Source organism: Triticum urartu, chromosome 4 (assembly GCF_003073215.2).
Source record: "Triticum urartu cultivar G1812 chromosome 4, Tu2.1, whole genome shotgun sequence".
NCBI classification, from domain to species: Eukaryota; Viridiplantae; Streptophyta; class Magnoliopsida; order Poales; family Poaceae; genus Triticum; species Triticum urartu.
Window position 1 is genome coordinate 605883446 of NC_053025.1, and position 71676 is coordinate 605955121.

At 46.0% G+C, this 71676-nt stretch overlaps 3 protein-coding genes across 5 annotated transcripts; all 3 read left to right on the forward strand.

Moving 5' to 3' along the window:
* Positions 1–5558: 5558 nt before the first annotated feature.
* LOC125553130 (pirin-like protein) lies at positions 5559–51182 on the forward strand. 3 transcript variants are annotated; one of them, XM_048716917.1, is made up of 6 exons: positions 5687–6003; positions 49506–49623; positions 49752–49814; positions 49926–50029; positions 50134–50641; positions 51023–51182. In XM_048716917.1, the coding sequence occupies exons 1-5, from the start codon at positions 5888–5890 to the stop codon at positions 50615–50617; spliced, it is 885 nt and encodes a 294-aa protein (XP_048572874.1). In that variant the 5' UTR covers positions 5687–5887; the 3' UTR covers positions 50618–50641; positions 51023–51182. The 3 variants fall into 3 exon arrangements, with proteins under 3 accessions (XP_048572872.1, XP_048572873.1, XP_048572874.1); XM_048716916.1 differs by lacking the exons at positions 49506–49623; positions 49752–49814; positions 49926–50029; positions 50134–50641; positions 51023–51182 and adding exons at positions 6089–6206; positions 6312–6374; positions 6472–6575; positions 6688–7024 and having other exon boundaries at positions 5562–6003; XM_048716915.1 differs by lacking the exons at positions 49506–49623; positions 49752–49814; positions 49926–50029; positions 50134–50641; positions 51023–51182 and adding exons at positions 6089–6374; positions 6472–6575; positions 6688–7024 and having other exon boundaries at positions 5559–6003.
* Positions 12709–38321, forward strand: LOC125553283 (pirin-like protein). Its single transcript, XM_048717104.1, has 7 exons — positions 12709–12824; positions 12944–13061; positions 13187–13245; positions 13345–13452; positions 31872–31967; positions 34386–34389; positions 37839–38321. Exons 1-7 carry the CDS (start codon positions 12709–12711, stop codon positions 38220–38222), a joined length of 885 nt encoding a protein of 294 aa, XP_048573061.1. The 3' UTR covers positions 38223–38321.
* Positions 42992–44853, forward strand: LOC125553129 (pirin-like protein). The gene is made up of 5 exons (XM_048716914.1): positions 42992–43406; positions 43498–43615; positions 43726–43788; positions 43900–44003; positions 44136–44853. Exons 1-5 carry the CDS (start codon positions 43045–43047, stop codon positions 44614–44616), a joined length of 1128 nt encoding a protein of 375 aa, XP_048572871.1. The 5' UTR covers positions 42992–43044; the 3' UTR covers positions 44617–44853.
* Positions 51183–71676: the final 20494 nt, after the last annotated feature.

Here is a 71676-nt window from a genome sequence, read left to right on the forward strand (position 1 = left end):
TCTCCCCTAGATTTACTTCTACCTTGCTGAAATCTCGTGTGACCATGTCCACGATTCTAATTCTTCCCATGGGTTTTAGCCACATATGCATAAAAATAAGAGACATCACCCTTTTCATTCTTTCTGGCTTCTTCATTCAGCATGCTATTCTTCACCATCTCCAAAGTCAGCTTCCCATTTGGAGTTGAATTGCTAAGTGACACAACAAGTGTGTTCCAACTGTCAGGCATGGAACTCAGCAGCAATAATGCTTGCAGCTCATCCTCAAAGTTGACCTCATGGATGAAAATTAATTTATATTGCATTGGAAGACATTCAAGTGCTCAATCACACTTGTGCCATCTCGGTACTCAAGCTTTGCAAGTCTTTTGATCACCGATGCCTTGTTCATTGATGTCTTCCTCGCATACATAGACTCCAACTTCTGCCACATCTCATACGCATTTGTGTCATTTTCAACATGGTGGGATATAATGCGGTTGATGTACAACCGAATCATACCTACTTCCTTTCTGTGCAACACTCTCCATTCTTCCTCCATGACACCGGTGGGTATCTTGTCTTTCACAATTGGCTCATACAAATACTTGCAATAAAGGATGTCTTCCATCATGGGCTTTCCATAGTGAGTAATTGGAAGAATCAAGTTTTATAATACCACTTGTAGTAGCGCTTTATTCCAAAGCGATTGTGAGCAACACTTCCAGTAACAATCAAGTAACTGGGATTAGTAACCTTCTAAGCAACCAAGGCTATGATAGCCCTCTGATGGGAATCATCTTACAAATGCGCTTATGGTTAACTGAATACTGCAGCGAAAACAAGGTAATCTCAGCACCACATCATGTACTAACTCGAGGATCGTTGCTCAACACGGAAGGAGACATATGCATCAAACATATATGGAAATACTAGGTTTAGTCTAAACCTAGGACATCTTCTAGGTGCAACCAGCAGCCAAGCAGGACAAGTACTAGCTGATTTCAGCAAGCAGCTAGGGCAAGTCCTATGTTCTCTCAACCCAAATTTTCAGTAGCAAGCATCAACACAGAGACACCAGATTTTACGTGACCCCCGCCCCCAACTTGAGGGGGAAACCACAGGCCTAACCACTGAAATCCTCTTCCACTATTATCAAATATGGGATACAACAAGTTCTTCCCTAGATAGCACTAGAGGATCTCGTACATCAAGATTTCTGAATCTTGGATGAACTCAACAAGATTTGGGCTCAAGAACTAGGGATTGGAACAATCTCACAAAAGATGGTGGAACCGGAGCTTGCAGGAGACAAGGTAATGGATCTGGACCATCACAACCTTGGGGTGGAGCTCCCTTTGCTTCTTCCTTCAATCTTCCTCTTCTTCCCTTCCTCTCTTGGTTTTCTCTCTTCTTCCCCCTTGGAAGATAAACTGATTTTTCTTCAACCTTGATGGTGGCTGCTAGATGGAGGGTAAAGTATCCCCATCCACTCACATGCAAAGTCCAAAATGACCCTAGGTAATAACCCTAATGGGTAATGGGCTTCTGTACCTCTTTGGGTTGCTTGAAAAGCTTTAAATGGTCATGTCCTCACAACCCACATGAGGAGGATATCCCAACAACCCCCCCGACTCATGAGAGGGGCACCGCCATGCCCGCTACCTTGTAACATGCTTGTAGCTTCTCATTTGGCAATATCTTGGTCATCATATCTGAACCATTGTCATTGGTATGGACCTTCTCGAGTTTGAGCAACTTGGAACTCACAACATCTCAAATCCAATGATACCTCACATCATTGTGCTTGGTTCGAGAGTGATAGCTTGAATTCTTGGCAAGATGAATAGCATTTTGACATTCACAAAACATAACATACTTCTCTTACTTCATGCTGAGCTCTTGCAAGAAGTTCTTCATCCACAAAACTTCCTTGCTACCATCAACTGCTACTATGTACTCAGCTTCTGTAGTTGATGTGGAAACACATTTCTGCAATCTTGATTGCCATGACACTGCTCCTCCTGCATAAGTCATCAGGCATCCAGATGTGGACTTTCTATGATCCTTGTCACCAACATAATCTGCATCAGGTATCCGTTTAGAGGTGGTCGTGTCATGAGAGCCGGACTTTTAGATCCAAGAACAATATGTATGAGCTTTTGTGCCGAATATGCATACTGTTATGTAGTATGTGCAGTTTGCTTGCTCCAAGTTTTCTAGATTATGATTTGAAATAATCTTTCCATGCTTCAGATCCATTCTGTATTAGTGGTATTTTTTTATGGTCCATTTATTGGATCTCTATTTGGTCTCAGAGCACGCAGGCTCATTTGTTGTCTTTTGGTGGCACCAGGAGGTACAAACTCTAATGCTTAAGTAATAGGTTTCAAATGGTGATTTATGCCGACGTCTATCTTACTTGGCTCATTTGTTTTTGTCCCTTGATTTGAAATACTGAAATGAACATCATGGATCTTTGTTTGGCGCATAAAAGATCTCTAGGTTGTTTTCTGTATTCATATAATTATATTTTGTCAGCACGGATCATGCAATTTCCCATCATATTCTTAACATCATGATACTAACATCAAACCAAGATTGGTGATATTGTGGTCCGTTCTTAATCCGTATATACTAATAGAAAGGTGATTGAGGTGCAATGCGTCTCTTTACTTATATTCATTATCCAACCTATAATATTTCCTTCAGTCTTCTTTCAAATTTGTATCCTAACAAAAAGTTTAACACTACGGGGGAGACTGTCTTTTTATATTTGTTTGAGGAATTATGTGTGAACTGGTAATCAATTGAGTGTTGAAGATGTCCATTGTTTGCACCTAAACCATTGTGTATTGTTTGTACCTGCCATTGGAGCATTCATTCACGCCAATATCAGTTTCAAATATGCAAAGTTTGAAATGATGGCATTGCCACTGCAAAGTAAAAGGCCATACGAAGCCATAATCGAGAGCGGCAAAGCGCGCCTGTTCCTCTAGTAGGATACGTGCGTGTTTGGAATTGGGAATGGGCAAAGTGGGTCTACGTGCTTCAGGATTGGCATCGCCACGTGGCATCCATCGAGATGGGTCTCACCTGCTGGCTTGTGAGACCTGGTCTTAGATTTTTTTTCCGTCTATATCAATTGATACATATATGTTGCAAATGTCTTTTTCTCTGTTGTTTGTGTTGGTGGACCAAATTTCAACGTTTTTTGTGGGTAGATTTGCTGCATAGCTGTCGAAATTTGCGTGGGGTGTGAGTGACGACCGCGCAAAGTCTCTTTTACCGATTCAGGTAGCTACCAGTGAAGCATCGACCGGTCATTTTGCTCGTGATTCGTGCTGTGGTGGCCCACATCCAATGTATAAGAGTGTATTTGTGTCAGTTAATGTTTTGTATACAGTCAAATCAATGTCAGATAAATAGTGTCCATGCCAGTAATTTTTGGAGTGGGATGTACGTATGCATGCAATGTCTCTCCCCTCTCCCTCTCCCAAACAAATCCATGGATTTTATTTTTGTTTACATATTTAGATGGCCAATTTTTTTACAGTAATGCTCTATGATATATTTTTTTCACATATTCAAACTCATGAACATAAAATCTTTAGAATAAGACCAATCTTGAATATATTTAAACTAGTTTAATTTTTACTATTTCAATCATATCAAAATATTAATTTCACTCATTTCAAATTTCAATTTTCAAAATAATTGAAACCACTTTTCTGAATATAGTTTTCTTAAGTTGTTGAAACCAGTTTGTGTGAAATATATGAAATGGTTTTTTAACTTATGAAACATATTTCATACTTATTTGAATTTTAGGGAAATCATTTTTAGGAACATAGTGAAATTGGATATATTTTTGTGTAATTATAATGTAACTTTTCATTGAAATTAGTGAAATATGTTTTTTGAAATGAGTGATATCATTTGAAATAAGTAAAATTGGTTGTTTCAAATGAGTGAAATCTAGTTAAAATTTGAGTGAAATATGTTTTTTCAAATGAGTGAGATCCGTTTTCTAAAATGAGTGGAACTGAGTGTGAAAATATGTTATTCCGATGTGTGAAAATATGTCAAATTGGTTATTTTACAAAATGTGAAACTTATATTTGTCGACATGTGAAAGTTATTTCACTCAACTTATTAAAATTTTAGGGAAATCATATTTTGGAACTGAGTGAAATTGGATTTTGAATGTAATGGAAAGATAACAAATCATTGAAATGTCAAATGACTGAGAACTATTTTTGAAATTAGTGAAATCTTTTGAAATTAGTGAAATCCATTTTCTAAAATGAGTGAAATAAGTTGAAATTAGCATTTTTTATATAAGTGAAATATATGTTTTGAATTGAGTGAAATCCGTTTTTTGAAATCAGTGAAATTAAAACTAGTTCAAATGTATCCAAAATTGAGTGAAATCAGTCTTCCAAATCAGTGAAATGTGTTTTTTCAAACTAGTGAATTACTGATTTTTTTTAAATACCTGAACCTTGTTATTTAGAATTTTTAAACTAGTTATTTGAAACAATCTAAATTTGGGTTATTATGTAACTTTTTATGGTGAGTGAAATATGTTTAATGAAGAGAATGCTTTTTAGAAATAATTGAAATAGGTTTTTGAAATTATTGAAATCAAAATTTTCAAATGATTGAAATATTTTTTCTTGCAAAACGAGTAAAATCGATCTCTTAATGATTGAAAGAAGTTTTTGTAATGAGTGAAATTATATTCTTAAATGAATGAAGCGAGTGAAGTTAGTTTCTAAGTGAAATTATATTTTTAAATGGGTGAAATTATGTCCTTAAAATGTGTGAAATCAGTTTTTAAACATGTGTGTTTTTAAAGCAGTGAATCATATGAAACAAGTAAGTCAGTTTTTGGAAGGAGGGGAATCAGCTTAAAGATATGGGTGAAATATGTTTTAAAAAATGCATGAAATCTATCAATTGAAATGAGTGAGCTCGTATATTTTAAATGAGTGAATTGTTATTTTGAATTGACTGAAATGATTTTTGGAGACGAGTGAAATTTGTTTTCACTTTGAGTGAAATATGTTTTTTGAAATCAGCGCAATTGAAACTAGTTCAAATGTATCCACAATTGATCTTATTTTCAAGGCCTTCTCACTATGAATTCAAATATATAAAACTATTCAAAATTGGAGTTTTCATTCAAAAGATATTTATCATCCAAATTTTCACAATGAAACTAAATGGAATTCTTTTGATGGGGAGAGAGAGAGAATATTTTAACTTGCATGCAACCGGCCTTCTCTTAACATTTTCTCTCTCTCATGACAAAAGCTGACAATAGCATGCAAAGGTGCCACATGTATTTCCATTGTATAAAGTTGCTGCTGAGATTAGTAACTTATACCTAGGGAACCGCACAGATCTTGATGAAACTGACTAACGATGGATGCAACACCAGTACATACCAGCTCTGGTAAATTTTCCTAGTCGGTGACGACCGCCCCACGGCTGCACGTCGTCGGGCACCACCCCCCTTGTCCGGAAGCCCAAGCCGCCGCAGCCGCAAAAGAAAAGAAAACGAAAGCATCCGTGCTGCGCTGACCGCACGCTCCACCTATTCAACTCAACGCCCGCCTGGGGAAGGAGGAGGTCATCCCCGCATCCGCCATGATCCAGCGCCTCATAGAGTCATAGGTCATGGCGACGAAGATGCTGAGGCAGCACCTCCCCCTCTTCTCCTATTTATACGGCGCTCGCGCGCCTCACCAGGCAGAATAGCCATCGTGTTCCCCTGGCATCCAGGAAGACAAGTTCAAGCTCTAGAACTAGAAGTAGCACCAACACCAAGCAGCTTCTTCTGCTAGTCCTCCTCCTCTTGGTTCTTGGTTTGACGGTCGTCTTCTTGTTCCCACTAGCGATCATGTCTTCGTCTTCCACGCCCGTGACGTTCGAGAATCCGATGAAGGTGATGAAGAAGGTGCTGTCCTTGTCCCAGTCCGAGGGGGACGGCGCCACCGTCCGCCGGAGCATCGGCGGGTAAGACACCAATCGCGATGAATTCTGAATTTCTCATTATGTGAAGCTGTCCTTGACCTCAGTCTGTCTCTTCTTCCTCCTTCAGTTGCGAGCTCCGGAGCCTGGACCCGTTCCTCCTGCTGGACGAGTTCTCCGTCTCCAAGCCCGCCGGCTTCCCCGACGACCCCCACCGGGGCTTCGAGACCGTCACCTACATGCTCGATGTAAGCATCTTCTTCTTCTTCCATCTCGTGTTATGTTCTATTGATATTGCCCGCAAGGTGTTTGCTAAAATGCTTTCTTGTCTTTTGGCTTTTCTGACGATGCAGGGGGCATTCACCCACCGGGACTTCTCGGGGCGCAAGGGCTCCATTAGGACGGGAGATGTACAGGTCTGATCTACTCATCCAGTTCTTCAGACAAAACACCTGAACCATTTTATTTTACATGAGAACTAACATTGCATATGAATGCTCTGTTTCTCAATAGTGGATGACTGCAGGGCGCGGCATCGTGCACTCGGAGATGCCGACGGCCGACGGCGTGCAGAAGGGCCTGCAGCTCTGGATCAACCTCGCCTCCAAAGATAAGATGTATGTATCATGACAATGGTTATTTGCATATGAAGTCAACTTCTTTACATGACAATGATCAACCACTCGCACACTAATTCTGCTTATGCAAATGCCTATTCATTGATGCCAGGATCGAGCCGCGGTACCAGGAGCTCGAGAGCAAGGACATCAGCCAGGTCGAGAAGGACGGTGTGGCAGTGCGGATCATCGCCGGGGAGGCATTCGGGGTGCGGTCGCCGGTCTACACGCAGACGCCGACCATGTACATGGACTTCACAATGCAACCAGGGTCGCAGCTCCACCAGCCAATCCCCGAGGGCTGGAATGCCTTTGTGTACATCATCGAGGGGGAGGGCGTGTTCGGTAAGGAGGGTGCAGCATCGGGGAGCGCGCACAACTGCCTCATGCTTGGCGCGGCACTACTAGAAAAAGGGCTATAGATGGGATTGACACTAATGGCGCACCAGACAAGCGGTGCGCCATTAGTATATACTAATGGCGCACCACCTTCTGATACGCCATTAGAGTTGAAACTACTAATGGCGCACCTGGCCCAGGGTGCGCCATTAGTATCAAAAAAAATTTGAACTAGTGCGCCTGTCCAAACATACTAATGGCGCATCCAGACACGGTGCGCTATTACTAGTTGTAACTAGTAATGGCGCACCTGTCGAAAAGTGCGCCACTAATGTTGTTTTTTATTATATTTTTATTCCTTTTTTTGCAAAACTACTAATGGCGCACTGTTCCACCATGCGACATTACTAGTTTAAACTAGTAATGCGCACTGTGGAACAGTGCGCCATTAGTATGTTTTTTTTTTGCAAAACTACTAATGGCGCACCACCAGAAGGTGTTACTAATGGCGCATTTAGAGTTGGTGCGCCATTAGTAAGTGGGCAGCAACAAGATATTTCGGACAGCCTCTCCTACCCACACTCACTTTCTCCCTACTTCATTCTCTCCACCTCCTCCTTGTCTCGGGTGCCTCCTCTTTTTCACCTCATTTCCACCATAGATTCATTCAATTTAAGTGGTTAAATTACCTTGTTTTGATAGGTAAGTAAGGGGGGAAGCTATATTTATGTTGTTCTCCCTACAACAATGTGCACATGCACTTTTTATGGCCTAGCTAGATCTATGTATGTTCGTGGTGTTGCATATGTTTGTGGTGTTGCATATGTGTTTGTGTTTGGAGGTGTATCGGTATTTGAAATGCGATAGTTGCCAATATTTTGCCGGAATGTTGATTCATTTCCGTTTCGGCGAGAATTTTGGCATTAAGCATTCTTTTTGGTCCTATTTTTAGGGAAAGTCATGCCAAATTCTTTCTTGGTTCTAAAATATCGTTTTGCTCTACCCCGCAGGCGACCATGGTCCGCACGATGACCGAAGGCATCGTGAATAGGTTTTTGAGGTCCGCGAAGGCCGAGATGCTTCAAAAGAACAACACGGAGATAAGATGTCCGTGTCGAAGATGCAAGCTGAAGAGCCTTATTGCGGACCCGGATTCCGGGCAGGTGCGGGACCACCTGCTCTTGCGTGGTTTCATGGATGGCTATCGGTGGCAAGGTGATGAAGATGACTATGAAGTCGTCCATGGGGGCCGGGCAAGAAATGAGGAAGGGCAGCAAGACAACCACCGCGACTCGGGCGGGCGAGAAGACGAAGAATCCCCAGGAGATGATCATGACGGTGATGCTGTACACGGTCATCATGTAGAAGATGCAGGACATGATGATGAGGAAGATGCCGGAGCAGACGACGGGCATGATCATGAAGATGATGATGCCGGCGGAGCAGACGACGCTGGACCATCGATGGGCTGGCTGCAGGACCCTCATATTCAAGAGCTGCTTCTCAAGCAGACGGATAACGCAAGAGCTACCGCCCGAGAGAAAGCCAAGATGGATCAACTTGAGTTAGACGCAGTTACTCCATTGTATGAAGGATGCAGGCCCGAGGATACCCGCCTGAAAGTAACGCTCATGGCTCTGGAGATGAAGGTAAAACACAAAATGACCGACGCATGCTTCGACGAGAACATGTCATTCTGGCACGAACGTCTTCCCAAGGGGAACAAGTGCCCGACCAGTTTGGAGGAGGCGAAGAAAATCGTGTGTCCTCTAGATTTACCGCACGTGAAATACCATGTGTGCATGAACAATTGCATCATTTATTGGGATGAGCACGCGGAGTCTACCATATGTCCGGTGTGCGGCGTCACTCGATACAAGAAGAGGAAGAAAGCTCCTCGAAAAGTGGTGTGGTACTTTCCGATTACTCCTCGTCTGCAGCGGTATTTCGCGGACCCTAAGGTAGCAAAGCTCCTGCATTGGCACGCGGATAGGGAGGAGAAGAAGCGAGAAGATGACGCAAATGATCCGGAGATAGATAAAAAAGACAAGATGTTGAGTCACCCTAAGGATGCGAGCCAGTGGCAAGCGTTGAACTTCGAATACCCAGAATTTGGGAAGGATCCAAGGAACATCGTGCTGGGCGCGAGCACCGATGGAGTCAATCCGTTTGGCAGCCAGAGAAGCACACATAGCACCTGGCCTGTGTTTGTGTGGATGTACAACCTTCCCCCCTGGTTGTGCATGAAGAGGAAGTACATTCACATGAGTATGCTAATTGAAGGGCCGAAACTACCAGGGAACGACATCAATCTGTATCTGGGGCTGCTGAAGGAGGAGCTAGACACACTGTGGAAAACGACAGCCAATACGTGGGACGCCACAGAGAAAGAATATTTCCCTATGAGAGCCACACTGCTCACGACGGTGCACGACTATCTCGGTTACGGATATCTCGCAGGGTAGGTAGTCCACGGATTTTCTGGATGCGTAAGGTGCATGGATGACACAACGTATCGCCGGCTAGATAGAGATCCCGAGTCTTCGAAAACCGTGTTCATGGGACATCGAAGGTGGCTTCGCGACGATGACCCGTGGAGGAAACGCAAGGATCTGTTCGATGGTGAAACCGAACCCCGAAAACGCCCGTGTACGAGGAGCGGCGAGGAAATAGACAAGCTGTTGAAAAATTGGAAAGACTGCCCACTGCCGGGAAAGAAGCAAAAGGCGCCAGAGCCGGGAAAGAAGCGAAAGGCGCCAGAGCCGCTGCTGAAGGTATGGAAAACGAGGTCTGTTTTCTGGGACTTGCCGTACTGGAAGATCCACCGTGTGCCTCACAGCCTTGATGTCATGCATATCACGAAGAACGTGTGCGAGAGTCTGCTTGGTACCCTGCTCAACATGCCAGAGAGGACCAAAGATGGGCCGAAAGCAAGGGCAGACTTGAAATCAATGGGCATCAGGCAGGAGCTTCACGCTATATATGATGATGATGATGATGATGATGATGATGATGATGATGATGATGAGGCGAAGGACACAGAAAGTCGTCGTAAAGGCAAGAAGACCGGAAATGACTACCCTCCCGCGTGCTTCACTCTAAGTCAGGAGGAGATCGAGCAGTTTTTCACCTGCCTCCTAGGAGTAAAACTTCCTTACGGTTACGCGGGGAAGATAAGCAGATACCTAGACCCAGCGAAGCAGAAGTTCAGCGGAATGAAGTCTCACGACTGTCACGTGTTGATGACGCAGATACTTCCAGTTGCAATCCGTGGGATCATGGACGCGCACGTCCGTGAAACACTATTTGGCCTATGCAACTTTTTCGACGTCATCTCTCGGAAGTCGATTGGCGTGAGGCAACTCAGAAGGCTACAGGAAGAGATCGTGGTGATACTATGCGAGCTTGAGATGTACTTCCCGCCCGCATTCTTCAACGTTATGGTGCATCTGCTGGTCCATATAGTGGAGGATATCATCCAACTCGGGCCGACGTTCCTGCACAGCATGATGCCGTTCGAAAGGATGAATGGTGTCATCAAAGGATACGTTCGCAACATGTCACGTCCAGAGGGAAGCATAGCCAGGGGCTTTCTGACCGAAGAGTGCATCTCCTACTGCACGAATTATCTAGGCATCAAGAACCCCGTTGGTCTGCCCGTCAACAGGCACCTCGGCAGGCTCGCTAGATGGGGTGACCGTGATGGTCGCCGCGAAATGCATGTCGACTTCGAGGGTCGACTCGCCGACTTTGCAAGAGCAAACCTAGTCGCGCTACAACACATAGACGTGGTCGATCCTTGGGTGGTAGAGCACAAAACCTTTATTAAGAAGACGTACAATGACCGAGGCCAACAGAGGACGGACGGAGATATACTCAAAGAGCACAACTCATGTTTCACGCGTTGGTTCAATCAGAAGCTTCTGTCGTACCCTTTACATGAGGATTCTTCCGCGGAAGAACAACTCATATTCGCCTTGTCACAGGGCGTCGAGCACAACCTGATGACCTATGAGGCGTACGATATCAATGGCTACACATTCTACACCGAGGCCAAGGACATGAAGAGCGATGGTTATCAGAACTCCAGGGTAACGATGGAATCCTACACCGGTAACGACAAGGACAGATACTACGGAAGGATCGAGGTGTACGCCGGCCGCCACCTGTGCAGCAAGCGGCCCCTCCGTCAACTGCACGCCAGCCTCGACATTAGCCGAGCTCGACGCCATCATCACGGTAACTAATTAAGCCTCTCTCGGACGAGGACTTCATCTCCTTGCCTTTGACTGGGCATCCCTGACGCCCTACATGTTTTCGCAGGGCGCCGCCGACGTTCCGTGCACTCTCCTGCACTTCGTGAACAACGAGTTGGTCGATGTTGCCAAGGGCAAAATCGTTCAACCGGGCAACCCCTTGTTCCACGGTACCCAGATGCCACCCAACTTGTTTAGGGTTCAACTGGTTCGGGTGCTGCCAGGCTGCGATGAGTTGTTACCTCCGATTCGACCCGTCGGGGCCGACGATGATGACGTGATGACCCTCAGCGCCTTCCTGAGCTGGCCCCTGCTTTGGTCGAAGAGCCAGATTCGTTTGGGGGCGGGGGACACCACCCCAAAGACAACACCGCCAGTCGTGCCGGCGCCAAGTCGGCCCCATAGCAAGACCGCCGCAACGGTGCCGGACATCCCTATGCCACTGGATCCAAACGTACATATGGCACATGATCAGAATGACGACGACGACGATACATTTGGCAACGTCGATCAGTACTTTGCCGATCATGGGTACGGTGGCGACTTCATGGGGCCTCCTTCTCAAGAACCCAACCCAACAAAAGACGTGCGCGATCTAGCTGGTACCGCGGAGAAGCCAAGTTGCAACAGGCGTCGTCTGCCGTTCAGCTCTCAGGAGACGCCTCCAGCTGCCGACTTCACCGAGCCTCAGATAGGCGAGGTGCGAAATATTATCAGCCCCAACACACTCAAGAAGGCGGTCTGTGAGCAGAACTCGGTCCCATTACAGGAGAAGAAGAAGGCACGCAAAAGAAAGACTAACAAGGGTGCGGGCCAGCCGGCACCGAGTATGATTCGTGCTCAGGACGGGCCACCTTCACCTGAGGATTTAATGAGGAGGCTGCATGTGGCGGGTAGGCCGATGCTACCGAGAAATATGCTCGATGCTGCAACTGGTGCTATGCGGAGTCTGCATGACAGTGTTCTTTCTTTGGAGAAGCGGCGTCTCGGAGAGAAGGATGTGGCATACCCGGTTTTCGCGGACAAGGTGCCAAAGGGCAAGGGCTTTGTGGATAACTCCATCGGGGGTACGATCTTCCTGCGGTTTGATGACATCCACGCTATGTTGAACCTTCATCCGCTGCACTACACCTTCGTTCGGCTATTTTCGCTGAGTATGGAGATGCGGATCATTCGCGACAAGACTCCGGACATCGTGATAGTTGACCCCTTCTACATGCGTGCCAAGATCTTGGGCAGCGCTGGGGACCGGCAAGTCGCGAGTTCTTACCTCGAAGGCGTCATTCTGGCAAACCAAGATAAGGATAACTTCCTTGTGCCTTACTTTCCCGAGTAAGTCCTCCCCCTCTTCTCCTATTTATACGGCACTCGAGTGCCTCACCAGGCAGAATAGCATTGTGTTCCTCCAAGTAGCGCCAGGAAGACAAGCTAAAGCTCTAAAACTAGAAGTAGCGCCAACACCAAGCAGCTTCTTCTGCTTAGGCCTCCTCCTCCTGGTTCTTGGTCTGACGGTCGTCTTCTTGTTCCCACCAGCGATCATGTCTTCCTCTTCCTCGTCCGTCTCGTTCCAGACACTGAGGAAGGTGGTGAAGAAGGTGCTCTCGTTGTCCCAGTCCGAGGGGGAAGGCGCCACCGTCCGCCGGAGCATCGGCGGGTAAGACACCATCAACCCCTATCTGAAGAGATCGCGCCCGATTAATCGACTCTGAATTTCACATCATGGGGCGATGGTGTTGACCTCTGTTTGTCTGTCTCTTCTTGTTGCTGCTACAGTTGCGAGCTCCGGAACCTGGACCCATTTCTCCTGCTCGACGAGTTCTCCGTCTCCAAGCCCGCCGGATTCCCCGACCACCCCCACCGGGGCTTCGAGACCGTCACCTACATGCTCGACGTACGGACGCATGCTCTGAGCTTCTTCCATGTTTTTTTCTCAAATTTACTCTGCCTCCATCGTGTTGCCTGCAAGGTGTTTGCTAAAATGTTGTTCTATCGTCTACGTTCTGACGATGCATGCAGGGGGCCTTCACCCAGCAGGACTTCTCGGGGCACAAGGGCACCATCAGGACAGGAGATGTCCAGGTCCGATCTACTCATCCAATTCTTCAGACAAACCACTTGACCCATTCCATTTTTGACTTGAGAACCAACAATGCATCTGAATGCTCTGTTCCTCAACAATGGATGACGGCAGGGCGCGGCATCGTGCACTCGGAGATGCCGGCGGCCGACGGCGTGCAGAAGGGCCTGCAGCTCTGGATCAACCTCGCCTCCAAAGATAAGATGTATGTATCATGACAATGGTTATTTGCATATTTTTTAAAAGGAGGCATAACCCCCGGCCTCTGCATCACAGTTATGCACACAGCCATTTTATTAAAAATCAAAGAGGTCCAAAATTCTCCTTAAGCATTCTCAAAATATAATAAAGAAACCAATGCCACACGCGGCCAAAACAAAAAAGCCACAACCGGCTAAAATAGCTTAAACTGCTTACACACCTAACTTATTACTGGACCGCCATCCATATCGGTCGTAAGTATCCCGTGCAACCGTTTCCCATCGGTTGCACCCAATAGCCATGTGCGCCTTCTGGTCTGTATGGCTCAGCAAGGACCACGTACGGATCCATGTAGACGCTCTGAATATGACCTGCAAAAAATTAGTAATGTGTTGTCTGTTAAAAGCCATGTCATTCCGACAATTCCATATAGCCCAAAGCAACGCATATGCTCCGACTCTGATTTGTGCTGTTGTCTGAAGTCTCACCTCGTTCAGCCAGTTGTGAAAGAATTGTGATATTGAAGTTGGCGGATTGACATTAAAAGCCACATGAATAGTTCTCTAGAGTAACCTAGCAAGCGGACATTTGATAAACAAATGTTCAATTGTTTCATTTTGATCACAAAAGCAACAACGGGGTGTAGCGACCTGACCCGAATGGATCACGTCTACTGTGCTACGGTGTCATCCCTGGATCAGTAATGCTGACACCACACAGTACATCGAGGTTTTATAGCAGAGTTGCAATCACACACTTATTACATCGATGGCTCAAAAAGAACTTATTACAATAAGTATGGCTTAAGGCCATATTTTAAAGATAACAGCGGAAGACTTGGAAGATAAATGGGTCCATCAACTCCAGCGGCATCACTGAGTATAGAACCACGACCTAAACGCACCTCAATCGTCGTCTGAAAAGTCTGCAACATTAACGTTGCAGCCCGAAAACGGGTCAGCACATGGAATATGCTGGCAAAGTAACACATAGAGAGTAATGGAATGAAACAGCTATACTATATGCATATATGGCTGGTGGAAAGCTCTATGGTTACAGTTTTGCGTAAAGCCAGTTTTTCCCTACTGCAAAGGAATAAATTTTATTTACTATCATGGTGGTTGTGAAACATTGAGAATGGTTGACAGCATTCTCAATCCCAATTAAAAGTAATTAAAACCCAATAACATTAATTAGAAGTAACATGTTGAGATTCACAATGATATTCAAGTACTAGATACTCAAGTTGTCCATAACCGGGGACACGGCTAATCATGATTAGTTTGTTACTCTGCAGAGGTTGCGCACTTTTCCCCACATGACTCGATCGCCTCCGTTTGTTTTCTTGCACTACATGGTGTTTGAGAAACGGATGACCGAGACATAGTCTTTCAGAAGCACTAGCACCTTACATGTGGGGTAGACCGGTACACCTACATCCCCTACATCTGCTAGTCCACCCCGTAAGAGTTCGCACAACTTATTCAACTATGCCAGAGCCCATAGTAGCATGTGGCTGCACACGGAAGTTTCTAGCATGAAAGATCTTATGATCCGTTTGAGCCTGGGTGGCGGTCCAAAAAAAACAGGCAAGTCCTGATAGACATCAGGTGCCTCAATCCACCCAGATGTGTGTTTAAGTTGCCACCTTAGATAAACCATTAAAATTATCAATCTCACATCTGTCATGGATATCACTCACCCAATCCACGTCTACTAGCATAGCATGGCAATATAAGCAAACGTAGAGTAACTCCCAAAGGTTTCATAATAATACAGGTAATAGGTACTACCTCATCTACTTCCCATCCCACAATTTAATTAGATCCTAATCATGCAATGTGTGAGGATTGATCTAATGCAATAAAACATGGGTTGTAGAAAAGGTATGATCAAAGTGTTACTTGCCTTGCTGATGATCCGCGAGTCCTAGGGTTTGGAAGTAACAAGCGGCGCAATCCGGGTAATCTATCGCAGACAAAAAACAAGCATACAATAAGTACTCATCTAATGCACAGGTAAAACTCGAACAAGAGAACGAACCAGGTAGTTCAACTTAAGAACTCCGGTTGCAAGAAAGAACGAAAAACAAACGGCGGAAGAAAACAACTCGGTTCTAGCAAGTTGTAACTAGGTCAAAATTTTACTGTAACAAAACCTTGTTCAAGTTGATTAGACGGAACGGCGGTTTCGAGATGAAACTCCAGGCGCTTGAATCACCTGATTCCGATAAACGAGCGGAAAAATAGACTAGGAAGAAGATCGGATCTGAGATCGCGATCGCGGAATAAATCCGACAAAAAGAAAAATAAGAACGGTTAAATGAACGGACGTTCGTTAACCTAGAAGAATCCGGTGATCACGTTCGTTAGGACGAACGGTCCGGCGAACGGTCCAAAGCAACTACATCAGAGAAGAAAACGAATCCGATCTAGGGTTTTGGAGAAGAAAACCGATCGAAAAACTGATCTAGAAAACCGGAACGGTTTAGAGAAGAAAAGAATCGGAACGATTAGAAGAAAACGATTTGAGAAAAAGAATAGATGTAGCGCGGGGCAACCTTGGCGAGGTCTCCGGTGAGGGGCTCCGGCGGCGTCGGCGTAGGGCGGCGGCGTGGGCAAGGTGCGGCGGCGGCACGGGTGTGGCGGCGGCGCGGGTGAGGCGGCGCAGCGGCGGTGACGCAGGGCGCGGTGTGATGCGGCGCGGCGACGGTGACGCAGGGTGCGGTGTGATGCGGCGCGGCGGCGGTGACGCAGGGCGCGGTGTGATGCGGCGCGGCGGCGGTGCAAGGCGCGGGTGTGGAGGAGAGCTTTGTTTTGATGTGTTTAGAGGGGGGGTGCTTGGGTATTTATATTGGGGAGGGGAGGGGTTTACTTGGGGTAGAGGACAAGGAATTAGAATAGGAGTAGGAAAGATCTAGAAAATAAACGGAGTAGGACTAAAGAAAACGAAATAAGGAAAAGGGGACAAGGGGCGCCCTAGAATCCTAAAAGGATTCGGTCCTAGCAAGAGGCGGCGGCGGCCGACCGGCTCCTGGCTCGGCGCCTGGCGCCTGGGAGCGCGGCGGTAGGTGGCTTGGCTTGGGCCTTTGGCCCAAGGCGCTGCTCAATTTTAATTTTTTTTTAAATAGTTTCCTCGCGCAGAAAAAAAAACAAAAAGGGATCTAAACGAACTCCGAAAAATCTAAAGTAAATTTTCCCCGACTCCTAAAAATGAGCCGAACAAAATGAACTTTTCTCCGGACCTAAAATGCAATTTTCAAAAACGCGCATTTTTCCCTATCCAAATAAAATGCAAATAAACACCGGAAAGCAAAATTGATCTATTTATTATATCTTCATTTTTCCTAAATTTGGGAAAGTCATATTATTCCCTCTCTCATATATTTTGACACCGGAAAATTATTGAAGATAAAATAAATAAATCAAATGATCCTATTTTTCAAAATTCGAGAAAACTCTCAAATATGAAAAATAACGAAATCTCCAACTCTCTCCGAGGGTCCCTGAGTTGCGTGAAATTTCTAGGATCAACCAAAATGCAAGAAAATATGATATGCATATGATCTAGTGTATAACATTCCAAATTGAAAATTTGGGATGTTACACGGGGACTCCCTACCCAATTACGTTTGGCTAGGTTATCTTTGGTTAAAATGACACCTTTGTGAACAAACCAGATAAACACTTTTATTTTGAACGGCACTTTAATCCTCCAAATATGGCCCGACCTTGGGATGTCTCCGGTATTGATTAAATCCGTATACATAGTTTTAACCGTGAAGACTCCTGACACCGTTAACTTCCAAACTATCGTGTCATTGGCATCCGACAGATTAATATCCATTAATCTACGCACGAGATGCAACCATGTATCCCAACGTGGACCTACAAGTGCCTGTCTAAAATGAATATTGAGCAGACTGGACTGTAACACTGAAGCAACTCAAACATCTTTCTGAAGGAAATATGCCCTAGAGGCAATAATAAAGTTATTATTTATTTCCTTATATCATGATAAAAGTTTATTATTCATGCTAGAATTGTATTAACCGGAAACATAATACATGTGTGAATACATAGACAAACAGAGTGTCACTAGTATGCCTCTACTTGACTAGCTCGTTAATCAAAGATGGTTATGTTTCCTAACCATGGACAAAGAGTTGTCATTTGATTAACGGGATCATATCATTAGTTGAATGATCTGATTGACATGACCCATTCCATTAGCTTAGCACCCGATCGTTTAGTATGTTGCTATTGCTTTCTTCATGACTTATACATGTTCCTATGACTATGAGATTATGTAACTCCCGTGTGCTGGAGGAACACTTTGTGTGCTACCAAACGTCACAACGTAACTGGGTGATTATAAAGGTGCTCTACAGGTGTCTCCAAAGGTACATGTTTGTAACGCCCCGAGACCGATGTGCCAGGTGTCGTCCAGTTATTCGCTGTTGTTGCCTTGTCATTGCTTGCGTGTCATGCATTGCATATCATGTCATCATGTGCATTTCATTTGCATACGTGTTCGTCTCATGCATCCGAGCATTTTCCCCGTTGTCCGTTTTGCATTCCGGCGCTTCGTTCTCCTCCGGTGGTCATTTCTACCTTTCTTTCATGTGTGGGGATTAAACATTTTCGGATTGGACCGAGAATTGCCAAGCGGCCTTGGTTTACTACCGGCAGACCGCCTGTCAAGTTTCGTATCATTTGGACTTCGTTTGGTACTCCAACGGTTAACCGAGGGACCGAAAAGGCCTCGTGTGTGTTGCAGCCCAACACCCCTCCATTTTGGCCCAAAACCCACCAAACTTTACTCCATCATCTAGAGCGTTCGATCACAATCGCGTGGCCGAAAACCGCTCCTCATTTGGACTCTCCTAGCTCCCTCTACCTATAAATATGTGTCTCCCTCCGAAAATTCCGCAGTCCAAACCCTAGATCCAACTCCCACACGCCGCCGGACATGTCCGTCCCGCCGCTGGACGTGTCCGCCGCCGCCACGGCGGTCCGGCCTATCAGGAGACGCCACGTCACCCTTCCCCGCCGCCGCATCCAACCGAAGGACGCCACCTGTCCCCGCCCTCTCTCTCCTCCCGCCGCCGAGCCCGCCGGCCAAGATCTGGCCCGCGCGGAGCCGAACCGGGCCGGGATCCCCGTGTCTTCACCGCCCGGTGTCTTCTCCGCTTCCGGTCGCCGGGGTTCGCGCCGGCCACCGTGCCCTTCGTCGCCCCGCCGCCTGTGCTCGCCGACACGCCACCGCATCCCCGCCGCCTGCGCCTTCGCCGCCCTCGCCAGCCACCGGCGCCGCCCCGCACCGCGGTGCCCCGCTCCGGCTTCCCCGCCCCGGCGCAACGCGTCCCGTCCTCCGCTCGTCCCCGCCGGCATCTGCTCGTCGGAGCACCGGCGTGCCGCCGTCTCCTTGCGCGGGATCGGGAGGAGCCCGATCCACGTCGCCCCCGTTGACCTCCCCCGTGGACCTCGCTGAGGCCCAGATCTGTCGGCCCACCTTCCTCTTCCTCCTTCCTGGGCCGAGCCCAGTGGTGAGCCTCTCCTATTCCCCGCTTGTGTGAATAATAGTTATCCAACGCTCACCATGTTTTTTTCCTGTCTGCGAATTTCTACTAAGTCCTCGAGATTCCTAGTTTCATATGGCCATGTTCATCATGCTATATCTCCGCATCCGTAACTCCGATTTGGGCATATAGCATATCAAAATGTTCGTCTCAGAGAGTGCATCATTTCATTCCATTGCATCATTTTCATTCGAGTTCATCTTGATGCCCGAAATGCTGTTAGAAGAGGGCTACTTGAGTTAATTGTCAGATCTGCTACTCCATTTAGCTTTTTGTCATTTTTGCCACGATTAATGTGTGCATGATATGACCTGATTCTTTTCATATGTTTTGTTAAGGGTTTTGTCATCTTTCCAGAGGCGCAACCCATGTATTTTTGTGATGTGTGTGGTGCCTAGTGCAAGCTTGCAAAGTGAGGCACCCGGTAACTCTGTTTTCAGGGACTTAGTAATTTCACTAAGTCCTGGGATTGTTTAGTTCATGATGCCATATGTTCATGTTGTTTCCTAGTGATCCGTGCCTCTTTTGAGGATGATCAGTAAAGGAGTTTTGTTAATATTGTAGTGCTCTATTCATCCATGTCTTTGTTTGCATTTATGGAGCACCCTAGCTTGAGTCAATCGAGCTCTACTTTTGCTTCGTTGTGAATCTGGGCAGATCGTCAGCTTGTTTGCGATTTTGCCGATGTTGTTGTAGTTGATCCGTGCATGCTATGCTATTGTTATTGCCATGTCTAGCTTGTATTTTGTGCCTTCTTGATGGGTGTATGCTTTTCTTGCCATGACTTGCACCGTAGTGAGTGCATCGAGCTCGTAAACATGCCTACTTGAGTTATATTTCAGCATGTGTCAGTTTTCACCAAGTCTGAAAATTGATTATGTTTTTGCTATGTTCGTGTGCTTGTTAGTATATTTGCGGATCCCTTTTGGCTCAAGGTCACTAAGGGACTTTTGTTAAGCTTGTTGAGTAGCTCCATGCCATGTTCTTCTTTGCCATGTTCAGGTCCTGTAACATGTTGTTTTGTTGCTCCGAAGAGGGCTATATGATCTGAAATTTCAGACAAGTGTTAATTTCACTAAGTCTGAGATCTGTTTACCATTTGCGTTTTTGCCATGCTTGTTTGAACCTCCTAATGGATGAATTGGCCGTAGCTCAGTGCTAGACTTTTGTTAAGCATCTTGAATGATTCCATGCCATGTATTTTGTTGCCATGTTTGAGTGCTGTAGCATGTTCATTTCGTTGCATTTAGATGCCTACTTGCTGTAAATCGCAGACCGGTGCCAATTTTGAATCGCTTGCCATTTCCAAACCGTAACTCCGATTCCGGTGATCTTTATATCGTTTTCAAGTGATTTCGTCTCATCTTTCCAGTGGCACAATTGGATTTCCAATTTGAGGCCAGGTTCTGTCGTTCCTTGTCCAATCATGCATATGCATCGCATACCGCATCTCGCATATCATATCTTGTTCATGTGTTGGTTGTTTACTAAGTTGTGTGCTTCTTTCCGGTGTTTGCTTCTTCGGTTTGATTCCGGTAATGTCGAGTTTGTGAGGACCCGTTCGTCTACGTCTGTTTGTCTTCTTCATGAACTCGTTCTTCTTCCTTGCGGGATTTCAGGCAAGATGTTCATACCCTCGAAATCACTACTATCTTTGCTTTGCTAGATGCTCGCTCTTTTGCTATGCCTATGCTGCGATACCTACCACTTGCTTATCATTCCTCCCATGTTGTTGAACCAAGCCTCTAACCCACCTTGTCCTAGCAAACCGTTGATTGGCTATGTTACCGCTTTGCTCAGCCCCTCTTATAGCGTTGTTAGTTGCAGGTGAAGATTGAAGTTTGTTCCTTGTTGGAACATGGAGATGTTGTTCCTTGTTGGAACATGGAGATGTTGTTCCTTGTTGGAACATGTTTACTTGTTGGGATATCACAATATATCTTATTTAATTAATGCATCTATATACTTGGTAAAGGATGGAAGGCTCGGCCTTATGCCTGGTGTTTTGTTCCACTCTTGCCGCCCTAGTTTCCGTCATATCGGTGTTATGTTCCCGGATTTTGCGTTCCTTACGCGGTTGGGCTATTATGGGAACCCCTTGACAGTTCACCTTAAGTAAAGCTCTTCCAGCAATGCCCAACATTGGTTTTACCATTCGCCACCTAGCCTTTTTCTTTCCCTTGAGTCGGCTGGCTCAAGGGTCATCATTATTTTAACCCCCCGGGTTAGTGCTCCTCTGAGTGTTGGTCCAACTGAGCAATGTCCGGGGCTACCAGGGGCAACTCTGGGCTGGCCTACCCGACGTCTGGCTCATCTGAGTGTGCCCTGAGAAAGAGATATGTGCAGCTCCTATTGGGATTTGTCGGCACATTCGGGCGGTGTTGCTGGTTTAGTTTTACCCTGTCAAAATATCTTGTTGTACCGGGATACCGAGTCTGATCGGAATGTCTCGGGTGGAGGTATATTCCTTCGTTGACCGTGAGAGCTTGTGATGGGCTAAGTTGGGACACCCCTGCAGGGATTGAACTTTCGAAAGCCGTGCCCGCGGTTATGGGCAGATGGGAATTTGTTAACGTCCGGTTGTAGAAAACCTGAACTTGACCTTAATTAAAATGAGTCAATCGCGTGTGTAACCGTGATGGTCTCTTTCCGGCGGGGTCCGGGAAGTGAACACGGTTGTTGGAGTTATGCTTGACGTAGGTTGTTTTAGGATCACTTCTTGATCATATTTTATCGACCGTGCTTTGCCTTCTCTTCTCGCTCTCTTTTGCGTATGTTAGCCACCTTATATGCTAGTCGCTTGCTGCAGCTCCACCTCATACCTTTTACCTTACCCATAAGCTTAAATAGTCTTGATCGCGAGGGTGCGAGATTGCTGAGTCCCCATGGCCCACAGATACTTCCAAAACCAGCTTGCAGGTGCCGATGAGTCCGTGTAGATGACGCAACCAAGCTCAAGGAGGAGCTCGATGAAGATCTTGTCCTTTGTGTTGTTTCGTTCTAGTTGATCAGTAGTGGAGCCCAGTTGGGGTCGATCGGGGACCGTGTCGCATTTGGGGTTCTTCTTTTATATTGGCTCCATAGTCGGGCCCTGATTGTATTTGGTTGTTGTAATGCTTTATTCATGTAATTGTGTGAAGTGGCAATTGTAAGCCAACTATGTATCTCTTTCCCTTATGTATTACAGGGGTTGTGTGAAGATTACCTCACTTGCGACATTGCTTTCAATGCGGTTATGCCTCTAAGTCATGCTTCGACACGTGGGAGATATAGCCGCATCGAGGGCGTTACAATGTTGGGTTGACGTATTTCGAGATTAGGATTTGTCACTCCGATCGTCGGAGAGGTATCTCTGGGCCCTCTCGGTAATGCACATCACTTAAGCCTTGCAAGCATTGCAACTAATGAGTTAGTTGCGGGATGATGTATTACGGAACGAGTAAAGAGACTTGCCGGTAATGAGATTGAACTAGGTATTGGATACCGACGATCGAATCTCGGGCAAGTAACATACCGATGACAAAGGGAACAACGTATGTTGTTATGCGGTCTGACTAATAAAAGATCTTCGTAGAATATGTAGGAACCAATATGAGCATCCAGGTTACGCTATTGGTTATTGACCAGAGACGTGTCTCGGTCATGTCTACATTATTCTCGAACCCGTAGGGTCCGCACGCTTAAGGTTACGATGACAGTTATATTATGAGTTTATGCATTTTGATGTACCGAAGTTTGTTCGGAGTCCCGGATGTGATCACAGACATGACAAGGAGTCTCAAAACGGTCGAGACATAAAGATTGATATATTGGAAGCCTATATTTGGATATCGGAAGTGTTCCGGGTGAAATCGGGATTTTACCGGAGTACCGGGAGGTTACCGGAACCCCCCGGGAGCTATATGGGCCTTAGTGGGCCTTAGTAGAAGAAGAGGAGAGGCGGCCAGGGCTGGGCCGCGTGCCCCTCCCCCTAGTCCGAATAGGACAAGGAGAGAGGGGGCCGGCGCCCCCTCCTTCTCTCTCCCTCTTTTCCCACCTCGCGAATCCTATTCCAACTAGGATTGGGGGGAAGTCCTACTTCCGGAGGGAGTAGGACTCCTCCTGGCGCGCCCTATGATGGCCGGCCGGCCTCCCCCTCTTGAACCTTTATATACGGAGGCAGGGGCACCCCTAGAGACACAAGTTGATCCACGTGATCATATTCTTAGCCGTGTGCAGTGCCCCCTTCCACCATAGTCCTCGATAAGATTGTAGCGGTGCTTAGGCGAAGCCCTGCGACAGTAGTACATCAAGATCGTCACCACGCCGTCGTGCTGACGGAACTCTTCCCCGACACTTTGCTAGATCGGAGTCCGGGGATCGTCATCGAGCTGAACGTGTGCTAGAACTCGGAGGTGTCGTAGTTTCGGTGCTTGATCGGTCGGGCCGTGGAGACGTACGACTACATCAACCAAACGCTTCCGTTGTCGATCTACAAGGGTACGTAAATCACACTCTCCCCTCTCGTTGCTATGCATCACCATGATCTTGCGTGTGCGTAGGAAATTTTTTGAAATTACTACGTTCCCCAACAGTGGTATCAGAGCCTAGGTTTTATGTGTTGATGTTATATGCACGAGTAGAACACAAGTGAGTTGTGGGCGATATAAGTCATACTGCTTACCAGCATGTCATACTTTGGTTCGGCGGTATTGTTGGACGAAGCGGCCCGGACCGACATTACGCGTACGCTTACGCGAGACCGGTTCTCCCGACGTACTTTGCACATAGGTGGCTTGCGGGTGACAGTTTCTCCAACTTTAGTTGAACCAAGTGTGGCTACGCCCGGTCCTTGCGAAGGTTAAAACAGCACCAACTTGACAAACTATCGTTGTGGTTTTGATGCGTAGGTAAGATTGGTTCTTGCTTAAGCCCGTAGCAGCCACGTAAAACTTGCAACAACAAAGTAGAGGACGTCTAACTTGTTTTTGCAGGGCATGTTGTGCTGTGATATGGTCAAGACATGATGCCAAATTTTATTGTATGAGATGATCATGTTTTGTAACCGAGTTATCGGCAACTGGCAGGAGCCATATGGTTGTCGCTTTATTGTATGCAATGCAATCGCGCTGTAATGCTTTACTTTATCACCAAGCGGTAGCGATAGTCGTGGAAGCATAAGATTGGCGAGACGACAACGATGCTATGATGGAGATCAAGGTGCCGCGCCGGTGACGATGGTGATCATGACGGTGCTTCGGAGATGGAGATCACAGGCACAAGATGATGATGGCCATATCATATCACTTATATTGATTGCATGTGATGTTTATCTTTTATGCATCTTATCTTGCTTTGATTGACGGTAGCATTATAAGATGATCTCTCACTAAATTATCAAGATAAAAGTGTTCTCCCTGAGTATGCACCATTGCCAAAGTTCGTCGTGCCCAGACACCATGTGATGATCGGGTGTGATAAGCTCTACGTCCATATACAACGGGTGCAAGCCAGTTTTGCACACGCAGAATACTCAGGTTAAACTTGATGAGCCTAGCATATGCAGATATGGCCTCGGAACACTGAGATCGAAAGATCGAGCGTGAATCATATAGTAGATATGATCAACATAGCGATGTTCACCATTGAAAACTACTCCATTTCACGTGATGATCGGTTATGGTTTAGTTGATTTGGATCACGTGATCACTTAGAGGATTAGAAGGATGTCTATCTAAGTGGGAGTTCTTTAAGTAATTTGATTAATTGAACTTAAATTTATCATGAACTTAGTACCTGATAGTATCTTGCTTATGTATGTTTGATTGTAGATAGATGGCCCGTGCTGTTGTTCCGTTGAATTTTAATGCGTTCCTTGAGAAAGCAAAGTTGAAAGATGATGGTAGCAATTACACGGACTGGGTCCGTAACTTGAGGATTATCCTCATTGCTGCACAGAAGAATTACGTCCTGGAAGCACCGCTGGGTGCCAGGCCTGCTGCAGGAGCAACGCCGGATGTTATGAACGTCTGGCAGAGCAAAGCTGATGACTACTCGATAGTTCAGTGTGCCATGCTTTACGGCTTAGAATCGGGACTTCAACGACGTTTTGAACGTCATGGAGCATATGAGATGTTCCAGGAGTTGAAGTTGATATTTCAAGCAAATGCCCGGATTGAGAGATATGAAGTCTCCAATAAGTTCTATAGATGCAAGATGGAGGAGAACAGTTCTATCAGTGAGCATATACTCAAAATGTCTGGGTATAATAATCACTTGATTCAATTGGGAGTTAATCTTCCAGATGATTGCATCATTGACAGAATTCTCCAATCACTGCCACCAAGCTACAAGAGCTTCGTGATGAACTATAATATGCAAGGGATGAACAATACTATTCCCGAGCTCTTCGCGATGCTGAAAGCTGCGGAGGTAGAAATCAAGAAGGAGCATCAAGTGTTGATGGTCAACAAGACCACTAGTTTCAAGAAAAAGGGCAAAGGAAAGAAGAAGGGGAACTTCAAGAAGAACGACAAGCCAGTTGCTGCTCAAGAGAAGAAACCCAAGTCTGGACCTAAGCCTGAAACTGAGTGCTTCTACTGCAAGCAGACTGGTCACTGGAAGCGGAACTGCCCCAAGTATTTGGCGGATAAGAAGGATGGCAAGGTGAACAAAGGTATATGTGATATACATGTAATTGATGTGTACCTTACTAATGCTCGCAGTAGCACCTGGGTATTTGATACTGGTTCTGTTGCTAATATTTGCAACTCGAAATAGGGGCTACGGATTAAGCAAAGATTGGCTAAGGACGAGGTGACGATGCGCGTGGGAAACGGTTCCAAAGTCGATGTGATCGCGGTCGGCACGCTACCTCTACATCTACCTTCGGGATTAATATTAGACCTAAATAATTGTTATTTGGTGCCAGCGTTGAGCATGAACATTATATCTGGATCTTGTTTAATGCAAGACGGTTATTCATTTAAATCAGAGAATAATGGTTGTTCTATTTATATGAGTAATATCTTTTATTGTCATGCACCCTTGAAGAGTGGTCTATTCTTATTGAATCTCGATAGTAGTAATACACATATTCATAATGTTGAAGCCAAAAGATGCAGAGTTGATAATGATAGTGCAACTTATTTGTGGCACTGCCGTTTAGGTCATATCGGTGTAAAGCGCATGAAGAAACCCCATACTGATGGACTTTTGGAACCACTTGATTATGAATCACTTGGTACTTGCGAACCGTGCCTCATGGGCAAGATGACCAAAACACCGTTCTCCGGTACTATGGAGAGAGCAACAGATTTGTTGGAAATCATACATACAGATGTATGTGGTCCGATGAATATTCAGGCTCATGGCGGATATCGTTATTTTCTCACCTTCACAGATGATTTAAGCAGATATGGGTATATCTACTTAATGAAACATAAGTCTGAAACATTTGAAAAGTTCAAGGAATTTCAGAGTGAAGTTGAAAATCATCGTAACAAGAAAATAAAGTTTCTACGATCTGATCGTGGAGGAGAATATTTGAGTTACGAGTTTGGTGTACATTTGAAAAATTGTGGAATAGTTTCGCAACTCACGCCACCCGGAACACCTCAACGTAATGGTGTGTCCGAACGTCGTAATCGTACTTTACTGGATATGGTGCGATCTATGATGTCTCTTACTGATTTACCGCTATCGTTTTGGGGATACGCTCTAGAGACGGCCGCATTCACATTAAATAGGGCACCATCAAAATCCGTTGAGACGACACCTTATGAACTGTGGTTTGGCAAGAAACCAAAGTTGTCGTTTCTAAAAGTTTGGGGCTGCGATGCTTATGTGAAAAAGCTTCAACCTGATAAGCTCGAACCCAAATCGGAGAAATGTGTCTTCATAGGATATCCAAAGGAAACTATTGGATACACCTTCTATCACAGATCCGAAGGCAAGACTTTTGTTGCTAAATTCGGAAACTTTCTAGAGAAGGAGTTTCTCTCGAAAGAAGTGAGTGGGAGGAAAGTAGAACTTGACGAGGTAACTGTACCTGCTCCCTTATTGGAAAGTAGTACATCACAGAAAACTGTTCCTGTGACACCTACACCAGTTAGTGAGGAAGTTAATGATAACGATCATGAAACTTCAGAACAAGATACTACTGAACCTCGTAGATCAATCAGAGTAAGATCCGCGCCAAAGTGGTACGGTAATCCCATTCTGGAAGTCATGATGCTAGATCATGATGAACCTACGAACTATGAAGAAGCGATGATGAGCCCTGATTCCGCAAAGTGGCTTGAAGCCATGAAATCTGAGACGGGATCCATGTATGAGAACAAAGTATGGACTTTGGTTGACTTGCCCGATGATCGGCAAGCAATTGAGAATAAATGGATCTTCAAGAAGAAGACTGACGCTGATGGTAATGTTACTGTCTACAAAGCTCGACTTGTCGCAAAAGGTTTTCGACAAGTTCAAGGGATTGACTACGATGAGACCTTCTCACCCGTAGCGATGCTTAAGTCTGTCCGAATCATGTTAGCAATTGCCGCATTTTATGATTATGAAATTTGGCAGATGGATGTCAAAACTGCATTCCTGAATGGATTTCTGGAAGAAGAGTTGTATATGATGCAACCAGAAGGTTTTGTCGATCCAAAGGGAGCTAACAAAGTGTGCAAGCTCCAGCGATCCATTTATGGACTGGTGCAAGCCTCTCGGAGTTGGAATAAACGTTTTGATAGTGTGATCAAAGCATTTGGTTTTATACAGACTTTTGGAGAAGCCTGTATTTACAAGAAAGTGAGTGGGAGCTCTGTAGCATTTCTGATATTATATGTGGATGACATATTATTAATTGGAAATGATATAGAATTTCTGGATAGCATAAAGGGATACTTGAATTAGAGTTTTTCAATGAAAGACCTCGGTGAAGCTGCTTACATATTAGGCATTAAGATCTATAGAGATAGATCAAGACGCTTAATTGGACTTTCACAAACAACATACCTTGACAAAATTTTGAAGAAGTTCAAAATGGATCAAGCAAAGAAAGGATTCTTGCCTGTGTTACAAGGTGTGAAATTGAGTAAGACTCAATGCCCGACCACTGCAGAAGATAGAGAGAATATGAAAGATGTTCCCTATGCATCAGCGATAGGATCTATCATGTATGCAATGCTGTGTACCAGACCTGATGTGTGCCTTGCTATAAGTCTAGCAGGGAGGTACCAAAGTAATCCAGGAGTGGATCACTGGACAGCGGTCAAGAACATCCTGAAATACCTGAAAAGGACTAAGGATATGCTTCTCGTATATGGAGGTGACAAAGAGCTCGTCGTAAATGGTTACGTTGATGCAATGCTTTGACACTGATCCGGACGATTCTAAATCGCAAACCGGATACGTGTTTACATTAAACGGTGGAGCTGTCAGTTGGTGCAGTTCTAAACAAAGCGTCGTGGTGGGATCTACATGTGAAGCTGAGTACATAGCTTCTTCAGAAGCAGCAAACGAAGGAGTCTGGATGAAGGAGTTCATATCCGATCTAGGTGTCATACCTAGTGCATCGGGTCCAATGAAAATCTTTTGTGACAATACTGGTGCAATTGCCTTGGCGAAGGAATCCAGATTTCACAAGAGAACCAAACACATCAAGAGACACTTCAATTCCATCCGGGATCTAGTCCAGGTGGGAGACATAGAGATTTGCAAGATACATGCGGAGCTGAATGTAGCCGACCCGTTGACTAAGCCTCTTCCACGAGCAAAACATGATCAGCACCAAAACTCCATGGGTGTTAGAATCATTACTGTGTAATCTAGATTATTGACTCTAGTGCAAGTGGGAGACTGAAGGAAATATGCCCTAGAGGCAATAATAAAGTTATTATTTATTTCCTTATATCATGATAAAACTTTATTATTCATGCTAGAATTGTATTAACCGGAAACATAATACATGTGTAAATACATAGACAAACAGAGTGTCACTAGTATGCCTCTACTTGACTAGCTCGTTAATCAAAGATGGTTATGTTTCCTAACCATGGACAAAGAGTTGTCATTTGATAATGGGATCACATCATTAGTTGAATGATCTGATTGACATGACCCATTCCATTAGCTTAGCACCCGATCGTTTAGTATGTTGCTATTGCTTTCTTCATGACTTATACATGTTCCTATGACTATGAGATTTATGTAACTCCCATGTGCCGGAGAACACTTTTTGTTGTGCTACCAAACGGTCACAACGTAACTGGGTGATTATAAAGGGTGCTCTACAGGTGGTCTCCAAAGGTACATGTCGGTTGACGTATTTCGAGATAGGATTTGTCACTCGGATCAATCGGAGGAGGTATCTCTGGGCCCTCTCGGTAATGCACATCACTTAAGCCTTGCAAGCATTGCAACTAATGAGTTAGTTGCGGATGATGTATTACGGAACGAGTAAAGAGACTTGCCGGTAACGAGATTGAACTAGGTATTGGATACCGACGATCGAACCCTCGGGCAAGTAACATACCGATGACAAAGGGAACAACGTATGTTGTTATGCGTCTGACCGATAAAAGATCTTCGTAGAATATGTAGGAACCAATATGAGCATCCAGGTTCCGCTAATTGGTTATTGATCGGAGACGTGTCTCGGTCATGTCTACATTATTCTCGAACCGTAGGGTCCGCACGCTTAAGGTTACGATGACAGTTATATTATGAGTTTATGCATTTTGATGTACCGAAGTTTTTTCGGAGTCTTCGGATGTGATCACGGACATGACGAGGAGTCTCAATGGTCGAGACATAAAGATTGATATATTGGAAGCCTATGTTTGGATATCGGAAGTGGTTCCGGGTGAATCGGGATTTGACCAGAGTACCGGGAGGTACCCGGAACCCCCCGGGAGCTATATGGGCCTTAGTGGGCCTTAGTGGAGAAGAGGAGAGGCGGTCAGGGCTGGCCGCGCGCCCCTCCCCCTAGTCCGAATAGGACAAGGAGAGAGGGGGGCGGCGCCCCCTCCTTCTCTCTCCCTCTTTTCCCACCTCGCGAATCCTATTCAACTAGGATTGGGGGGAAGTCCTACTCGGAGGGAGTAGGACTCCTCCTTGGCGCGCCCTATGATGGACGGCCGGCCTCCCCCTCTTGAACCTTTATATACGGAGGCAGGGGCACCCCTAGAGACACAAGTTGATCCACGTGATCATATTCTTAGCCGTGTGCGGTGCCCCCTTTCACCATAGTCCTCGATAATATTGTAGCGGTGCTTAGGCGAAGCCCTGCGACAGTAGTACATCAAGATCGTCACCACGCCGTCGTGCTGACGGAACTCTTCCCCGACACTTTGCTGGATCGGAGTCCGGGGATCGTCATTGAGCTGAACGTGTGCTAGAACTCGGAGGTGTTGTAGTTTCGGTGCTTGATCGGTCGGGGCCGGAGACGTACGACTACATCAACCAAACGCTTCCGTTGTCGATCTACAAGGGTACGTAAATCACACTCTCCCCTCTCGTTGCTATGCGTCACCATGATCTTGTGTGTGCGTAGGAAATTTTTTGAAATTACTACGTTCCCCAGCACTTTCCGCTGTGCAATGTTATATAAACTTGGATACTGCAACGCTAATGGAGTGTCCCCTAACCAGGTATCCTCCCAGAATCTAGTTCCTTGCCCATTCCCTACTCTAAATTTCACTCTGTTAAAGAAAGAAACTTTCGTCCTCATAAGTTCTTTCCAAAACGGTGAGTCGGTGGGTTGTGCCATTACGTGAGCCAAAGACTTCGCATATAAGTATTTTTTACGCAATAACTGCAGCCACACACCCTCTTTCTCTACTGAAAGATGATATAACCATTTTCTCAGCAAGCATCTGTTTTTTACCTCTAAATTCTCAACACCCAAGCCACCCTGTTCCTTCAGTCTACAAATTATATCCCACCTGGCAAGCCTATATTTTGCCTTGTTCTCATCCATTTGCCAAAAGAATCTGGATCGGTAAAAGTCTAATCTTTTCCGTACTCCTACTGGTACTTCAAAGAAAGAAAGGAGGAACATCGGCATGCTAGTCAGAACCGAGTTAATAAGAATTAATCTTCCTCCATAAGATAAAAGTTTGCCTTTCCAACAACTTAGTTTCTTCTCAAACCGATCCTCAATACACTTCCATTCTTTGTTAGTTAGTTTGCGATGGTGAATTGGTATCCCTAGATACGTAAAGGGAAGCACACCTAATTCACATCCGAACAAATGTTTATAGCTTTCTTGTTCCTCCTTGGCGCGTCCAAAGCAGAACAATTCGCTCTTATTAAAATTAATCTTTAAGTCCGGATAGTTGTTCGAACAAGCAAAGCACTAACTTCATGTTCCTTGCTTTCGCAATGTCATGTTCCATAAAAATAATTGTGCCATCCGCATACTGTAGGATGGAAACCCCACCATCCACCAAATGTGGGATTAGACCTCCTACTTGGCCTTCTTGTTTCGCCCTATTAACAAGAACGGTCAACATGTCGACAACAACATTGAACATAATTGGAGACATGGGATCACCTTGTCTTAATTCCTTAAGCGTTTGAAAGTAATGACCAATATCATCATTCACTTTAATACCAACGCTGCCTCCCTGCACAAAGGATTCAACCTGCTTTCTTCAGGCTTCATCAAATCCTTTCATGCGCAACGCCTATTGCAGAAAAGGCCATTTGACTTTATCATAAGCCTTTTCGAAATCCACCTTGAAAATCACTCCATCGAGTTTCTTCGAGTGGATTTCATGAAGGGTCTCAACTTCTTTACATGACAATGATCAACCACTCGCACACTAATTCTGCTTATGCAAATGCCCATTCATTAATGCCAGGATTGAGCCAAGGTACCAGGAGCTCGAGAGCAAGGACATCAGCCAGGCCGAGAAAGACGGCGTGGCGGTGCGGATCATTGCGGGGGAAGCCTTTGGGTGATACCACTTGTAGTTGCAGAATGACAGCAAACGCGATGAGAGAGGGAAGAACAACGAGGTGGAAGACAGTGGTTTTGCGCCGCGTAACAACCTTGCAGCTTTCTGTCCGTTCTTATCTATCTGACCTCGTTGGAGTTCCTGAAAAACAGCTAAGAACTGGTCATGCTCGCCCAGCTTACAGGTCGTGCCATCCCACGACACTCGGACGTGCATGAGCCCTACTTGCTCGCGCAGAGGAATGCGTGATCCATGCCATCCCATGGCGATCCCTACGGCGAGCTGAAGACTAGCTAACTACCTAACAGAATGCTAACTGAACTCGTACGTGTACAGGCACACGCTGACGGTCAGTGTTATTCAGAGAAAACGAAACTGAACTAACTGAAGTTTCTGAACTAACTGAAGATAGCAAGAGTGCAGCTGATTATCTAACAAAATGTGGGATGTTGAGCATGTAAGGACAGGTGATCAAGTCGCGGATATCCTCACCAAGTCGCTGGGCAGAACACAGTTCAGTGAGCTGCGACACAGGCTCGGGATCATACAGGTGCAGCAGATTAGGGGGTGATTTGTTAGATAATCAGCTGCACTCTTGCTATCTTCAGTTAGTTCAGAAACTTCAGTTAGTTCAGTTTCGTTTTCTCTGAATAACACTGACCGTCAGCGTGTGCCTGTACACGTACGAGTTCAGTTAGCATTCTGTTAGGTAGTTAGCTAGTCTTCAGCTCGCCGTAGGGATCGCCATGGGATGGCATGGATCACGCATTCCTCTGCGCGAGCAAGTAGGGCTCATGCATGACCGAGCGTCGTGGGATGGCACGACCTGTAAGCTCGGCGAGCACGACCAGTTCTTAGCTGTTTTTCAGGAACTCCAACGAGGTTCAGATAGATAAGAACGGAAACAGAAAAGCTGCAAGGTTGTTACGCGGCGCAAACCACTGTCTTCCACCTCGTGTTCTCCCTCTCTCATCCGCGTTTGCTGGTCATCTGCAACTACAAGTGGTATCAGAGCCTCGGTGGTGTTCGATCCATCCTGGGCGCCGACGGTGTTTGATCTGTCGGAGAGATGGCCGGAAGCGACGAGGAGAAGGCGCAGAAGAAGCTAGAGGAAGAAAAGGCCAAGGCGGAGGCCTCGGAGCTCGGCAAGTCCCTGGCCCGTCTCTCCACCGAGGAGGGGTCGGGGGTGCGCGTCGTTGAGCGTGTCGTGCACAGCGGCGGTGGCGGTGGGCCCCCGATGATGCTCACGCGTACAAACTACTCCGACTGGGCTATGATCACTAAACTGCAGCTGCAGGCGGACGAGCTCTGGCGCGTGGTGGAGACGGGGCAAGGCTCGGATCGCGACGATCGGCGTGCCATGATCGCTCTCCTCAAGGGGGTGCCGCCGGAGCTCATGCGGATCTTGGGCGCCAAGGCCACGGCCAAGGAGGCGTGGGATACCCTGAAGACGATGCGCGTCGGCGTCGAGCGTGTGCGCGAGGCCAAGGCGCAGACTCGCCGCTCGGAGTACGAGGCGCTCCGGTACAAGGACGGCGAAGGGATCGAGTCGTACGTCATGCGGCTCAGGACGATCATCGACGAGCTGCAGGCGCTCGGTGATCCAGTGGACGAGCACAAGGCCGTCCTCAAGGTGCTCCGCACTGTGCCGCGTCCGTACCGCGAGATGGCCGTGGCAATCGAGTCGCTCGTCGACACGAGGGCGCTCTCCCTCGAGGAACTTTGCGGCCGGCTCCTTGTCGTCGAGGAGCGTGAGCGCGAGGAGACCCCGGCGCCCGGAGCGCAGCTACTGTACACCATCGACCAGTGGCGGGCGCACGAGAAGTCGCTGGAACAAGGCGGCGCGTCCTCAGGAGCTGGGCGCGGGCGCGGAAACGGCAAGACGAAGAACCTCCCTGGCGGGGGCGGCCGTGGCCAGGGCACTGGCCGCGGCAACGGCGGTCCACCGGCGCCCAAACGAAAGGGAAACTGCCGCTACTGTGGCATCCCCGGCCACTGGGCAAAGGAGTGCCGCAAGAAGGAGCGAGACCAGCGCGAGCAACAAGATCAGCAGGCGAATGTCGCCCAGGTCGAGGTTGAGCAGCCTGGCTTACTCCTAGCCACCTGCGAGGCGGTGAGCGTGGCGAGCGCGGTGGGCGGCGTTCATGAGCACCCCACGGACATCTTCCTCAACGAAGCTCGCGTGGTGCCCGTCGCTACCAACGACGACCGCTGGTATTTGGATACTGGTGCCAGCAATCACATGACAGGGAGGCGTGACATGTTGTCACAGGTGGACGAGTCCGTTCGCGGCTTGGTGCGTTTCGGCGATGGCTCCGTCGTGCAGATCTGCGGACGCGGCGTGGTGACGTTCTCCTGCAAGAATGGTGAGCACCGCGCGCTCTCAGATGTCTACTACATCCCCCAACTGCGAACGAGCATCGTGAGCCTCGGCCAGCTCGACGAGCACGGGTGCAAGTCCGTGATCGAGGACGGCGTGCTCTGCCTCTACGACAGGCAGCGCATGCTCTTGGCACGGGTGCAGCGCACTAGCAACCGGCTCTACGCCGTGGCTCTGAACTTGGCTGCACCCGTGTGCCTCCTGGCGCATGGCGGCGACGAAGCGTGGCATTGGCATGGACGTTTCGGCCACCTCCACTTCCGGGCGCTGCACGATCTTGGCGCGAAGGGGATGGTGCGTGGCATGCCAGCGATTCAGCATGTCGAACAGTTCTGCGAGGGCTGCACACTCGGGAAGATGCATCGTACGCCGTTCCCGCGCACGTCAGTGTACCGTGCGGAGCAGGGGCTCGAGCTCGTCCACGGCGACCTCTGCGGACCCATCATGCCGGCGACCACGTCTGGTAACAAGTATTTTCTGCTCATCGTTGACGATCACAGTAGATATATGTGGTTGGAAGTGCTCAGGAGCAAGGACGAGGCGTTCAAATTCTTCAGAAAGATCAAAGCAGCTGCGGAGACACAGTGCGGCGCGAAGCTCAGAGCGTTCCGGACCGACCGCGGCGGGGAGTTCAACTCGAACGAGTTCACCACGTACTGCGATGAGCTTGGCATCCTAAGGAACACGACGACTCCGTATTCTCCCCAACAGAATGGAGTCGTCGAGCGCCGCAACCAGTCCGTGGTCGAGATGGCTCGCAGCCTGATGAAAAGCATGGGCGTGCCGAGCACGTTCTGGGGCGAGGCGGTGCGCACGGCGGTGCACATCCTCAACCGCTCGCCGACGAGGAGTCTGCAGGGCATGACACCCTATGAGGCGTGGCGCAAGAAGAAGCCCACGGTTGACTACTTCCGCACGTTCGGCTGCGTCGCGCACGTCAAGCTCGTCGGCCCCGGCGTGACCAAGCTCGCGGACAGGTCACGGCCGGGAATATTTCTGGGCTATGAGGCGGGCACCAAGGGCTATCGGGTGTACGACCCGATCGGCAAGCGCTTGTACATCACGCGAGATGTGCGTTTCGAAGAGGACCGGCGCTGGGACTGGAGCAAGGATGGTGGCGACTCGGAGCGCGCGCACCAGTTCACGGTCGTGTACTCCGACGCGGGCGTGCCCACAACCACGACCTACTCCCTGTCACTGGACCCGGCGACGTCGCCTGGCGCACCAACGACGCCAACTGCGCCAGGCTCACCGGTTGGTCCAAGCACGCCACGGAAACCCTCGTCGAGCGGATCTGTCGTGGACACGCCGAGCGCGTCGAGTACGCTGGCCTCGGCGGACTCAAGCCCGTCTACACCAGCTACCTCCTACAACTCAGAAGACGGGTGGGTGACGCCGCCCACCGGCGAAGATTTTGACGCCGAGGGGGTGCCAGTCCGCTGGAAATCCATGGAGTACGTCATCGACCACGCACCGGCGTGCACTCTGGAGTACAGTGGGCTCTGCCTCTCTGCAGTAGAGGAACCCGCATCTGTTCAGGATGCCCTGGACGAACCTGCTTGGCGCAGTGCAATGGAGGCGGAAATGGAGTCGATTCGTTCCAACGACACTTGGGTCCCGGCCACGCTGCCCGCCGGCCACCGCGCCATTGGACTGAAGTGGGTTTTCAAGGTCAAGCGCGATCCGGACAGCAAGATCATAAAGCACAAGGCTCGTTTGGTTGCGAAGGGATATGCACAGCGGCAGGGAGTGGATTTTGATGAGGTCTTCGCACCTGTCGCTCGTCTGGAGACAGTGCGGCTTCTGCTGGCCGTGGCGGCTCACCGGAGCTGGGGTGTGCATCACATGGATGTGCGCTCCGCGTTCCTCAATGGAGATCTCCAGGAAGAAGTGTATGTTCAGCAGCCCGCAGGATTTGTCGACAGCAACAACACTCACTGCGTGCTCAGGTTGCAGAAAGCTCTGTATGGTCTTCGTCAGGCTCCCCGCGCATGGAACGCAAAGCTGGACGCCACACTTCATGTACTTGGTTTCAAGCGTTGCCAGCTCGATCATGCGCTGTATAGGCGGGAGGACAAAGATGGGTTTCTGCTGGTTGGAGTGTATGTGGATGATCTGATAATCACGGGCACAGAAGCAGAAGCCATTGAACACTTCAAGAAACAGATGCAAGAGCTCTTTCAGATGACTGATCTGGGTCTCCTCAGCTATTACCTGGGAATTGAGGTGAAACAAGAGGATGATGGGATCATGGTGTGTCAGTCAAGCTATGCAGCAAAGATCTTGGAGGATGCAGGCATGAGTGATTGCAACACCTGCAGCACGCCGATGGAGAATCGTCTGAAACTGAAGAAAAACACTGGTCAGTCAGTGGACTCGACAGAGTATCGCAGTTTGATCGGCAGCCTGAGATACCTGGTAAACACCAGGCCTGACATCTCTTACGCAGTAGGGATTCTCAGCAGGTTCATGGAATCACCTGGGAAGGAACACTGGATGGCCGTGAAGCAGCTTCTGCGTTACATCAAAGGCACTCTTGGTCTTGGTTGTTTCTTCAGAAAAGGAGAGAAGGATGTGCTGACAGGATACAGTGACAGTGACCATGCTGGTGATCTCAATGATCGCAAGAGCACCACTGGAGTTGTTTTCTTTCTTGGATCGGGGGCGATCACTTGGTCGTCTCAGAAACAGAAGATTGTGGCGCTGTCATCTTGTGAGGCAGAATACATAGCAGGAGCAACAGCAGCTACACAGGCTGTGTGGCTGAGCAGATTACTTGCGGAGATGCTTGGCGAGGGAGTTCAGAAAGTTAAGCTGAAGATCGACAACAAGTCAGCTATTGAGCTCAGCAAAAACCCAGTCCATCACGAGCGAAGCAAACATATTGATCTCAGGTATCACTATATTCGAGAGTGTGTTGAACTGGGCAGAGTGGATGTTGAGCATGTAAGGACAGGTGATCAAGTCGCGGATATCCTCACCAAGTCGCTGGGCAGAACACAGTTCAGTGAGCTGCGACACAGGCTCGGGATCATACAGGTGCAGCAGATTAGGGGGTGATTTGTTAGATAATCAGCTGCACTCTTGCTATCTTCAGTTAGTTCAGAAACTTCAGTTAATTCAGTTTCGTTTTCTCTGAATAACACTGACCGTCAGCGTGTGCCTGTACACGTACGAGTTCAGTTAGCATTCTGTTAGGTAGTTAGCTAGTCTTCAGCTCGCCGTAGGGATCGCCATGGGATGGCATGGATCACGCATTCCTCTGCGCGAGCAAGTAGGGCTCATGCACGACCGAGCGTCGTGGGATGGCACGACCTGTAAGCTCGGCGAGCACGACCAGTTCTTAGCTGTTTTTCAGGAACTCCAACGAGGTTCAGATAGATAAGAACGGAAACAGAAAAGCTGCAAGGTTGTTACGCGGCGCAAATCACTGTCTTCCACCTCGTGTTCTCCCTCTCTCATCCGCGTTTGCTGGTCATCTGCAACTACAGCGGTCGCCGGTCTACACACGGACGCCCACCATGTACATGGACTTCACAATGCAACCAGGGTCACAGCTCCACCAGCCGATCCCCGAGGGCTGGAACGCCTTCGTGTACATCATCAAGGGGGAGGGCGTGTTCGGCAGGGAGGGCGCGGCGCCGGCGAGCACGCACCACTGCCTCGTCCTCGGCGCAGGGGACGGCCTCAGCGTGTGGAACCTGTCCAGCGCGCCCCTGCGGTTCGCGCTAGCAACGGGACAGCCGCTCAATGAGCCGGTGGTGCAGCAGGGGCCCTTCGTCATGAACTCGCGTGCCCAGATCCAGCAGGCCATGGAGGACTACTACTACGGCCGCAACGGCTTCGAGAAGGCCAGCCAGTGGAGCTCCGCCTGATTCTCATCGGTGTCTCGCCGTGATGATGATCAACATCGTGGTGCATTCTCTTGCAAAACATTGGGAAGGAAAGGGAAATTGAATTGTACCATTATATTGATGCCTTTGTGTAGAATAGCTGTCTTGTTTTTCTTTGATTCTCTTTTTACTTGTTTATAGGAAAGAATGTGTACAATAAATGTGTGTAATGAAGGGGAACTTAGTAATGATTGTTTTATCATAAAAGAGCAAATTGTTTAATCATAGATGTGGGCAAGCAGAACTAGGGGAAATAATTAATGGATTTCAAGTAGGGGGGGGGGGAGAACATGCTGCACACTCAAGCGATTCAGATTTGAACAGGTGAAAATAAATAAGAGCCATCAACCCTTTGTTTGATCTTATTGATCCATTGCTACTTGGCAGCGCGTTATTCTCTCATGATGCAGTGAGGATGATGAGGATGAAGTAGGCCGAGCAGAATGGACCCTCAAGAGGAGACTGTCGAGCTCTGAAGTCTGGACAGGAAAGCACTATTGCACATGAAAACTAGGGCTCCTAACCTTGTACAATGCAGATGCAGGAAGATCAAGTTCGTGGATGCTTGTGTGCATATGCTAGGTGGGGGCTGCACAAGGACATGATGTTGTTTTATTCCAGTGTATAGTCTATCATGTAGTCATCAAATTGTGTAGATGCAGATGGTTTTGAAGGATCTGTGTACAATGTATGGATCTGTTACAAAAATGCTGAAATTTAATTGTTTTTGTCAGCTGAATTTTTGTAATTGTTGCCGCCAGATTTTATTATCTCTGGACCTCTCAATCTTGTGAAACAGTGTACAAAGTTATTATGAATGTTTGATAGCAATTCAGAGTGCTATTACCGTGTATCATTGTTTGATGGAATTTCAGAGTGCTATTACCGTGTATCATTGTTTGATGGGAATTCAGGGTGCTATTAAACTTAGTGTTGTGCGTGCGGACAGATTGGGTAGCATGCCTGACTATCTGTTGCAGTGTTTTTTATGAGCTATGTATACAAAGTCCTAGCTATCTTTGAGGCTGGGCTGTTTGTGCATGTTTCAGAATTTTTATCATGATGGTTTAGAAGATATGTATTTTCCGAATTACCTGTCCTAAAAGGCTGGCATATTTCATAGTCAAAGTTGAGCTTAGCTCTTGGCCATCTTAATGAGGTTTTCTCAAGATGAAAACATCTATAGGATTGCATAGGATGAAATATCTAGGCATCTTATGCACATATTGTGTTGTCTGACATGAACTGAAACTAGACCAATTTAATTACAAGACAAAAAAGACGGCATCTTCGCTAATGTTGTAGCTCATTTATGAAGTTTTAGATAAATGGATTTATTGGACACGCTAATCTGTAAAAAAAATTAAACAATACAACGGTTGAGGTCTGTCGATTTTATTAAGATAGATAAAAAAACATAGTGACCCAATTTATAAGCGAAACTAGACCAAAAACCACAAAGCCTGGTAAAAAAGAGCAAGAAAAATCAAAGAGAAAAGAAAAGCACAATAGAGCTTGGGGATAGGGGATTAAAGGAAACACACACGACCTCAACGAACATCATCTGTTGATTCTGTAGATTAAAAGATACAAAATAATATTTTAAAAAACTTATAGCAAACCAAAGAAACCAAACAATCACATTTTTTTAACACATCCATCAAACTGAAGATTTGAAATAACCCATATGTATTCATGGCAAAGATATGAGCACCATGTTGACCGGTGGCACAAACTTCGGAGGAGGGAGCGGTGCACACTTTGAAAGAGCGGGGGATGCACAGTCGGGGAGGACCAAGTGAAGCCAACGACATTTGATAGATCGCCATGATTTCCTATTGGTAGAACTTCGGTTTTGGATGACGATCATTCATGCGTATGAAACATATGCTATCTTTAAATGTGAAATTATATATTTGAAATGTATAGAAGTGTGTACAGTGGAATGAAACGTTTGGTCCATGTTTTTGTGAAATTTAACATCAACTAAAGTGTATATGTGCGCGCGCGCACACACACAGGAGGAATAGAAGAGAGACAGTTATAAATGTTGTAGTTTTTAGGGAAACTCACTTTGCTGAGCATGCATCATTTTATGAATCTACTAGAGCTGCTCTACATGTAAAGGACAATGTAACCCGTTTTAAAGGTTGTCTTTTTAGGAATCTACTAGAGTTGCTCTAAATGTCAGACGCCACACGTGCCGGCCATACGTCCACGGCCGAGCACTTGTTGGTCTCCTCCAAGTCTCGCATGTGTCTGCTTCTCTTTGCTTGCATACTACTCCTCATCTTTCTCCCCCTAGCTTGCTCAAACAGACTAGAGAGCGAAGCATCTCTCCGGAGAGGCGACGTCTTCCATTTTTCTCTCCCAATCGGCCCAACTACTACTGTCTCCATGTTATCTATTTTTCTCTTCACGAAGAACATGCGCACATGTTGGGGTGCTACGCCAATTTTCCTCTTCTCCTACCGTCCAAGTTTATAAGGGAAGGGATGTATACCAAGGGCTCATGGCTCCGGCAAGCAGTGGTGGCTGCAGAGATAACATATGAGGAGTGGGTAGAAGGATGAGGCATCGTGTTCGGAAGCGCAAGGCATCCATGGTCTACACGGCGAGAGAGTAATGAGACATGAAGAAAGAAACCTCGACGTGCGGTTGGATCTTGAGTTTGTAGCACCATCGAGCTATGGGGAGATGATGGGACTATGGAGAATTGGTTCATGTCAGTTGAATCAACTCCTCATGGGTCTTTGGCGAGTCAGATTCGTTGTCATCGAGCCTGAATCGATAAAGATTGCTTTTCTCAAATAGTGAAGTTTTTATGTTGCCTTGAGTATTTGAACATGTTGCAAGGATTTGGGGTGTTTAATTGTTGTCTAAAGATGAGACATGTTGCATTGATTCTTTTTTTTTAGAGAAAAGGCTTATAGCTCAGACTTTATACATAAAGCTGCACATGGCAGAGTCAGCCACAAGACACATTAAGGCATCAGGTAACAAAAGTCCAAAGTCAAAATGATAGACTAGCAATAACACTGAAAAAAGCTAAATGGAGATATGGTCTGTATGGAAGCCTTCAAGACCGAGAAACAATAGCTAAGATGGATCAGAAGGGAGGAGGTTGTTGGCGGTGGAGTGAATCTTGGCGATCACCAAGGTAATTCCATCAGCGTCCTTGGCTTTAACAAGCAGTTTGACTACTATAAAAAGGCCACCATTTTAAACAAACACTCAAATGGATGGTTAGGGCAACATGTTCAATGTTAAATTTGTTATGGGTAGTCCAAAGTGACCCAGATTGTGTGGCAAATACCATTCATAAGACAAGATAAATTATTCAAGAGACATTAGCAAGAAGAGGAAAAAGCTGAGAAAAATTATATAGGGTTCCATCGCGCATTCAGCCACGATTGAACACTACTCCAAAAGAATGTTGCCAAGACACATCTAAGTAGAATATGTCCCATGTCTTCATTCTCTCCCCAAAGAGAACATGCCACACCCAACGTGCCATTACATTTCAAAATATGATCACTCAAGAGGGCTTGCCACATTTTTTTGATCTTAGGTGTTATATGAGCCAACCAAACCCCTAAAAGTTTACGAGTATGCCTGCTCTGGACAAGTCTGAGATATAGAGCTTTAATGCAAAATTTATGAGAGGATGAGTGGGGCCAAAGTTTACGGTCATTTTCGGCAGAGGAAGAAGGAAAAAGGGTAGTAAGGGATTACCACTTAACTAATTCTTTTGGTGAAAGCGAGCAGCGGAAAGCAAGGTCCTAGTTATTTGCAGAAAGCTCATAAATGGTAATCTTTGGATTCACATCAGGTCAGGGTAGAGCATGTTAAGGGGGCCATCCCCATGCCACGAGTCTAGTTGGAACCGAGTGGCGACACCATTGCCGACACAAAATTTGATGTGGGATCTAAATTTGTCTCTAACCTTAACAATTGCTTTGCAAAAATCAAGAGCCCCCTCTAGAGTTAGCATTGAGGTATTTACTCCTAAGGATTTTTGGGCTTGCACATGTGCTTCTACTTAACCAACCTATACTTCTTTCTCTTATCATCAGAATTCCTATTGGAAGTACTACGGTGGTTGTCAAATCCCGCATGATTGCCCTCCAGGAGAGATAAAAGCCCATGGTGAACATGTGCAAAAGCTCGGAGGGCAAGCACTGATTAATACAGCTTTACCCCCGAGGTTAGCCATTCTTAATCAAAATGATAGTGATGTCGGCCATCTCAACATCCAACTTATAGTTAAACATAAGGGGAAGATGAGATCACCTTGCCGGAGGCCCCTATCATTTGCAAAATAAGGCCTCATGACACTGTTAATCCAAATAGTGGTGTGCCCGCCACAAATTATATTAGTTGCATAATCCAATGAGCATGCCCTGAGTTAACGCCTTTGATGGAGATTTTGGACATCGATGTTCTATGGATTGAATATATGTGGCATATGTGTTTTTTGTCGTTTGTCTATGTTGTTCCATATGTTTTTTCTTTTTGAAATCATGTTGTTCCATATGTTGGTTTCCTTTGATGGTGGATGTGGATCTGTTGCATAGCCATAATTATCGTGGGGCTGCGGCGTGGCGACGAGTGACGACCGCCGCACGGCAGCACGTCGTCTTCGTCGTCCGCGTCCACCCACCTGCTCCGGAAGCCGAAGCTGCCGCAGCCCCTTTGAAAAGGAATTTTATAAGAAAGAAGGAAAGAAAGCAGCCGCGCGCGCGCAGCACCCTGGTCAACGACCATCATCCCGCTCGCCGTTTATATACCGCCGGCATCCACCATGATCCAGCACCTCACCTCCCCTCCCCTCACCCAGCGGCGACGAACCAAGATGCTGAGGCAGCACCTCCCCCTCTTCTCATCTTCCCCTTCTTCCCCTATTCATATGGCACTCGCGCGCCTCGCCAGAAAGACAAGCTCTAGAAGTAGCGCCAAGACCAGACCTCTCCTCTTCCTGCTACTCCTAATTGCGATTCTTGTTGTGACGGCCGTCTTCTTGTTCCCACCAGCGACCATGTCTTCTTCATCGTCTTCGTCTTCCTCGTCCGTGCCGTTCGAGAATCCGAGGAAGGTGGTGAAGAAGGTGATGTCGCTATCCCAGGCCGAGGGGGACGGCGCCACCGTCCGCCGGAGCATCGGCGGGTAAGACACCAATCGCGATGAATTCTGAATTTCTCATTATGGGAAGCCGTCCTTGACCTCAGCCTGTCTCTTCTTGATGCTGCTGCTGCAGGCACGAGCTCCGGAACCTGGACCCGTTCCTCCTGCTCGACGAGTTCTCCGTCTCCAAGCCCGGCGGATTCCCTGACCATCCTCACCGGGGCTTCGAGACCGTGACCTACATGCTCGACGTAAGCACCGATGCTCCGCTTCTTCCATCTTTTTCTGCTCCATCGTGTTGCCTGCGAGGTGTTTGCTGAAATGCTTTCTTGTCTTTTGGGTTTTCTGACGATGCATGCAGGGGGCCTTCACCCACCAGGACTTCACTGGGCGCAAGGGCACCATCAGGACCGGAGATGTGCAGGTGCGACCTACCCATCCAATTTGTTCGGACAAACCATCTCATGCACTTGGCCCATTCATTCTATCTTGACTTGAACTAACATTGCGATCTGAATGCTCGGTTCCTGACCAGTGGATGACGGCTGGCCGCGGCATCGTGCACTCGGAGATGCCGGCTTCCGACGGCGTGCAGAAGGGCCTACAGCTCTGGATCAACCTCGCCTCCAAGGACAAGATGTATGTATCATATCAACGATTGTTTGTATATGAAATCTACTATCTAAAAAAAGATCATAAGAATAATAGGAGATCAACTTCTTTGCATTACAATGACCAATCACTTGACACTAATTGCTCGAACAATGCTAGGATCGAGCCACGGTACCAGGAGCTCAAGAAGGACATTAGCCAGGCTGAGAAGCATGGTGTGAAGGTGCGGATCATCGCAGGGGAGGCCTTCGGGGTGCAGTCGCCAGTCTACACACGCACACCAACAATATACATGGACTTCACAATGCAACCAGGGTCGCAGCTCCACCAGCCGATCCCCGAGGGCTGGAACGCTTTCGTGTACATCATCGAGGGGGAGGGTGTATTTGGTGGGGAGGGCGATGCACCGGCGAGCGCGCACCATTGCCTCGTGCTTGGTGCCGGCAACGGGCTTAGCGTGTGGAAACGGTCTGGCGCGCAGCTGCGGTTCGTGCTGGCGGCAGGGCAGCCGTTGAATGAGCCAGTGGTGCAGCAGGGGCTCTTCGTCATGAACTCTCGTGCCCAGATCCAGCAGGCCATGCAGGACTATTACTACGGACGCAACGGCTTCGAGAAGGCCAGCCAGTGGAGCTCCGCCTGATTCTCATCAGTGTCTCGATGTGATGATGATCAACGTCATTGTGCATTGTCGTGCAAATGATCAGGGAGGAATGGGAGATTGCATTTTACCATTACATTGATGCCTTTGTGTAGAGTGCCGTAGTAGTCTTGTTCTTCTTCGATTTTGTTCTTTTTTACTTGTTTATAGGAAAGAATGTGATGCAATACAAGTTTGTAATGAGGAGGAAGTTAATAATGACTGTTTGGTCATAAAAAAGGAAATTGTTTCATCATAGAATTGGGCAAGGAGAGCAAGGATACATAATGGGTGGATTTCAAGTAGGGGGGGGGGGAGAACATGCTGCACACTCAAGCGATTCAGATTTGAACAGGTGAAAATAATTTAAATAAAGAGTAAAATCCACCATTGGTCCTAAAAGTATTCGAGGTGTGTCACTTTAGTCCTAAAACTATGAAAACACATATTTGAGTCCTACTTCTTTCTAAAGTGTGTCACCGCCGGTCCTAAACTCATGGGGGCTAGGGTCGTACCGTACACTGGTGGGGGGTCGCCAAGGACACGTCGCTGTGGAGCCATCCGCGCCACGCACCCGCTCCGCCGGCCGCCTGCTTCCGGCGACCTCTGCCGGCCGCCTGCTTCTGGCGACCTCCGCCGGCTGCCGTTGCGCCCCAGTCACCTCTGACTTGTACGTGTGCTAGAGAAGCAGAGTGGGGGCACAATACGAGGGTAAGAAATTCAAGGGGTCTATTGCAATGTATCCAGTGGAGTTGTTTTTCCAACGTAGCCTTTCAATTGGACGTGGCAAAGGTCAAATTGCCACGGGTGCAGGTCAGGCTTGCTCCGGCGAGTTTAGGACCGGTGGTGGCACACTTTAGAAAGAAGTAGGACTCAGATATGCGTTTTCATAGTTTTAGGACTAAAGTGACACACCTTGAATACTTCTAGGACCAGTGGTGGATTTTACTCTTAAATAAATATGAGCCACCAACATGAGGCTGCCGAAGCGTTACCCGTACATTGCTTCTCGACGGCGTTATTCTCTCATGATGCAGTAAGGATCATGACGATGAAGCAGGCCGAGCAGAACAAGACCCTCAATATGAGGCTGCCGACCTCTAAAGTCTAGACTGGAAAGCACTATTGTGCATGAACGATGCAGAGGCCGGGGGTCATTCTCCTTTTCTAAAAAAAAACTATTGTGCATGAAAACTATGACTCCTAATCATGTACAAGAAGCTGGCGGTGAGCCTGATGCTGTGGGAAGATCAAGTTCGTGGATGCTTGTGTGCATATGCTAGGTGGGGGCGGCACAAGGACATGATGTTGTTCTATCCGAATGTATAGTGTAGTGATGAAATTGTAGATGCAGATGATTACAGATGATCTGTGTACAATGTATGGGTCGGTTACAATAATGCTGAAATTTAATTGTTTTTGTCAGCTGAAATTTAATTGTTGCCACCAGATTTTATTATCTCTGGATTTCTGCCAGATTACATGATCTTGTGAAACAATGTACAGAGTTCTTATAGATGTTTGATAGTAATTCAGAGTGCTATTGCCGTGTATCATTGTTTGGCGGAAATTCAGAGAGCTATTATCGTGTATCATTATTTGATAGCAACGCGGAGTGCTATTAAACATAGTGTTGTGCGCGCAGACATATTGGGTAGGATGTCTGTTGCAGTGCTTTTGATGAGCTATATCATGAACCACAAAACCACATAATTTTTTGAATGCTGGTTTAGAAGATATGTATTTTCCAAATTACTTATCCTAAAAGACTGACATATTTCATAGTCAGAGTTGAGCTTAGCTCTTGGCCATCTTAATGAGCTTTTCTCAAGATAAAAACATATATAGGATTGTATAGGATGAAATATCTAAGGCATCTTATGCATATGTTGTCTTGTCTGACTTGAACTGAAGTTAGACCAATTTAATTACAAGACAAAAAAGACAGTATCTTGGCTAAAGTTGTAGCTCATCTCTGAAGTTATAATTTTTTTGGATTTATTGGACATGTTGACTCTGTAGATATTTTTTAACAGAGCAAGGGTTGAGGTTTGTCTTTCATTAAGATAGAAAAGACATAGTGACCGGGTTTATAAGGGAAACTAGACCAAAAACCACAAAGCATGGTAAAAAAGACCAAGAAAAAAATCAAAGAGAAGAAAAAAAGCAAAAAACAAAAAAAGACACTAGAGCTTGAGGACAGGGGAATAGAGGATAAACACACGACCTCAAGGAACGTAATATGTTGATTCTGTAGATTAAAAGATACAGAAAAATGTAGACAAAAAACGTATAGCAAACCAGAGAAACCAAACAATCATATTTGTTTTAACACATCCACCAAATTGAAGATTTCGAATAACCCATATGTATTAACAGCAAAGACACGAGCACCATGTTGACCGGTGGCACAAACTTCAGAGGAGGGAGCGGCGCACACTTCGAAGGAGGGAGATGCATAGTTGGGGAGGACCATGTGAAGCCAATGATATTTGATAGATTGTGCATGACTTGCTTTTGGTAGAACTTTGGTTTTGGATCACGGTCGTTCATGCGTATGAAACCTATGCTATGTTTAAATTGAATTTAAAATATAAAATTATAGATTTGAAATGTATTGAAGTGTGTAAAGTTGATGTGAAATGTTTGGTCCATATTTATGTGAAATTTAACATCAATTAGAGTGTATTTTTTTGCAAATGCAATTAAAGTGTATATGCATGCGCGAGTGCACACACGGGAGGAATAATAGAAGAGAGACAATTATAAAGGTTCTAGTTTTTAGGGAAACTCACTTTGCACACTAGCTTTAGAGCCTTAAAAATGTAAAGGGCAATGTAGTGAAAATCCTTTTCTGAGTCCGGGCTCATCTGCACCCGTGTTGAATAAAAAATTCAAAACAAATACTAGAAAAATTCAAAAAATTCCAATTTGTTTTCCCATGGTAGACAATTTGGTGCGTGAGGTTCGACCCAATTTTCATATGATTTGGGCAACTGAGCAACTCTCGGCAAAAAAGACAAATTCGGGGTCTGTAAAACAGTTTAATGCTCATGTACTGTTTTGACCCGATTTATCTTTTTTGCTGAGAGTTACTCAGATTTCCAAATGAGCTAATATTTGGAGAGAACCTCACGCAATAAATTGTCTATCTTAGGAAAAAAAATTGGAATTTTGTGTATTTTTGTAGTATTGTTTTCGATTTTTTTTTTGATCGGGTGCAGATGAGTCTGGACACCGAATCGCTACACTCGCAATGTAGCGATTTCTAAAGGTTATTTTTTCAGGAATCAATAGAGCTGCTAAATGTTAGATGCCACATCCATACATCAACGGACGAGCACTTCTTGATCGACTGTTTCTCTTTGCTTGCATACAACTCCCCGTCTCTCTCTCCTTAGCTTGCTCAAATAGATTAGAGAATGATGTATCTCTCCGGTGAGGCCACGTCTTCCATTTTTTTCCCCAAATGGGCCAAACTACTACTTGTGTTTTTCTCTCCACGAAGAAAGAAGATGTGCGTATGTTGGGGTGTTGTGACAGTTTGTTTTTCTCTTCTCCTATCCTACAAGTTTAGAAGGGAAGTGGTGTATAACATATACTAAGGTTTCATGGCTCCGGCGAGTGGTGGTGGTTGCAGAGACAACTGATAAGGAGTGGGTAGAAGGACGAGGCATCGTGCTAGGAAGCGCAATGAATCAACTCCTACCGGGTCTTTGGCGAGTCAGATTCGTTGTCATTGAGCCTGAATCGACAAAGAACGCTTTTCTCAAATACTACCTCCGTTTCAGTTTACAAGTCCTACGCGTATATCTAGGTTGCCAATTTTATCACCCTAATATAAATTATATAACACAAAAATTATACCTTTTGAAAGTAGAAACTCCGAAGTTTATGTTGGTATATTTTTTGTAATATATGACTTGTATTAGATTGGTCAAATTGACGACCTAGGGGTACGCGCACGCCCTGTAAACTGAGAGAGAGGTAGTAGTGAAGTTTTTATGTTGCCTCCCTTGAGTGTTTGAACATGTTGTGAGCATGTAATGTGTTTGTTGTCTAAAGATGAGACATGTTGCATTGATTCTCAAGGAAATTAAAGCTTACATGCACTTGTGAGAAAGCTCGACGGACAAGCGCTGATTAATACGTACAACTTTCCCCAAGGTTAGTTAGCAGCGTGAAGATCAATTTTTAACCTTTTATTTGCAACGAATGTAGATGTGTTGCATAACCATAATATTCTGGTTCGGCGGCGTGGTGACGACCGGCGCACGGCAGCACGTCGTCGTCGCCCGCGTCCACCAGACCCACCTGAGCTCCGAAGCAGCCGCAGCCCCTTTGAATTGAATTGAAAAAGATAGAAGAAAGAAAGCAGCCGCGCGCGCGCAGCAACCTGGTCAACGACCATGATCCACCACCTCACCTCACCTGACCTCACAGCGACGAAGATGCTGAGGCAGCTCCTCCTCCTCTTCTTCCCCTATTTATAGGGCGCTCGTGCGCGTCACTAATTTCAACGGCAGCCGTCGTGTTCCTCTTGCGTCCAGAAAGACAAGCTCAAGCTCTCTAGAAGTAGCGCCAACAACACCAGACCTTTTCTGTGCCTGGCCCTCTTCCTCCTCCTGGTTCTTGGTCTGACGGTCGTCTTCTTGTTCCCACCAGCGATCATGTCTTCCTCTTCCTCGTCCGTCTCGTTCCAGACTCCGAGGAAGGTGGTGAAGAAGGTGCTCTCGTTGTCCCAGTCCGAGGCGGACGGCGCCACCGTCCGCCGGAGCATCGGCCGGTACGACACCAATCCCTCTCTCAACCGCGCAAGACGGATGAATCAACTCTGAATTTCTGATGGGTCGACCTCTGTTTGTCTTTTCTTGATGCTGCTGCTGCTGCAGGCACGAGGTCCCGAACCTGGACCCGTTCCTCCTGCTGGACGAGTTCTCCGTCTCCAAGCCCGCCGGCTTCCCCGACCACCCCCACCGGGGCTTCGAGACCGTCACCTACATGCTCGACGTACGCATCCCAACATGCTCTGCTTCTTCCATCTAGTGCTCTGTTCCCTTCTGCCTGCACCATGTTGATGTTGCCCGCAAGCTGTTTGCTGAAATGCTTGCTTCTGTTTTTCGTTTCTGACTATGCAGGGGGCCTTCACCCACCAGGACTTCTCGGGGCGCAAGGGCACCATCAGGACCGGAGATGTGCAGGTCTGACCTACTCATCCAATTTGTTCACACAAACCATCACATGCACTTGGCCCATTCATTCTATCTTGACTTGAACTAACATTGCGACCCGAATGCTGGGTTCCTGACCAGTGGATGACGGCTGGCCGCGGCATCGTGCACTCGGAGATGCCGGCATCTGACGGCGTGCAGAAGGGCCTGCAGCTCTGGATCAACCTCGCCTCCAAGGACAAGATGTATGTATCTACTATCTATAAAAACATCATATGAATCATATGATGTCAACGTCTTTACATTACAATGACCAATCACTCGAAACTAATTGCTCGAACAATGCTAGGATCAAGCCGCGGTACCAGGAGCTCGAGAGCAAGGACATCAGCCAGGCCGAGAAGGACGGTGTGAAGGTGCGGATCATCGCCGGGGAGGCCTTCGGGGTGCGGTCGCCGGTCTACACACGGACGCCAACCATGTACATGGACTTCACAATGCAACCAGGGTCGCAACTCCACCAGCCAATCCCCAAGGGCTGGAACGCTTTCGTGTACATCATCAAAGGGGAGGGTGTATTTGGCAGGGAGGCCGCGGCGCCGGCGAGCGCCCACCATTGCCTTGTGCTCGGCACTGGCGATGGGCTCAGTGTGTGGAACCGGTCCGGTGCGCGGCTGCGGTTCATGCTGGCGGCAGGTCAGCCCTTGAACGAGCTAGTGGTGCAGCAGGGGCCCTTCGTCATGAACTCTCGTGCCCAGATCCAGAAGGCCATGGAGGACTATTACTACGGCCGCAACGGCTTCGAGAAGGCCAGCCAGTGGAGCTCCACTTGAGTCTGATCAGTTTGTTGATGTCATCTTCTATATCTAAATAGCTACCCCCACTAACTATTTTTCTCAACATGCAAGCATGCCACATCATCCCATAACATGCATGAGAAAAGGCCCACCTTCACTATCATATGTCTCCCAACATGCAAGCATGTCACTTCATCATTAAACATGCATGAAAAAAAGACTCATCTCAACATGCAAACATCCAAGAGAATTTTCATTCTACTATGCTATTTATAGTTAATAAAAAAATACAATTATATAGTAATCAAACATAATAAATTATATGTATTTTCAGTTTTAGCTTTTTATATTATTACTTCAGTTATTCATTATTCATACAACGAATCATATTAAAATATGTTGCAAAATATTCCCGCAACAACGTGCGGGGCATCATCTAGTGATGATTAACGTCGCGGTGCATTGTCGCGCAAAAAATTGGGGAGAAAAGGGAAATTTCATTGTACCATTTTATTGATGCCTTTGTGTAGAGTACAGTAGTAGTCTTGTTTTTCTTTCATTCGTTGTACCATAGAAGAATGTAGAGCTGTTTTACGGTGATTGGGTTAGTACTCGGAGTACTTAGCAGTACTTACATGTCTGATCACGTCTGATTTTTATTAGCCGTCAGATCTTGCGGGGAATTTTAATTGATTAAATTTAATATGTTAATTGCGATAAGGGCATAATGGTCCAGGGGGAAATATCTTTTCTTGAACTGATCACCTGAGGACCAGATCCATGTCTACTCGATTCAGTTCAGAATCCTCCTCCGATCTATTCGTCGCCGCTCGCCGCTCCTGACCTTCTCCGTCCTCGACCTGCCCGGCGAGAGGAATAAATTCATCGTCCTCGTCCTCCACCCAACCAACCCCAGCCCCCCACGCCGTCACCGAAGAAGAAGAAGGCCGGATCTGCGCCGGCTGAATCGGCGGCGACCGCGGCGGGCGATCCCATCTCTTCGCGCGTACCATCCTTAAGGTATGAATTCGGCTTGGCGTTCTGCTCGTTCTCTTGGCCGTTGCGCCCCTCCACCGTGCATGCAGTACAACCTCAACCCCACAAGATCCGGGTACGGACTAGAACAACGAATGGAAAGCTTCATCGTGGCATAGTTTCTCTTGAGCTAATCGCATCATGTTTGTTTAAGTAAGATGTTGACGTTTGAGATGAGATATACTAAAGGAAGATGAGATACTGGTTCCATAGTTCACTTAATTTAGTTTATTAAAGTCATCACTTTAGGTTTGCATAGCGCATGAAATATAGTTTAAAGGAAGATGAGATACTACTTGTTGGACGTTGATGATTGGTTTCCCTCACATGTCAAACCAGCAAAGTCTTTTCCATGCACTTGTCTTTGCCTATGAGCTATTTTACACCTGCAACATTGATAAACAGAAAGATGTTGATGATTGGTTTCCCTCACATGTCATATGCAGGAAGACATGGCGTATGCAAGTGATGAGAGTATGTTCGAGTATGTAAATGTTGTCAGCAAGATGTTTGATAGTGAGGCTGAAGGCTATGAATTCTACAACAAATATGCTCTTGAAAAAGGTTTTAGTGTGAGGAAAAGCTACGTTGAGTGGGATGGATCCAACAAATACATAATTTTAAGGAAATTTGTGTGTAGTCGTCAAGGGTTTCGCGAAGATAAGCACATGAAAAGAAAGATGGAAGATAGAAAAAGGAGGCCACGAAGTTTAACTCGTGTTGGGTGTAATGCTAAATTGGTCATTACGAGACAGGAGGAAACCGGTCGGTGGTTTGTCAAGGATTTCATCGATGAGCACAGCCATCCTCTAGCCCCACGGGATCTTTCTTGTCTGCTGCGTTCGCACAGACGAATTAGCGATGAGCAGAAAGCGGACATTGCGGACATGGAAAAATGTGGGATCCGCAAATACCGTATTATGGATATTTTGTGCTTTCAATACGGTGGATTTGCTAAGGTTGGATGCATAAAGAGGGACGTTTATAATTTCTGCCATGCTAATAAGCAGGAGACAATCAGTGTCGGTGATGCTAAAACGGTGATCATGCACATGATGGCGAGGCAAGAGCGAGATGTGGATTTTTTCTTCAAGTACTTGGTAGACGAGCATGGCCATCTGAAGGGACTGTTCTGGGCTGATAGTCAATCGCGACTTGACTACGAGGCTTTCGGAGACGTCATTGTTTTTGATAGCACATACAGAACCAACAAATACAATCTGCCATTCGTGCCTTTTGTCGGGTTGAATCACCACCGCAGCACTGTTATATTTGGCTGTGGTATAATTTCTCATGAAACAAGCCAGGCATACGAGTGGATGTTGCGGACCTTTTCTGATTGCATGGCACAGAAGCATCCGATATTTGTGATCACAGATGGGGACCTTGCAATGCAGAGAGCAATAAGGGTGGTCTGGCCAGACTCAAACCATAGACTATGTATATGGCACATTCAGCAGAACATTGTACGCCATCTGCATGATGACGATGTAAAGGAGGAATTCAGATCTTTCATTTATGATACTTCTTCCATTGAAGAGCATGAGATAAAATGGATACAATTCTTAGAACGGAATAAAGTAACCAGTGAGGAGTCTTGGCTGCATCAGATGTATCAGATGAGAAAGTTGTGGTGTGCTCCATATCTTGAGGGGCGTTGTTTCCTAGGATTGAGCAGCAATCAGAGGAGTGAGAGCTTGAACTCTGTGCTACATACGCATCTTGAGGGTAAGATGTCGTTGTTTGAAATGCTAGAGCACTATGAGCGTTGCCTTGCGTCGCGACGGATTAACGAAGCTCTCCATGACGTCAAAGCCTTGCAGTCCGTTCCATTTACAGAGGAAAATGCTTCGCCGCTTGAGAAACACGCCGCAACAGTTTTCACACCTAGTGTCTTTAAGATGGTCTTATGGAGCATAGATGCTGTCAGCAAATGTCAGATTAGAGAGATACTAGATGGATCAGAAGATTCCACTTATGTTGTGTCCAAGTAGGAAAGAATGGATAAAAAGTTTGGAGTGCGCATTGAAGAGCAAGGAGGTCTTTTGCACAGGGTGAGTTGTTCTTGCCGTAAGCTGGAATGCGCAGGCACACCATGTTCCCACATTTTTTACATATTGGGGATTTTAAAACAAACAATTCTGCCCGGTTGTTGCGTTCCCACTAGGTGGACTATGAATGCAAAATGTGCATACGCACCTACCAGAAAAAACCAGATGTATGACTATTCGGTAAGCCTGCAGAGGTACCGCGAGTTGCGGAATTGTAGTCACGCCGCAAGTTTCCAGGCACGCCACTCTGATGAGGACTATCACCGTCTAAAGATGCTTTTGCAAGTACAACATCATGGCAAGCAATCAAGTTTTGAACAAGCTGACAGCAAGGAGTCAACTAATGCTCAGCATAACAGCATTAGGTTTGGCCCGTTGATGCCGCACTCGCAGAAAGTTGATAAGGTTCTGGATCCCGTGCATGTGCCAGGACGAGGTGCACCGAAGAAAAGGCTGCAGGCAAAGACAAAGAAGTCAAGATCACAGAATATCTGTGGATATTGCAAGAAACCAGGTCACAATCGACGTAAATGTGCTAAATTGCTAGAGGTACGAAATATGTTCATATTTTTTTGCATGTGTTTTACTCATAATTGATGTCCATGTGATTTATTGTATTCTTCTGTGTAGGATCTCGAGGCTGAACTGTGATATCTACATACAGCATGAACCAACGATGAGCCAGAGAAAGTCGTGTGCCATTCAGCTTTGTGTGACGTGGTGTTTGCATTCTATTTCATCGTGACAGTAATTTAGTGAAGTGCGGTTGTACTGCCATGTTACTGTATTAGTTCGACATCTTTCGTTTCCATTTTCTGTGTGTATCATTTGATGTCCAACTTTAAGAATGATGATGTATTTCGACAAATTGGGCACTATGATTCTTCACCCTTACTATGGTTGTCATGCATATTCATAATCATCATGCATATTCTTCATTTACAGAGCAATAATGACTGACGTATTTTTTAAATAAGCGGGGCCCACTGGGGTGTGCTTGGAAATCTTTGAAAAACCTCCATGCACGTTCATCTTCGCTGCATGCAAATCGGGCGGCAGCCGCTGTGCCAGTAGCTGTCAAGGCCTTGATGAATCACTATTCACATGCAGGTCCCCGACTCTTGCATGCAGGTCCCCTTGAGGCATAGACCGATGTTTTCAGCAGTCAGTCTAGAGGGCATTATAAATTCAAAAAAATTCAAAAAAATACAAAAACTTGGAAACCTAGTTTTGTTTGTGGAAGAGATCATGTGTGCCAAAACTGAGGTGATTTGGAGGTGGTCGAAAAAATGCCCGCATTCCCGGAGGGACCATTTGGTCTAACTTAAGCCAGTTTTTGAAAAAACGTGAATTTTTCCACCACCTCCAAATCACCCAAATTTTCTTGTACATGGTCACCCACATGTGCAAAACATGTGTATGCAAGAAAATTTTGAAAAAAATTATTTTACAATGCCCCCTTGAGGCATAGACCGATGTTTTCAGCAGTCAGTCTAGAGGGCATTATAAATTCAATTTTTTTAAAAAAAATACAAAAACTTGGAAACCTAGTTTTGTTTGTGGAAGAGATCATGTGTGCCAAAACTGAGGTGATTTGGAGGTGGTCGAAAAAATGCAATTTCTGATATTTTCACAGGTTACAAAATATATTATTGGACAGAATATAGACAGCACCACACAGCAACAGCACATTCCTCGAATACAATAGAAGATAGCTCTCCGAATACAATTCATCATATTAGTCTCCGAATTCAAAAGACCGAACAAAGATAGAACACTACAAGTCTCGAGACCGCGAGTAGCAAGTTTGTCTTCACATTACAAGTCGATATCGATCATCTAAACTACCATCACATAGAAGAGAGTTGCGGTCATCACGATGAGCATCATCGCGATGAAACTGGTCTTCATCCGGTTCCTCCAGCGCTCCGTCCTCTCTCCTGCTAGATAGCGGGCGTATCTAGATTCCGCCTCCGCCCTAGTGGTGTACCCTTTGTAACTGTTACCGCTGAAACGGTGAACCTGTCTCCGACACTCCTCCCAGTCGTCGTAGACTCCGGGAACCTTACCCTTGTACACGACATACGACGGCATCTCTATGCACAAGCCAAACAACAGACAATACATAAGCAATAAATAAGTATGCAACAAAAGGATCGGAAGAGAAAAGCAAGACATTAATAGCACAATTCATGGTCCTAGTAATAAATAGCATCGATTACATATAAGTTGAACGACTGTCCAAACCAAAGAGACATACAATTCATTAAAGTTTAATTACAACATGAGCCAATCAATGTTTCAGAACTACACATAGCATCACTACTTTCGACTCGACTCATGGGACCGGAGCGTGGATGAAGCCGCCGTCTGTCCTGATGGTCATGAAATCGCGGGCGTTGTCAGCCTGCATTTGTAGCGTTGTGTCTATCTCACTGCACAGAACACGGAATGTTAGAAAAAATAAAGAACGATCGATGGATGCATTTTTTGCTGTTTTGGCTGATGTTGTTTTGGTGCTGTTTTCGTGCCATTTAGGATGGCTGCAGTGACTTTTTGGTGCCATTTTTGATCTTTTAATATGGTTGTAGTGAGAGCAAAATATGGCTGTTATTTTTTTTGTTTTGTTTCAGAAACAGGACAAACCAAAGGGCCCACGTCTCCCCTCCAGATTTTTCGAGGGCCAAAGGGCAGGACGTTTGAGTTTTCGAGGCAACTCCCCATGTCTCCCCTCCACTGGCAACTCCCCACGACTCCCCTCCACTGGCAACTCCCCATGACGCAGGGAACTCCCCTCCTATTCCATTGCCGCTCAATCTGCCTCCCTCTGCCTCCCTCCTCATTCCATTGCCGCTCCATCTTCCTCCCTCTGCCTCCCTCTGCCTCCACCATCAAGCAACTCCCCTTTGCCTCCACCATCGCTGGCCAGGAGGGCAATGGCGGAGGAATCGTGGAGCAAATCCCCTCCGTCTGCCAAGAGAATGGCGGAGGCATCGTGGAGCAACTCCCCTCCATCTGCCAAGCATCACCAAGGTGAGGCGTCTGGCAAGGAGCCGCTGGTGGTCGACAACGACGTTTCGGTCCCCAGGCAGAAGCAGGACTACACCGTGCCCCTCATGGTTGATATCCACCTGAAGAAGGAGAAGCTGGATGTCGTATGCACCAGCAATCCAGACGAAGCCGACAAGAGGATCCGCGAGATCAGGAGGAGGCTCGGCGGCATGCTTTCTCGGTCGATCGGCGTTGATGTCGAGTATACGAGGGAAGACGAACCTCTGCAAAAGGCTGCAGTTCTACAGTTATGCGTGGAGGATCTCGTCCTGGTATACCACATCACCGGGGCAACCAAATGGTAAAAACATCCAGTTCTGAAGTTTCTGAAGTTCTGACGTTTCTGTCTAATTAGTAGTTTCTGAAGTTTCTGAAGTAGACGCAATAGTTCTGTAGTTCTGAAGTAGATGCAATACTAGTTCTGAAGTTCTGAAGTTTCTGTCTAATTAGTAGTTTCTGTAGTTTCTGAAGTTTCTGAAGTAGATGCAATAGTTCTGAAGTTCTGAAGTAGATGCAATACTAGTTCTGAAGTTCTAAAGTTTCTGTCTAATTAGTAGTTTCTGAAGTTTCTCAAGTAGATGCAATAGTTCTGAAGTTTCTCAAGTAGATGCAATAGTTCTGAAGTTCTGAAGTAGATGCAATACTAGTTCTGAAGTTCTGGAGTAGATGCAATACTAGTTCTGAATTTTATGTCTAATTAGTAGTTTCTGAAGTTTTTGAAGTAGATGAATTTGATGCACCAGATTAATTTGATGCAGGCCCAAGGAACTCCGCCCGCTCCTGCAGGAGAAGAAGCTGTACACCTTTGTTGGCTTCTCCATTGGAGGTGACAAGGAGAAGCTGAAATTGTCTGGTTTGGAGATCAACCCCGACAAGTACGTCGACATGCAGCGCAAATGGAGAGTTCCAAACAATGGAAAGAAGTGGCAGGCTTTGGCTGAGTTTGCAGCCAGCCTCATCCACCCATCGTACAAGGAAATGAAGCAGAAGATCAACAAGGAATTGGACCACAAACTATGGGGGGACAGCCCACTGCCAAACAACCTCATCGAGTACGCAGCGAAAGACGCGTACGTCACCTACGAGGCATGGAAGAAAATCGAAATCGTCAAAGAAGGTTTGGAGTACTGGCAAGAGGCGGAGGATCATTGGGATGACCCCTACTACTGGGGATATTGAGTTGTTTGTGGTATTATGTGTCTCAGTTTGCAGTTATGTGGTTGAACAAGTTTGCTTTTGTAATGCTGAACAAGTTAGCTTTTGTTATGTTGAACAAGTTTGCTTTTGTAATGATGAACAAGTTTGCTTTTGTTATGTAGTTATGTGATTGTTATGATGCTGGTGCAGAACATTTATGGTTGTGATGTGATGCAAAATCCTTCAACTTTTGGTGATCATTTAGTTCAAGTTTTGGTCAGATCATACAGAATGTTGTCTAGAAGTTTTTGTGATCATTTAGTACTTTTTTTATACAGAAGCCTTTCATTATAACTGAAAAAGCTGAAGTTGTCAGCATGAAGAATCACACAACACAGCACCTACATTATGATGATACACTATCAACTGCAGACCTGAATGCATCCAATTCGGCCTTTCCCAAGCAGTGATGGTAACTGAAAGTATAACAACTAAAAACGCAGCTCTACTGTATGTGTCCAATAGTGCCATCATAACAGAACTTTGAAAAGTCCTATATTATACAGTAGCAAGCATCACAAGTTTCAGATGGTTTTCTAGCAAGTATTTTCCAGAAAAGTGGATTGGTGGCACAAAATTGCTACACTCAGTCGATCTACCTAGCATTATCAGCATGGATACCATTGAGACGTGAACAGAAACTGGGGTACCTGCGCTGTCCTGCGGTGCTTGAGGAGATGGATCCGGTCGATCCCGTTCGGGGGCGCGGGGGCGGCGGGGGTGGAGTCACCGACGGTGTGCAGGGGCGGCGGATAGAGGGGGACGAGTGGGGGATCTGGCGATGGAGGGAGGGAGGCCACAGTGCGAGGGGAATAGGTGGAGTGGGGGAGGGTTCTAATGGCCTACTTCGGATGGGCCTAATTCGGATGGGCCTAATTCGGATGGGCCGTCTCATTGTCTGCGCCTGAGGCATGCATGCATGGGAATGGCGGCGACGTGGGTTTGCATGCGCGGGTGGCGGACGTGAACTTTATCTATCCGAAATATGTTATGATTTCTACCCGAAAACAAGCTTGCGTGCGACGCGCTCCCGTGCGACGCATGCCTCTCGCGTGATACGCGATTCCGATGCGACTGTGTGCCAAGTTTTATAGATGGAAACTTCTTTAGACACAATGCCATCTCAAAAACAACTGTATGATTGATCATAAAACACACGCATTGTTGTTCAAAGAACTGTCTCATGAATAAATTGTACCATAATTGCGAACATAGTGTGAAACAGAAAACAAAATGTTTGTTTGCAACTAAATAATCCTGGTTTGAAGCTTAAACTGGTTGAAAAACAATTGAGCCTACTCCATATTGTCTTCTGCACTGCCAAAATCCAGTGACCTCTTGCGTTGCGTCGTTGGAGATTGCGTCGGGCTTGGCGACGACCCATGTGCTTCAATCTTTTTCTCTTTAACATCAATGTAACCATACAACTTAAGTTGTTCTTGGTCTTTCTATGCCAACTCTCTAGCAAGACCCTCCATTTCTTGGATTCTCACTTCCTGTAGAAAACCATAGGAGTTGTATTAGGAAGAACTCAAAAAAGACATAGCCATAAACTAGATGCATGTAACATGTAAAATTTGAACCTCGGAATCAATGTCATCCTCGGGAAAACAACCCGTAGTTCTATTGTACACAATGTACAGGTGACATGTCTTGCTGCCATTCAGATCAGAAAGCATTTTTTGTACATCATATGGTCCTGCAATCAAGAACATTCCTTCTGGCAGCTTCCACGCAGACCCGGGTAAGAAGTAGTACAGTTCTGCTCCCAGTTTGCAACCAAAAGTATCTCTCATTTCACTCATAATGAGATCGTAGGTCACTTTGGCGGGTTCAAAAATTCTGACTTCTGCCGGGTGTTCATCAAAGTATGCTCTCGGGACATGTGACATCTCATCATCCCTACTAACAAAAAATTCCATGACCAGCACCTAGTATCTCACATCAGAGTTAATACATTCAATGAGTAAAGGGGAAAACATAATTTTTTATGTGCATAGCAACATTGCGGCGTTGTTACCTGCTTTTGTGGAATGTATCCTTCATGTGGAGTGACTGGGGATTGTGCCATCTCAAACCTTCTCACCTTGTTATGTGGAATGTATCCTTCATGTGGTGTGACTGGGGACTCTGCCATCACAGGGTTCTTATCCTGCGTATGAAACGTCGATAGTGGGTTTACACACAAGTTTTGAAAGGTCATACCATATCTTGGGTATGCATCGTTGCGAGGTACTTACAAGGGGAGAATTGACGATATGTTGTTGGGGTTGACTGATGTGGCATTGAACGGGTGACTCTATCGCAATGTCTCGAGTGAATGGCGACTGTGCCGTCTCATGATGCTTAGCCTACATACAATCGCCGACATAAGGTTGCCACAAATTGAAGATGTTTGTATCATAGAATACGTAGGTCCTTAATATATAGAATCGGTGCGAGATACTTACAGGGGGAGAATAATTGAAGACATGTTGTCGGGGTGGCCGTGAGATCGCACGGTCTTCTAACATATGTCCTTACAAGCGGACCTTCTCCAGCATGGCCTTATAACCATGTCCGACCGCTCCTGTAGCAGCTTACTGTCCATATCCGCACGTGCCTGCAACACATAGGCATCCATCCTGACTCGCTCTGTCTGTATAATACTGTCCACAAGCTTCCGGTCCTTCTGCAAAGTTTGATGCATTTCCTTGTAGCCTAAGACAAACTTTTTTTCCATGTACTCACAGTCCCTCTTATACTTTTCTTCAATCTCAAGACGCATCTTCGCCATCTTACGGGAAAACTCCTCACGCTCCTCCTTTATCATCCTGTCCACATATGAACGTTCTTTTTCAGTTTCTTATCTACCTCAGCGCGATCCTTTTGCACCTTCAAGTCGATCTCCCGACGCGCTTCATGCAAAGACTTGTTGTACTCCGCACGGTTGTTATGCGCCTCTGAGACCATGGTCCCTACAGCAACACATATACCCATAGTATGAAAACTGTATCCACACCCTCATCCAACTAATTCGAAACAATATGACCGTGAAAAAATATTCATAATCAGTTCGTACGATCAACTAGTACAAACTATCAATCAAAAAGCTCTTGCATGACATCCTGTACTCGAATCACACCAGAACTACTCAACTATGGCAAAAGCTGAATTTTCTAATCTGTTCGGAAATTACTTGTTGGTCGAATCAATGGAAAAAATAATGAGCACTGCAATCGAAGATGAGAGAAGCCGTGGAGGAGACCTTTTTAATCCGGCGTCGGCGTGGTCGCTTGAGAAGCGATGGCGCGATCCCGGCGATGGCTATGTGAGGAGAAACAAGGTAGATGGGGGTGGTTAGGATAGGGTAGATATGCGGTAGAATGGGAAGGTATATATCCGTGATTGTAGGGTTAATTGGTTATTTTGAAGTAATGCGCTTTGATGCAAGTTTTTTTTAACGAGCGCGATCTTTCCGGGGCTTCGAAAACATGTGCACTGACCGCGAGTCGAACCACATATCACACAAGCCCGAGCCATCGCCGTGCCCGTGCCAACCCGCCGCCCACCATTCTAACTTATTGTTCTCTAAAAAAGGAAGAGCAATAAATTCAGTCCAAGAATTTCCAGATATAATTGTCAACCCATTTTCGTTCGTAATTACGAGATATGTTTGGCGCAATTAGTGGCTAACTGGGTTCTTTTTTTTTTGAGGAATAGTGGCAACTTGGTTTGATACATGCCAAACGTTACGTTCAGATTAGTTGCATTATTTCGTTCATTTTTTACCAAAAAAATCTATACAAAGTGTTAATTGGACAATGTGAACAATGTGGCACGAAGGTTGTCGGCCCAGCCACTGGATGGAACGGATGGTACATGTACACACAAGTACGATCTCTGACACGCGCATTTCGGGTCCCTGTACATGTACATGTAAACCAACCCAACATTGATCCGGTTCAGTGGATGCATGCATGCTCTATGTGGCACGAAGTATGTCGGCCGAGCCAGTCGACGGACCAGATCGATGCTACAGGAGGGACTCCATTGTAGACCAACGCTCCATCAATGTCCGGTGTGTGTGCTACGTCCACCGTAAGACAAAAATAGTTCCGTCAACCCTAAAACCCTAAACCCTGATAACCCTAAACCACCCCCCTCCCACTAAACCGTAAAAACATTCAAATTTTTGCCCCACATGGAAACCATTATGCATGCATTCTCTATGTGGTCATGGGATGCCATGAAAGATTTTTGGGATTATACACGCAAGTACGATCTCTGACACGCGCATTTCCGGCCTAGCATGTCAACACCCCGAAAGCACTAGCTGGGTTCCTCACCTGTATGAAACCAACCAAACATTGATCCGGTCCAGTGGATGGATGCATGTGAAGGAAATATGCCCTAGAGGTTATAATAAAGTTATTATTTATTTCCTTATATCATGATAAATGTTTATTATTCATGCTAGAATTGTATTAACCGGAAACATAATACATGTGTGAATACATAGACAAACTTAGTGTCACTAGTATGCCTCTACTTGACTAGCTCGTTAATCAAAGATGGTTATGTTTCCTAACCATGAACAAAGTGTTGTTATTTGATTAACGAGGTCACATCATTAGTTGAATGATCTGATTGACATGACCCATTCCATTAGCTTAGCACCCGATCGTTTAGTATGTTGCTATTGCTTTCTTCATGACATATACATGTTCCTATGACTATGAGATTATGCAACTCCCGTTTGCCGGAGGAACACTTTGGGTGCTACCAAACGTCACAACGTAACTGGGTGATTATAAAGGAGCATTACAGGTGTCTTCAAAGGTAGATGTTGGGTTGGCGTATTTCGAGATTAGGATTTGTCACTCCGATTGTCGGAGAGGTATCTCTGGGCCCTCTCGGTAATGCACATCACTTAAGCCTTGCAAGCATTGCAACTAAATGAGTTAGTTGCGGGATGATGTATTACAAAACGAGTAAAGAGACTTGCCGGTAACGAGATTGAACTGGGTATAGGAATACCGACGATCGAATCTCGGGCAAGTAACATACCGATGACAAAGGGAACAACGTATGTTGTTATGCGGTCTGACCGATAAAGATCTTCGTAGAATATGTAGGAGCCAATATGGGCATCCAGGTCCCGCTATTGGTTATTGACCGGAGACGTGTCTCGGTCATGTCTACATTGTTCTCGAACCCGTAGGGTCCGCACGCTTAAGGTTACGATGACAGTTATATTATGAGTTTATGCATTTTGATGTACCGAAGGTTGTTCGGAGTCCCGGATGTGATCATGGACATGACGAGGAGTCTCGAAATGGTCGAGACATAAAGATTGATATATAGGAAGCCTATGTTTGGATATCGGAAGTGTTCCGGGTGAAATCGGGATTTTACCGGAGTACCGGGAGGGTTACCGGAACCCCCCGGGAGCTATATGGGCCATAGTGGGCCTTAGTGGAAAAGAGAAGGGGCTGACCTAGATGGGCTGCGCGCCTCCCCCTTCCCCTAGTCCTATTAGGACTAGGAGAGGTGGCCGGCCCCCTCCTCCTCTTTTCCCCCTCCGCGAGTCCTATTCCAACTAGGATTGGGGGGGGGGGAATCCTACTCCCAGAGGGAGTAGGACTCTCCTGGCGCACCCCTTGTGGCCGGCCAGCCTCCCCCCTTTGGTCCTTTATATACTGAGGTAGAGGCACCCTAGAACACACAAGTTGATCCACGTGATCTATTCCTTAGCCGTGTGCGGTGCCCCCAGCCACCATATTCCTCGATAATACTGTAGCGGAGTTTAGGCGAAGCCCTGCTGCTGTAGTGCATCAAGATCGTCACCACGCCGTCGTGCTGATGGAACTCTTCCCCGACACTTTGCTGGATCGGAGTCCGGGGATCGTCATCGAGCTGAACGTGTGCTCGAACTCGGAGGTGCCGTAGTTTCGGTACTTGATCGGTTGGATCGTGAAGACGTACGACTACTTCCTCTACGTTGCGTCAACGCTTCCGCAGTCGGTCTGCGTGGGTACGTAGACAACACTCTCCCCTCTCGTTGCTATGCATCACATGATCTTGCGTGTGCGTAGGAAATTTTTTGAAATTACTACGAAACCCATCAGTGGCATCCGGGCCTAGGTTATTTATGTTGATGTTATATGCACGAGTAGAACACAAGTGAGTTGTAGGCGATATAAGTCATACTGCCTACCAGCATGTCATACTTTGGTTCGGCGGCATTGTTGGACGAGACGACCCGGACCAACATTACGCGTACGCTTACGCGAGACCGGTTCCCCCGACGTGCTTTGCACATAGGTGGCTTGCGGGCGACTGTCTCTCCAACTTTAGTTGAACCAAGTATGGCTACGCCCGGTCCTTGCGAAGGTTAAAACGGAGTCTATTTGACAAACTATCGTTGTGGTTTTGATGCGTAGGTGAGATTGGTTCTTGCTTATGCCCGTAGCAGCCACGTAAAACTTGCAACAACAAAGTAGAGGACGTCTAACTTGTTTTTGCAGGGCATGTTGTGATGTGATATGGTCAAGACATGATGCTGAATTTTATTGTATGAGATGATCATGTTTTGTAACCGAGTTATTGGCAACTGGCAGGAGCCATATGGTTGTCGTTTTATTGTATGCAATGCAATCGCGATGTAATGCTTTACTTTATTACTAAACGGTAGTGATAGTCGTGGAAGCATAAGATTGGCGAGACGACAACGATGCTACGATGGAGATCAAGGTGTCGCGCCGGTGACGATGGTGATCACGACGGTGCTTCAGAGATGGAGATCACAAGCACAAGATGACGATGGCCATATCATATCACTAATATTGATTGCATGTGATGTTTATCCTTTTATGCATCTTATCTTGCTTTGATTGACGGTAGCATTATAAGATGATCTCTCACTAAATTATCAAGAAGTGTTCTCCCTGAGTATGCACCGTTGCGAAAGTTCTTCGTGCTGAGACACCACGTGATGATCGGGTGTGATAGGTTCTACGTTCAAATACAATGGGTGCAAAACAGTTGCACATGCGGAATACTCAGGTTATACTTGACGAGCCAAGCATATACAGATATGGCCTCGGAACACGGAGACCGAAAGGTCGAGCGTGAATCACATAGTAGATATGATCAACATAACGATGTTCACCGATGAAACTACTCCATCTCACGTGATGATCGGACATGGTTTAGTTGATTTGGATCACGTGATCACTTAGAGGATTAGAGGGATGTCTATCTAAGTGGGAGTTCTTAAGTAATATGATTAATTGAACTTAAATTTATCATGAACTTAGTACCTGATAGTATCTTGCTTGTTTATGTTGATTGTAGATAGATGGCTCGTGCTGTTGTTCCGTTGAATTTTAATGCGTTCCTTGAGAAAGCAAAGTTGAAAGATGATGGTAGCAATTACACGGACTGGGTCCGTAACTTGAGGATTATCCTCATTGCTGCACAGAAGAATTACGTCCTGGAAGCACCGCTGGGTGCCAGGCCTGCTGCTGGAGCAACACCAGATGTTATGAACGTCTGGCAGAGCAAAGCTGATGACTACTTCGATAGTTCAGTGTGCCATGCTTTACGGCTTAGAATCGGGACTTCAACGACGTTTTGAACGTCATGGAGCATATGAGATGTTCCAGGAGTTGAAGTTAATATTTCAAGCAAATGCCCGGATTGAGAGATATGAAGTCTCCAATAAGTTCTATAGCTGCAAGATGGAGGAGAACAGTTCTGTCAGTGAGCATATACTCAAAATGTCTGGGTATAATAATCACTTGATTCAGATGGGAGTTAATCTTCCAGATGATTGCATCATTGACAGAATTCTCCAATCACTGCCACCAAGCTACAAGAGTTTCGTGATGAACTATAATATGCAAGGGATGAATAAGACTATTCCCGAGCTCTTCGCAATGCTGAAAGCTGCGGAGGTAGAAATCAAAAAGGAGCATCAAGTGTTGATGGTCAACAAGACCACTAGTTTCAAGAAAAAGGGCAAAGGGAAGAAGAAGGGGAACTTCAAGAAGAACAGCAAGCAAGTTGCTGCTCAAGAGAAGAAACCCAAGTCTGGACCTAAGCCTGAAACTGAGTGCTTCTACTGCAAGCAGACTGGTCACTGGAAGCGGAACTGCCCCAAGTATTTGGCGGATAAGAAGGATGGCAAGGTGAACAAAGGTATATGTGATATACATGTTATTGATGTGTACCTTACTAGAGCTCGCAGTAGCACCTAGGTATTTGATACTGGTTCTGTTGCTAATATTTGCAACTCAAAACAGGGACTACGGATTAAGCGAACACTGGCAAAGGACGAGGTGACGATGCACGTAGGAAATGGTTCCAAAGTCGATGTGATCACGGTCGGCACGCTACCTCTACATCTACCTTCGGAATTATTAGACCTAAATAATTGTTATTTGGTGCCAGCGTTGAGCATGAACATTATATCTGGATCTTGTTTAATGCGAGACGGTTATTCATTTAAATCAGAGAATAATGGTTGTTCTATTTATATGAGTAATATCTTTTATGGTCATGCACCTTTGAAGAGTGGTCTATTTTTGATGAATCTCGATAGTAGTAACACACATATTCATAATGTTGAAGCCAAAAGATGCAGAGTTGATAATGATAGTGCAACTTATTTGTGGCATTGCCGTTTAGGTCATATCGGTATAAAGCGCATGAAGAAACTCCATACTGATGGACTTTTGGAACCACTTGATTATGAATCACTTGGTACTTGCGAACCGTGCCTCATGGGCAAGATGACTAAAACACCGTTCTCCGGTACTATGGAGAGAGCAACAGATTTGTTGGAAATCATACATACAGATGTATGTGGTCCAATGAATATTGAGGCTCGTGGCGGATATCGTTATTTTCTCACCTTCACAGATGACTTAAGCAGATATGGGTATATCTACTTAATGAAACATAAGTCTGAAACATTTGAAAAGTTCAAAGAATTTCAAAGTGAGGTTGAAAATCATCGTAACAAGAAAATAAAGTTTCTACGATCTGATCGTGGAGGAGAATATTTGAGTTACGAGTTTGGTGTACATTTGAAACAATGTGGAATAGTTTCGCAACTCATGCCACCCGGAACACCACAGCGTAATGGTGTGTCCGAACGTCGTAATCGTACTTTACTAGATATGGTGCGATCTATGATGTCTCTTACTGATTTACCGCTATCGTTTTGGGGTTATGCTTTAGAGACGGCCACATTCACGTTAAATAGGGCACCATCAAAATCCGTTGAGACGACGCCTTATGAACTATGGTTTGGCAAGAAACAAAAGTTGTCGTTTCTTAAAGTTTGGGGCTGCGATGCTTATGTGAAAAAGCTTCAACCTGATAAGCTCGAACACAAATCGGAGAAATGTGTCTTCATAGGATACCCAAAGGAGACTGTTGGGTACACCTTCTATCACAGATCCGAAGGCAAGACATTCGTTGCTAAGAATGGATCCTTTCTAGAGAAGGAGTTCCTCTCGAAAGAAGTGAGTGGGAGGAAAGTAGAACTTGACGAGGTAACTGTACCTGCTCCCTTATTGGAAATTAGTACATCACAGAAACCTATTTCTGCGACACCTACACCAATTAGTGAGGAAGCTAATGATAATGATCATGAAACTTCAAAACAAGATACTACTGAACCTCGTAGATCAACCAGACTAAGATCCGCGCCAGAGTGGTACGGTAATCCTGTTCTGGAAATCATGCTACAAGATCATGATGAACCTACGAACTATGAAGAAGCAATGGTGAGCCCAGATTCCGTAAAATGGCTTGAAGCCATGAAATCTAAGATGGGATCCATGTATGAGAACAAAGTATGGACTTTGGTTGACTTGCCCGTTGATTGGCAAGCAATTGAGAATAAATGGATCTTCAAGAAGAAGACTGACGCTGACGGTAATATTACTGTCTACAAAGCTCGACTTGTCGCAAAAGGTTTTCGACAAGTTCAAGGGGTTCACTACGATGAGACCTTCTCACCCGTAGCGATGCTTAAGTCTGTCCGAATCATGTTAGCAATTGCCGCATTTTATGATTATGAAATTTGGCAGATGGATGTCAAAACTGCATTCCTGAATGGATTTCTGGAAGAAGAGTTGTATATGATGCAACCGGAAGGTTTTGTCAATCCAAAGGGAGCTAACAAAGTGTGCAAGCTCCAGCGATCCATTTATGGACTGGTGCAAGCCTCTCGGAGTTGGAATAAACGCTTTGATAGTGTGATCAAAGCATTTGGTTTTATACAGACTTTCGGAGAAGCCTGTATTTACAAGAAAGTGAGTGGGAGCTCTGTAGCATTTCTGATATTATATGTGGATGACATATTACTGATTGGAAATGATATAGAATTTCTGGATAGCATAAAGGGATACTTGAATAAGAGTTTTTCAATGAAAGACCTCGGTGAAGCTTCTTACATATTAGGCATAAAGATCTATAGAGATAGATCAAGACGCTTAATTGGACTTTCACAAAGCACATACCTTGACAAGATTTTGAAGAAATTCAAAATGGATCAAGCAAAGAAAGGGTTCTTGCCTGTGTTACAAGGTGTGAAGTTGAGTCAGACTCAATGCCCAACCACTGCAAAAGATAGAGAGAAAATGAAAGATGTTCCCTATGCTTCAGCCATAGGCTCTATCATGTATGCAATGCTGTGTACCAGACCTGATGTGTGCCTTGCTATAAGTTTAGCAGGGAGGCACCAAAGTAATCCAGGAGTGGATCACAGGACAGCGGTCAAGAACATCCTGAAGTACCTGAAAAGGACTAAGGATATGTTTCTCGTATATGGAGGTGACAAAGAGCTCATCGTAAACGGTTACGTTGATGCATGCTTTGACACTGATCCGGACGATTCTAAATCGCAAACCGGATACGTGTTTACATTAAACGGTGGAGCTGTCAGTTGGTGCAGTTCTAAACAAAGCGTCGTGGTGGGATCTACATGTGAAGCTGAGTACATAGCTTCTTCAGAAGCAGCAAACGAAGGAGTCTGGATGAAGGAGTTCATATCCGATCTAGGTGTCATACCTAGTGCATCGGGTCCAATGAAAATCTTTTGTGACAATACTGGTGCAATTGCCTTGGCGAAGGAATCCAGATTTCACAAGAGAACCAAACACATCAAGAGACACTTCAATTCCATCCGGGATCTAGTCCAGGTGGGAGACATAGAGATTTGCAAGATACATGCGGAGCTGAATGTAGCCGACCCGTTGACTAAGCCTCTTCCACGAGCAAAACATGATCAGCACCAAAACTCCATGGGTGTTAGAATCATTACTGTGTAATCTAGATTATTGACTCTAGTGCAAGTGGGAGACTGAAGGAAATATGCCCTAGAGGCAATAATAAAGTTATTATTTATTTCCTTATATCATGATAAAACTTTATTATTCATGCTAGAATTGTATTAACCGGAAACATAATACATGTGTAAATACATAGACAAACAGAGTGTCACTAGTATGCCTCTACTTGACTAGCTCGTTAATCAAAGATGGTTATGTTTCCTAACCATGGACAAAGAGTTGTCATTTGATTAATGGGATCACATCATTAGTTGAATGATCTGATTGACATGACCCATTCCATTAGCTTAGCACCCGATCGTTTAGTATGTTGCTATTGCTTTCTTCATGACTTATACATGTTCCTATGACTATGAGATTATGTAACTCCCATGTGCCGGAGGAACACTTTGTGTGCTACCAAACGTCACAACGTAACTGGGTGATTATAAAGGTGCTCTACAGGTGTCTCCAAAGGTACATGTTCGGTTGACGTATTTCGAGATTAGGATTTGTCACTCGGATCATCGGAGAGGTATCTCTGGGCCCTCTCGGTAATGCACATCACTTAAGCCTTGCAAGCATTGCAACTAATGAGTTAGTTGCGGGATGATGTATTACGGAACGAGTAAAGAGACTTGCCGGTAACGAGATTGAACTAGGTATTGGATACCGACGATCGAACCTCGGGCAAGTAACATACCGATGACAAAGGGAACAACGTATGTTGTTATGCGGTCTGACCGATAAAAGATCTTCGTAGAATATGTAGGAACCAATATGAGCATCCAGGTTCCGCTATTGGTTATTGATCGGAGACGTGTCTCGGTCATGTCTACATTATTCTCGAACCCGTAGGGTCCGCACGCTTAAGGTTACGATGACAGTTATATTATGAGTTTATGCATTTTGATGTACCGAAGTTTTTTCGGAGTCTCGGATGTGATCACGGACATGACGAGGAGTCTCAAAATGGTCGAGACATAAAGATTGATATATTGGAAGCCTATGTTTGGATATCGGAAGTGTTCCGGGTGAAATCGGGATTTGACCAGAGTACCGGGAGGTTACCGGAACCCCCCGGGAGCTATATGGGCCTTAGTGGGCCTTAGTGGAAGAAGAGGAGAGGCGGTCAGGGCTGGGCCGCGCGCCCCTCCCCCTAGTCCGAATAGGACAAGGAGAGAGGGGGGCGGCGCCCCCCTCCTTCTCTCTCCCTCTTTTCCCACCTCGCGAATCCTATTCCAACTAGGATTGGGGGGGAAGTCCTACTCCCGGAGGGAGTAGGACTCCTCCTGGCGCGCCCTATGATGGACGGCCGGCCTCCCCCTCTTGAACCTTTATATACGGAGGCAGGGGCACCCCTAGAGACACAAGTTGATCCACGTGATCATATTCTTAGCCGTGTGCGGTGCCCCCTTTCACCATAGTCCTCGATAATATTGTAGCGGTGCTTAGGCGAAGCCCTGCGACAGTAGTACATCAAGATCGTCACCACGCCGTCGTGCTGACGGAACTCTTCCCCGACACTTTGCTGGATCGGAGTCCGGGGATCGTCATCGAGCTGAACGTGTGCTAGAACTCGGAGGTGTTGTAGTTTCGGTGCTTGATCGGTCGGGCCGTGGAGACGTACGACTACATCAACCAAACGCTTCCGTTGTCGATCTACAAGGGTACGTAAATCACACTCTCCCCTCTCGTTGCTATGCGTCACCATGATCTTGTGTGTGCGTAGGAAATTTTTTGAAATTACTACGTTCCCCAGACAGAAAAGTGACATTGCCTTTAGTGCAATCAATAACAGCCCCTGCAGTATTCAAAAAGGGTCTTCCAAGAATAATAGACATACTACCGTCCTCGGGGATATCAAGAATAACAAAGTCCGTTAAAATAGTAACGTTTGCAACTACAAGAGGCACATCCTCACAAATACTGACAGGTATAGCAGTTGATTTATCAGCCATTTGCAAAGATATTTCAGTAGGTGTCAACTTATTCAAATCAAGTCTACGATATAAAGAGAGAGGCATAACACTAACACCAGCTCCAAGATCACATAAAGCAGTTTTAACATAATTTCTTTTAATAGAGCATGGTATAGTGGGTACTCCTGGATCTCCAAGTTTCTTTGGTATTCCACCCTTAAAAGTATAATTAGCAAGCATGGTGGAAATTTCTTGGATGGTTTGGGAGGAAAAGGCATGGGTTTCTGAACCCATGGCTCTCTTTCTTTACCATGTTTCCTAGCAACAAAGTCTTTCTTATCATAACGTTGGTTCTTTGACTGTGGGTTATCAAGATCAACAACAGGTTCAATTTCTATATCATTATCATTACTAGGTTGAGCATCATTACGAACATTATCATTAACATTGTCAATAGTTTCAGGTTCATTACCAGAGTGAGTTTCAGCATCAGAAATAGAAATATCATTTGG

Excerpts from the sequence above, each read along its gene's own strand:
- LOC125553130 (XM_048716917.1), top strand. The coding sequence starts at position 5,888 with ATGTCTTCGTCTTCCACGCCCGTGACGTTCGAGAATCCGATGAAGGTG. Across the intron at positions 49,624-49,751 it reads CCGTCACCTACATGCTCGAC|GGGGCCTTCACCCACCAGGA; the intron begins GTACGCATCCCA and ends CTGACTATGCAG. Across the intron at positions 50,030-50,133 it reads CTCGCCTCCAAGGACAAGAT|GATCAAGCCGCGGTACCAGG; the intron begins GTATGTATCTAC and ends GAACAATGCTAG.
- LOC125553283 (XM_048717104.1), top strand. The coding sequence starts at position 12,709 with ATGTCTTCCTCTTCCTCGTCCGTCTCGTTCCAGACACTGAGGAAGGTG. Across the intron at positions 13,062-13,186 it reads CCGTCACCTACATGCTCGAC|GGGGCCTTCACCCAGCAGGA; the intron begins GTACGGACGCAT and ends CGATGCATGCAG. Across the intron at positions 13,453-31,871 it reads CTCGCCTCCAAAGATAAGAT|GATTGAGCCAAGGTACCAGG; the intron begins GTATGTATCATG and ends CATTAATGCCAG.
- LOC125553129 (XM_048716914.1), top strand. The coding sequence starts at position 43,045 with ATGATCCAGCACCTCACCTCCCCTCCCCTCACCCAGCGGCGACGAACC. Across the intron at positions 43,407-43,497 it reads GTCCGCCGGAGCATCGGCGG|GCACGAGCTCCGGAACCTGG; the intron begins GTAAGACACCAA and ends CTGCTGCTGCAG. Across the intron at positions 43,789-43,899 it reads TCAGGACCGGAGATGTGCAG|TGGATGACGGCTGGCCGCGG; the intron begins GTGCGACCTACC and ends GTTCCTGACCAG.